General features: G+C 41.3%; 1 protein-coding gene across 4 annotated transcripts; it reads right to left on the bottom strand.

Moving 5' to 3' along the window:
- Positions 1 to 21,563: 21,563 nt before the first annotated feature.
- On the bottom strand, positions 21,564 to 38,438 carry Ppp1r17 (protein phosphatase 1, regulatory subunit 17). 4 transcript variants are annotated; one of them, XM_087656193.1, is made up of 5 exons: positions 38,350 to 38,438; positions 32,855 to 32,949; positions 29,201 to 29,353; positions 28,101 to 28,253; positions 21,564 to 22,778 (listed from the first exon to the last, which is right to left on the bottom strand). In XM_087656193.1, the coding sequence occupies exons 2-5, from the start codon at positions 32,946 to 32,948 to the stop codon at positions 22,699 to 22,701; spliced, it is 480 nt and encodes a 159-aa protein (XP_087512319.1). In that variant the 5' UTR covers position 32,949; positions 38,350 to 38,438; the 3' UTR covers positions 21,564 to 22,698.
- Between the last annotated feature and the right edge of the window lie 33,651 nt (positions 38,439 to 72,089).

Genomic DNA, 72,089 nt, shown 5'->3' with positions numbered 1-72,089 from the left:
GTCTTAGGAAGGCATGGAATAAGGTGTTCTAGCTTGTAGACTTCACAGTCATAGAGAATAATGTCCTTTTCTGTTAGGCAAGTTTCTGACTCACTGATTTTCAAAAAACTGAAAAATCAAATCCACAACCAGTTCTTTATCCATGTTGTCTGCCATCAAAATGACAAAGAAATACCAAAGACAAGTCTAGAAGCAGTTCAAGAGAATGGTAGAATCAAAATAGTTTGTACAACAGGGACAAAAGAGGGAGGAAGGTTTTTACTACCGTGGGTAAGAGGAACAGGGACAGAGAAGTCATCTCCAAAGCAGGAATGGGAACTCTACCCAGGTAGATACACATGTTCATATAAATTGCTTTAGGGTTCAGCGCTCTGAGCATGCTCAGTTAAGGGGTAGTGTTCTGAGCAAGGAGTAATAACAGATTCATTATGGGGCATGCTTAGCTCAAAATCATGGAGTGCATATTTCAAGTGGTTAAAATGATGGACATGGGCACATGTAGGCATGATGAACTTGTATCATAAATTTTCAGCCATAAATAAAGAAAAGACTACCTGGTGGATGCATTAAGAGAAGTGTTAATCCTGAAGGTAACCCCCTCCCCCCACCCCCCACCCCCCCACACAGAGGCTGATAAACACGACACTGTGTAAGACCTGGAAAAATGGAGTTTGCTTGGCTTTGTTGTCGCTGTTTGTCTTTGATGACTGTGTTTGCAGTGTCATTTCTCTGGCCACTGTGACCCATCAAAGATGCAGAATAAAGTAAGACAAATGACCTTCTCTGAAGCATGGATCCAAGAAAGAAGAGGACAATTGAACACCTATACTCGGAGGCAAGCCTTCTACTTTGTGAGCATAGCCTCTCTTCCCACTTAATGACACTCTGAGCATATGGCAACAGCCTAACAATTGTCCTTGGTAGGTAAAGGAAACTCGTTCAGAGTTCCCAATTATACTGAACATCCAGTTTGCAAGTGATAGGTGGACTCTGACTTCCCGGCTCTAGCATATACCCTGAGGCAAATAGAGGACTTGGGAGGCTTGCATGCATTGTCCTACATATCACAGTGAGGTGCTCTCCAGTGTTAGGTGTTGTACTGGCCAGTTCTATGTGATGTTGACCAAAGCTAGAGTCATTTGTAAGACCAGAACCCTGATTGAGAAAACGCCTCATAGATTGTGCTATAGAAAAGCCTGTACAGTTTCTTAATTAGTGATCTTAATTGGGATGGCCAAAGCCCACTGTGGGTGATGCCACCCCTGGGCTGGCAGTCCTGAGTTCTATAAGAAAGCAGGCTGGGTAAGTCAAGGGGAACAAACCAGTAAGCAGCACCCCTCTATGGCCTCTGAATCAGATTTTGCCTCCAGGTTCCTGCTCCTGTCCTGACTTCTTTCAATGATGGACTATGATGTGGAAGTGTAAGCTAGATAAAGCCTTTCCTCCCAAACTTGCTTTAGGTGGTCGTCATGGTTTGTCACAGCAATGGCGACTCTAACTGGGACAGGTGTGTAGGAACTGCAAGTCACTGCAGGGCTCTCGGGACAATGAAATGCTCACTTAGCTGAGGCAAAGGATTCTGCATTTCCAGTGAATCTTTGAGAGCAAAGGTACTGTTTCGAGGTCCTTCCTTTGAGGCATAAGGTTCCCTCCTTCAGAGGCCCTTAAATATTTTCCTTATCTCAGATGTCCAAGCCCAAAGCAACTCACATTCTGTTTTGAGAGTAGTTTGTTCTAAACAACCTAAGTTTTGTATGTCCTGACTTTAACACTTATCAACCATCTGAAAGAACTGTGTGTGTGAGATGAGTACGCACATGGAAAGAGCAAATAAGGTCTTGTTTTCTTCTTAGCTTCCTATAATTATTTTTTAATGAGATATATGGCCACAAGGCCCTACTCCTTAAGATTTGGGTCACTAGAAAAACTTCTATGCTTATTAAAAAAATGGGAAACTTCCAGAACAAGACATTCACATGGATTCTAATGCAGTATTTCCTTCTTTCAGAATTATAAAATATGTGTGCTTCCCCATGGCTCCTTGCTACTGAAGCAAGGTTGAAAGATCAATGGAGTGTGAAAGAGAAGAGGCCCTTTTGTCTACTAGGCTAAGTCTGTTGGTGAATCAGTACCTTTGACACAGCACACTAGACACCTCCCTAAATAAAGCCTGTACACAGAAATTATACTTTTTTCCTGGAAACACCACGGACAAGGCTATCATGACAGCCAGTGAATAACACTCTTGATAAAGGCATGTTTCTTAACCATTGTCTGACCTGCACAACAAAATCAATTTAATCTTCATATGTAAACCCGGGGTTTTGCCTTAGTCACACCTTTTCTGCCTACCAGTACCCACAAATCACCTTATTGTTTTATTTAAAGAGAAACCTGATTTCAACAACGAAATGTTTCTGCCTCACCCTTTGTTATAGATCATCTCCCTTAAATGAAGAAACTCCACAAGCCCACAATCATTGTCATAGCTGCTGCCCTGCTCTGGACTTGTGCTGTTTTATCACTGACGCTCAAGTCCATCTGTCCATTATCCTGGCCAGTAAATTCACTACCTTCGCTTCACTCTGACTGGTCCTGAGTCTCTGTTGTGACTGAGTAAAATTAGCCTCTGAGGCCCTGAAAGCATTCTCAAACTGTGTAAATTACACTGTGGAGCTGTGCTTTTGCTGCTGGTGGGTGACAGTGGTCAATTGGGGAACAGCCTCAACATCGTACTATGACTTATAGAAAGGACCACAATGGGGACAAGTGGAGAGTGCTTTGAGCAGGAGCCATGAGCCTCCCACTAAATTGCTGGTTTGACCTCATAAGGGTCCTGGAATCCTTTTGTACCCAAGAGGGATCTTCTTAAACTAACCTTCAAGATCATTTTGACATACTTTCTGAAAACTTGTCTTTGCTTTTTATGAGGGAAAGCTGTTAGAGGTAGGAGCTGGGTCTCATTTGAAGTCCCACCGTGAATTCCTCAATAGTCACACAGGGAAGAGCTGTAAGGCAAACGCCTCTGAAAGTAGCTGTGCACTAATTCCCAGTGGTGGAGTATTTCTATTGTTTCTATAATATAAAAAACATTCTTTTGCATTAAAGATGCATTTAAACAGCTAGGACTTGTATAGTTTGTTTTCTTTAAGGAAATGAGGGTTCTCAGTAGGCTACTACTATATTTCAGAAAGGTGGGACTATAAACGCTTAAGGATTCACAAGCAAAACCCTAGGTTGCGATTATAGAATAACTGCTTATTTTCTCAGCTAACGTGGGCAAGTTACTTTGGTACTTTGTGCCTCTGTCTTACATGTCTTAATAATGGTTGTTCTCTCTCAATAAAGAACATCAAAAGGACACTGAATGCGAACACGATCTTTGATTTCTCGTCATCACCTCCTTTCTAGGTTCTCACTGCTCTTTCCACATAGAATTGACTAACTGTACAATACGTTCTGTAAATCCCTAATCAATCAGTGGCTCTTTGCCCAAAGCCACTGCTTTGGTCATGGGGCTCAGATGTGATGCAGGTAATTGGAAAGGAGCCATTAGGCGAGAACAAGGAGACACTCAATCTCCATGCATTTGAGAGCTAACAAATTAGACATCATAAGTCAGTTTATCTCATAAATATGTATGTGTCCTTTGGGACAGAACCACTCACCCCAATCCAAGAACAAAAGAAAGTGGATAATGCTGGGATGCCTATTAGTTTTCTTATCTTAAGATAACCTTATGAACTAAGTTACCTTTACAAATGAAAAGTCTAAAGTCAGATTCCAAGATTTCCCCCCAAGACAATAGAGCACTTTAAACTCCATCCTATTGATGGATGGATCTTTTCTACATTCCTCTAACTCAGCAGCTATCTCTCACTGAGCTGAGGAGCCTCAGGGCTTTGTCAACCCCCCCCCCTTTTTTTCCTGAGGAAAGATCCAAGAACATCTGCCCGTGAATCCCCACGGGTTTTTTATTGATTTTAGCCATGTTAACTGTCAAACATGAAACAGAACAAACAGAAGTTGTGGGGATGAAAAACTCTTAAGTCTTGTCAATGTGTAGTTACTGTTCCCCAGGGAAACAGAACCATTAGTACACACACTCACACACACCCCAACATACAAGCACAGACAAGGCACAGGCAGAGAGAAGGGTTTATTTTTGTGCATTGTCCACTGACTGAAGAGCGACCAGTCTTATTCCTATCCACTGCCTTACTTGTGGTCTGGGAGATGAGTTTTAGCAGTGACTGTTTAGGGCTCGTGAAGAATAAACATTTGGTTAATTGTCCTTCATCTCTCCTGTCCTGTAGACCCAGGTCCTGAAGACTCCTGATGGTATTACTCTTATTTTCTTGATGTCCTCACCTGTCTCTGTCAGGCTTACACACAGCCTACCCACCTCACTTGCCTTGAGATTCTGAAACACAGATCACCTGGACTCATTACCTTTTCATAGTGCAGAAGGACTCATATTCATGGCCTGTCACATTTACTAAGTGTCCTCAGTTCACCCAACACAAAACCATTTTTATGGAGGAGGACACCTGAACAAAGAGAAATTTAATAATTTGCTACACAATGGGAAGAGTTAGTGATTTTTTTTCTTTTTTGCTTGTTTCATTATTTTTAATTATATGTCCCTGGGGGTTTTGTGCATTTGGTACAGTGGGTGTCTGCTTTCCTGGAGCTGGGGTTGCAGATGATTGTGGGCTGTTTAGTGTGGGTGCTGGATACTGAACCCTGGTCTCTTCAAGAGCAGCTAAAAAAGACCCTCAATTTTAGGGTGTAGGAGTTGTCTTAATAGTCTCACTATAAAATCCCAACATACAAGTCCTTTCCAGATACACATTTGTGTTCTCAAATTGCATTTTCATGTGTTTTTTTAATGACAATGAAAGTTTTGAATAGTTTGTATCTTTGAATGGGCTCAATCAGAATAAAACCTTCTCCTACGTAGCCTTGGATCTCAGATTAGGGGAGAAAGGTCTGCTATGACCCTTTATCACACGCACCTTTTGCAGACTGTGTTCTGTTTTCCTAAGTGCACTGGGTTTTCAGTGTCGAACTAGTCTCAGTCCCCTTTCCGGATGGAAATCTTTCAGGTTTCACTCTTTCCTTTTCTGTGCTCTTAGGGCAAGGCTAAGGGTGTTTCTGAGGAGATTGTTGATTTTAAAAATGCTAAAATGCAGTGTTTGGCATGGTAGAACCACAAAATACTGTTGTTTTTCTCTTCCTGGGTCATTATTAAGTGCCTACTCTATTCAGGCTTATGAAGATGGATTGGGAGTTATGTTTTTGTCAAATTTGGCTTTATTACCATGACGAAGTCTTTGATGAGGAACCAAGGAATCTATCCAGTCTGAACCATCCCCAAACCAGATTCTCACTTGTGGTTGTCTGGCAGTCATTTCCCTGGAGACCCCAAGGGAAAGGTTACCTTGATCCAATGGGATAAAGATCATGGCCTTACAGATAAGCTCTATCGCCTGTTTCAGGCCTCCTTAATGCTGCCATGTTGGAAGCTTGCCCATACATTTGCAGGTATTCTTTGTAGTAACCTAGCAAAGTTTATATTGACCATTTAATTTTTTTCTTTCTGAAAACTAAGCAAGACTCCAAAAACATCCTGATGCCAAAGGTTAAGTCTTAGCTTAACTTAACTGAAGTTATATCAATGTGGACTGACCAGGAATTACAAACTCTAGGTACAGCCTGGAAGGGTGTGTCACTCAAGGCTGCAGAGGCGTCCCTTATCCCCTTGCTTCTACCCAGCTGTCCTTCAGTCTGAAAGAACCATTTCTTCTCCCCATTCTCCATTCAGTTGAATTATTCAAGCCAAGCTCACTCCCCACTTCGATCGTGGAAACCTCCCTGCAAGCACTTAACTCCAATTTCTCTCCCAGGTTCCAGAACTGACATTTGTTTAGAGGCAGACTTGGTTTGTCATCAGTGTGTTCATGGTGGCCCCCTCCGAGATGAGCTCAGAGAAGGCTTGGGCTGAGTCTTATTTCACCTCTAAATGATCTGTAATTGAGGAATAATCCATAAATACCTAAGTGACAAAAGAATAAACACAAGTGAGTTCACATAATAAAGTCAGAATAGGGGCTGGAGAGATGGCTCAGGTGTTTAGAGCAATGACTGCTCTTCCAGAGGTCCAAGGTTCAATTCCCAGCAACCACATGGTGGTTCACAACCATCTGTAATGGGATCTTACACCCTCTTCTGGTGTGTCTGAAGACATCGATAGTGTACTCACATTAAATAAATAAATAAATATTAAAAACAAAAAAGGATGTCTGAATAAAGAACTGGTTGTTAGGACTACAAATGCCTATTTGTTATTCAAAATTATTTTTCAAACTTTATGGCTGTTCTTTGAGAATTGTTTGCAATAACTAAACTTCCAAAACAACAGTGGACAAACAGCTGTGTAGATGTGCACTGTCTTTCTATTGTGGGTGTGGTGGACCAGGAATAAGTTTCATTAGTCAATGTGTGGGGAAAGCAGGATAGCGACCTTCCCAGGCGATATTGGGTGATACTTTAGGTATTCTGGTTGTCTTCACTGACAGAAAATGCTTGCTCATTTTTCTTTCCAGAGAAGAGATAACAATTTTATGCTCCCCCTGGCCCACAGACTTTAGGATTACTACCTAAGCAACCTGTGAATCTAAAACTCTTAGAAATAGCTCTTAGAAACCCATGCCTAATATAGTGCCACATGTTTCCAGAGGAGCAGCATGGCTGAGGATTGCTCATGAACCTTACCACTGTGTGATGTGGCATCAGCAGAAATAAAAAATCAGTACAATATGGAAAGTATTATTTTTTTTTAATTGACTTGAGTATTTCTTATATACATTTCGAGTGTTATTCCCTTTCCCGGTTTCCTGGCAAACATCCCCCTCCCCCCTCCCCTTCCTTATGGGTGTTCCCCTCCCAACCCTCCCCCCATTGCCGCCCTCCCCCCATAGACTAGTTCACTGGGGGTTCAGTCTTAGCAGGACCCAGGGCTTCCCCTTCCACTGGTGCTCTTACTAGGATATTCATTGCTACCTATGGGGTCAGAGTCCAGGGTCAGTCCATGTATAGTCTTTAGGTAGTGGCTTAGTCCTTGGAAGCTCTGGTTGCTTGGCATTGTTGTACTTTTGGGGTCTCGAGCCCCTTGAAGCTCTTCCAGTTCTTTCTCTGATTCCTTCAATAGGGGACCTATTCTCAGTTCAGTGGTTTGCTGCTGGCATTCGCCTCTGTATTTGCTGTATTCTGGCTGTGTCTCTCAGGAGCGATCTACATCCGGCTCCTGTCGGTCTGCACTTCTTTGCTTCATCCATCTTGTCTAATTGGGTGGCTGTATATGTATGGGCCACATGTGGGGCAGGCTCTGAATGGGTGTTCCTTCAGTCTCTGTTTTAATCTTTGCCTCTCCCTTCCCTGCCAAGGGTATTCTTTTTCCTCATTTAAAGAAGGAGTGAAGCATTCACATTTTGATCATCCGTCTTGAGTTTCGTTTGTTCTAGGGATCTAGGGTAATTCAAGCATTTGGGCTAATACCCACTTATCAATGAGTGCATACCAAGTATGTCTTTCTGTGATTGGGTTAGCTCACTCAGGATGATATTTTCCAGTTCCAACCATTTGCCTACGAATTTCATAAACTCGTTGTTTTTGATAGCTGAGTAATATTCCATTGTGTAGATGTACCACATTTTCTGTATCCATTCCTCTGTTGAAGGGCATCTGGGTTCTTTCCATTTTCTGGCTATTATAAATAAGGCTGCGATGAACATAGTGGAGCACGTGTCTCTTTTATATGTTGAGGCATCTTTTGGGTATATGCCCAAGAGAGGTATAACTGGATCCTCAGGCAGTTCAATGTCCAATTTTCTGAGGAACCTCCAGACTGATTTCCAGAATGGTTTTACCAGTCTGCAATCCCACCAACAATGGAGGAGTGTTCCTCTTTCTCCACATCCTCGCCAGCATCTGCTGTCACCTGAGTTTTTGATCTTAGCCAATCGCACTGGTGTGAGGTGAAATCTCAGGGTTGTTTTGATTTGCATTTCCCTTATGACTAAAGATGATGAACATTTCTTTAGGTGTTTCTCAGCCATTCGGCATTCCTCAGCTGTGAATTCTTTGTTTAGCTCTGAACCCCATTTTTTAATAGGGTTATTTGTTTCCCTGCGGTCTAACTTCTTGAGTTCTTTGTATATTTTGGATATAAGGCCTCTATCTGTTGTAGGATTGGTAAAGATCTTTTCCCAATCTGTTGGTTGCCGTTTTGTCCTAACCATAGTGTCCTTTGCCTTACAGAAGCTTTGCAGTTTTATGAGATCCCATTTGTCGATTCTTGATCTTAGAGCATAAGCCATTGGTGTTTTGTTCAGGAAATTTTTTCCAGTGCCCATGTGTTCCAGATGCTTCCCTAGTTTTTCTTCTATTAGTTTGAGTGTGTCTGGTTTGATGTGGAGGTCCTTGATCCACTTGGACTTAAGCTTTGTACAGGGTGATAAGCATGGATCGATCTGCATTCTTCTACATGTTGACCTCCAGTTGAACCAGCACCATTTGCTGAAAATGCAATCTTTTTTCCATTGGATGGTTTTGGCTCCTTTGTCAAAAATCAAGTGACCATAGGTGTGTGGGTTCATTTCTGGGTCTTCAATTCTATTCCATTGGTCTATCTGTCTGTCTCTGTACCAATACCATGCAGTTTTTATCACTATTGCTCTGTAATACTGCTTGAGTTCAGGGATAGTGATTCCCCCTGAAGTCCTTTTATTGTTGAGGATAGCTTTAGCTATCCTGGGTTTTTTGTTATTCCAGATGAATTTGCAAATTGTTCTGTCTAACTCTTTGAAGAATTGGATTGGTATTTTGATGGGGATTGCATTGAATCTGTAGATTGCTTTTGGTAAAATGGACATTTTTACTATATTAATCCTGCCAATCCATGAGCATGGGAGATCTTTCCATCTTCTGAGGTCTTCTTCAATTTCTTTCCTCAGTGTCTTGAAGTTCTTATTGTACAGATCTTTTACTTGCTTGGTTAAAGTCACACCGAGGTACTTTATATTATTTGGGTCTATTATGAAGGGTGTCGTTTCCCTAATTTCTTTCTCGGCTTGTTTCTCTTTTGTATAGAGGAAGGCAACTGATTTATTTGAGTTAATTTTATACCCAGCCACTTTGCTGAAGTTGTTTATCAGCTTTAGTAGTTCTCTGGTGGAACTTTTGGGATCACTTAAATATACTATCATGTCATCTGCAAATAGTGATATTTTGACCTCTTCTTTTCCGATCTGTATCCCTTTGATCTCCTTTTGTTGTCTGATTGCTCTGGCTAGAACTTCAAGAACTATATTGAATAAGTAGGGAGAGAGTGGGCAGCCTTGTCTAGTCCCTGATTTTAGTGGGATTGCTTCAAGTTTCTCTCCATTTAGTTTAATGTTAGCAACTGGTTTGCTGTATATGGCTTTTACTATGTTTAGGTATGGGCCTTGAATTCCTATTCTTTCCAGGACTTTTATCATGAAGGGGTGTTGAATTTTGTCAAATGCTTTCTCAGCATCTAACGAAATGATCATGTGGTTCTGTTCTTTCAGTTTGTTTATATAATGGATCACGCTGATGGTTTTCTGTATATTAAACCATCCCTGCATGCCTGGGATGAAGCCTACTTGATCACGGTGGATGATTGTTTTGATGTGCTCTTGAATTCGGTTTGCCAGAATTTTATTGAGTATTTTTGCATCGATATTCATAAGGGAAATTGGTCTGAAGTTCTATTTCTTTGTTGTGTCTTTGTGTGGTTTAGGTATAAGAGTAATTGTGGCTTCGTAGAAGGAATTTGGTAGGGCTCCATCTGTTTCAATTTTGTGGAATAGTTTGGATAATATTGGTATGAGGTCTTCTATGAAGGTTTGATAGAATTCTGCACTAAACCCGTCTGGACCTGGGCTGTTTTTGGTTGGGAGACCTTTAATGACTGCTTCTATTTCCTTAGGAGTTATGGGGTTGTTTAACTGGTTTATCTGTTCCTGATTTAACTTCGATACCTGGTATCTGTCTAGGAAATTGTCCATTTCCTGAAGATTTTCAAATTTTGTTGAATATAGGTTTTTATAGTAAGATCTGATGATTTTTTGAATTTCCTCCGAATCTGTAGTTATGTCTCCCTTTTCATTTCTGATTTTGTTAGTTTGGACACACTCTCTGTGTCCTCTCATTAGTCTGGCTACGGGTTTATCTATCTTGTTGATTTTCTCAAAGAACCAACTTTTGGTTCTGTTGATTCTTTCTATGGTCCTTTTTGTTTCTACTTGATTGATTTCAGCTCTGAGTTTGATTATTTCCTGCCTTCTACTCCTCCTGGGTGTATTTGCTTCTTTTTGTTCTAGAGCTTTTAGGTGTGCTGTCAAGCTGCTGACATATGCTCTTTCCTGTTTCTTTCTGCAGGCACTCAGTGCTATGAGTTTTCCTCTTAGCACAGCTTTCATTGTGTCCCATAAGTTTGAGTATGTTGTATCTTCATTTTCATTAAATTCTAAAAAGTTTTTAATTTCTTTCTTTATTTCTTCCTTGACCAGGTTATCATTGAGTAGAGCATTGTTCAATTTCCACGTATATGTGGGCATTCTTCCCTTATTGTTATTGAAGACCAGTTTTAGGCCGTGGTGGTCCGATAGCACGCATGGGATTATTTCTATCTTTCTGTACCTGTTGAGGCCCGTTTTTTGACCAATTATATGGTCAATTTTGGAGAAAGTACCATGAGGAGCTGAGAAGAAGGTATATCCTTTTGCTTTAGGATAGAATGTTCTATAAATATCCATTAAGTCCATTTGGCTCATGACTTCTCTTAGTCTGTCGACATCACTGTTTAATTTCTGTTTCCATGAACTGTCCATTGATGAGAGTGGGGTGTTGAAATCTCCCACTATTATTGTGTGAGGTGCAATGTGTGTTTTGAGCTTTAGTAAGGTTTCTTTTACGTATGTAGGTGCCTTGTATTTGGGGCATAGATATTTAGGATTGAGAGTTCATCTTGGTTGATTTTTCCTTTGATGAATATGAAGTGTCCTTCCTTATCTTTTTTGATGACTTTTAATTGAAAATTGATTTTATTTGATATTAGAATGGCTACTCCTGCTTGCTTCTTCTGACCATTTGCTTGGAAAGTTGTTTTCCAGCCTTTCACTCTGTGGTAGTGTCTGTCTTTGTCTCTGAGGTGTGTTTCCTGTAGGCAGCAGAATGCAGGGTCTTCGTTGTGTATCCAGTTTGTTAATCTATGTCTTTTTATTGGGGAGTTGAGGCCATTGATGTTGATAGATATTAAGGAATAGTGATTATTGCTTCCCGTTATATTCATATTTGGATGTGAGGTTATGTTTGTGTGCTTTCATTCTCTTTGTTTTGTTGCCAAGACGATTAGTTTCTTGCTTCTTCTAGGGTATAGCTTGCCTCCTTATGTTGGGCTTTACCATTTATTATCCTTTGTAGTGCTGGATTTGTAGAAAGATATTGTGTAAATTTGGTTTTGTCATGGAATATCTTGGTTTCTCCATCTATGTTAATTGAGAGTTTTGCTGGATACAGTAACCTGGGCTGGCATTTGTGTTCTCTTAGGGTCTGTATAACATCAGTCCAGGATCTTCTGGCCTTCATAGTTTCTGGCGAGAAGTCTGGTGTGATTCTGATAGGTCTCCCTTTATATGTTACTTGACCTTTTTCCCTTACTGCTTTTAATATTCTTTCTTTATTTTGTGCGTTTGGTGTTTTGACAATTATGTGACGGGAGGTGTTTCTTTTCTGGTCCAATCTATTTGGAGTTCTGTAGGCTTCTTGTATGTCTATGGGTATCTCTTTTTTTAGGTTAGGGAAGTTTTCTTCTATGATTTTGTTGAAGATATTTACTGGTCCTTTGAGCTGGGAGTCTTCACTCTCTTCTATACCTATTATCCTTAGGTTTGATCTTCTCATTGAGTCCTGGATTTCCTGTATGTTTTGGACCAGTAGCTTTTTCCGCTTTACATTATCTTTGACAGTTGAGTCAATGCTTTCTATGGAATCTTCTGCTCCTGAGATTCTCTCTTCCATCTCTTGTATTCTGTTGGTGAAGCTTGTATCTACAGCTCCTTGTCTCTTCTTTTGGTTTTCTATATCCAGGGTTGTTTCCATGTGTTCTTTCTTGATTGCTTCTATTTCCATTTTTAATTCCTTCAACTGTTTGATTGTGTTTTCCTGGAATTCTTTCAGGGATTTTTGCGATTCCTCTCTGTAGGCTTCTACTTGTTTATTAATGTTTTCCTGTGTTTCCCTAAGTGTGTTCATGTCTTTCTTGAAGTCCTCCAGCATCATGATCAAATATGATTTTGAAACTAGATCTTGCTTTTCTGGTGTGTTTGGATATTCCATGTTTGTTTTGGTGGGAGAATTGGGCTCCGATGATGGCATGTAGTCTTGGTTTCTGTTGCTTGGGTTCCTGCGCTTGCCTCTCGCCATCAGATTATCTCTAGTGTTACTTTGTTCTGCTATTTCTGACAGTGGCTAGACTGTCCTATAAGCCTGTGTGTCAGGAGTGCTGTAGACCTGTTTTCCTCTCTTTCAGTCAGTTATGGAGACAGAGTGTTCTGCTTTCGGGCGTGTAGTTTTCCCTCTCTACAGGTCTTCAGCTGTTCCTGTGGGCCTGTGTCTTGAGTTCACCAGGCAGCTTTCTTGCAGCAGAAAAGTTGGTCTTACCTGTAGTCCCGAGGCTCAGGTTCGCTCGTGGGGTGCTGTCCAGGGGCTCTCTGCAGCGGCAGCAACCAGGAAGACCTGTGCCGCCCCTTCCGGGAGCTTCAGTGCACCAGGGTTCCAGATGGTCTTTGGCTTTTTCCTCTGGCATCCGAGATGTGTGTGCAGGGAGCAGTCTCTTCTGGTTTCCCAGGCTTGTCTGCCTCTCTGATGGTTTAGCTCCCCCTCCCACGGGATTTGGGTGCAGAGAACTGTTTATCCGGTCTGTTTCCCTCAGTGTCTGGTGGTGTCTCTGGCAGGGGTCCTGCCGCTCCTGGGCCCTCCCCCACGGGAGCCCAGAGGCCTTATACAGTTTCCTCTTGGGCCAGGGATGTGGGCAGGGGTGAGCAGTGTTGTTGGTCTCTTCCGCTCTGCAGCCTCAGGAGTGCCCACCTGACCAGGCGGTTGGGTCTCTCTCTCACCGGGTCTGGGAGCAGAGAGCTGCTGCGAGCCGGGATCCGAGGGTGTGGGACTTCCGGTAAACACAGAACGTGCCCGGTCCTAGAGAAATTCTGCTTCCGTGTGTCCCAAGCTCACCAGGCAGCTTTCTTTCAGCAGAAAATTTGGTCTTACCTGGGGTCCCGAGGCTCAGGTTCGCTCGTGGGGTGCTGCCCAGGGGCTCTCTGCAGCAGCAGCAACCAGGAAGACCTGTGCCGCCCCTTCCGGGAGCTTCAGTGCACCAGGGTTCCAGATGGTCTTTGGCTTTTTCCTCTGGCGTCCGAGATATGTGTGCAGGGAGCAGTCTCTTCTGGTTTCCCAGGCTTGTCTGCCTCTCTGAAGGTTTAGCTCTCCCTCCCACGGGATTTGGGTGCAGAGAACTGTTTATCCGGTCTGTTTCCTTCAGTGTCCGGCGGTGTCTCTGGCCGGAAAGTTTTATTTATTGCCATGTATGCCTGCATTTTTATATGTAGTCTCATAACCACAGAGCCGAGTGGCAACCAGAGTCAAGAGACTGGTGGTTTGAGTTTATTAATAGGTAGTTCTTAGTCTTAAAGATGCCATTGTCCACTTTTCTTTCTCACTTTCCTCTTCAGTAAAAAAAGAGAAAGACAAATATGCATTAGGGGTCTTGAAAGAATTACAGGGGGCTAGAGAGATGCTCAGCTGTTAGGAGTACTTGTTGCTCTTGCAGAACACTGGGATTCTATTCCCAGAACCTACATGATGGTTTCTGACCTCTATAACTCCAGTTCCAGAGGAACTGACACCATCTTCTGAATGATAAGGGCACTGTACACACATGTGGTGTACACACATACATGAAGGAACATTCCCCAGACTGCCTCAGTCCAATTGTTTTCTGTGCTTGGTCATACTGGTTCACTTTGGCCTTCTCCCTGAAGTCCCCTCTTTCACAGGGCTTCAATACTTGCTCTCTCCACTGCCTAGAACTACTCTTCCCTTGATTCACTACTCCTCCTTTACCTGGTACACTCTTGAGCTCTCCATTAGAATATTATTCCTTTGAGCAAGGTTTTCCTGATAATCCCTCTTCCCCAGATAGGTCAGATGCTTCTTTTATGAGCTCTCATAATCTTTATGCAGCCAGCACAATTGGGTTTTTAAACCATGAGTTTTTTTGGGGTGATATCTGTCCAGTAGGCAAACCCTGAGGTCAAGGTCCTTGTCTACCTGATCTGGCAGCTAACACTTTGTCCGGTATATATTCATTCTGGTGTTCAGGAAGTATTTATTAATTGGTTATGACTGGCAAGACTTACCAATAGAATCTAGACCTCTGAGTACAGGATCATCATCTGTGCAGTTAGATGAGACCATAGTTTCAGATGTGACCTTTTGAGCAGGAAGTGAGGAACTCACAGTAGCCAAGTAGGATGGGGGCACTGGTGTGTGGAGGAGTGCTGGGAAGAAACAGGATAGGAAGTGTTTTGGGGCTGAGACTAGAGTCTCAGGAAAAAAAAAAAGACTTGCCTTGATCATGGTGTCTGTTCACAGCAGTAATACCCTAACTAAGACATCATTCCAGAGAATTATAGTGATTACTATTGTTTCAAATATGTTTTTGCTACATTAAATATTCCCGTAATAGAAGTGATTTCACAGTAAATCATCTCTTGGAAAAACCCACAATCTCTCCACTGAAATGCTTTGTCTCCTGATCCCTTCCCATGTTCCTATATATCAGAGTTGAACTTAAGATGAAAAAGATCCAGAATATTCTCTTTTTTGAACCCCCGTGTGCTTTCCACTGAAGTTGAGGAGCACCTGGGTCGGATATTACTGCATCCACTGGTTTATGCATCTAGTCATGCTGCTTGAGGGCTTACTGAAAGGGCTTGTGTCCTAAAACCTCTTAGGCACATCAACCATACTCCCTTTCCTCTCAAATAATCTAGAGCTCATAGCAACTTCATTTTAGGATTTTGTGAAATCTGGTATTGGTTCTTTACAATTCCTGTCATTGAGGCAATTCGTTAAGGTAATAAAAGGTATAAATATTTTTACTATTGGTAAATGCATATTGTTTCTTCACCAAATACCTAAATGCAAAAAACCTAAAAGCACCCTCTGTTTCAGGTCGTTCAAGCAAAGCACTAGGAGGGGATTTATAGCTGCACAGTTACAAATTATGAATGTGCATGCATTCAAAAACTACACCCTGTTGATTTGCTAGTTAGTTTTTTTATTGCTGGCTTTTTGCGCGGCTCTACAGGAGACTGGCTGCAGATTTGGCTGCTACTCAGAGTGAGGAGTCACCAGGGATGTTGTTCCTATTCAGAAATGCACATGGTAGATCAAAGACAAAGATTGCAAACTTGTATATTAAAACCCATACATTACCCACACAATGAAAACCTGCATCCCACTCCACATGGGAGGCTTGGGGCTGAGTGTGAACCGAGGATGCTCAGGTTGGAGGCAGTGAAGGAAAGAACAGAGCTGCCTAATTACCCAATGTGGTGCTTTCTGGTCCCCTCCGAAGAGTGCTAAGGATTCCGTCAAAGGCCACCAAATGAAGTATGTATGGAGGGAATGGAATGGAGGGCAGGCTTGGGACTGTTCCCATTTCTCCAACTTGGTACCTCAGCTTTTGTATACTCCACATGTTACACTTCTAAATGTGATTTCTTTTGAACAAAAGAAGCCCCTAACACTTGACAATGTAACAAAAAGCTTCACTCTGGGGCAGAAATTACTGGTGTGGAATAGGTTTGGCTATGCTCTCATACTTGCTTGCTTTCTGAGTAGAATTTCAGAGCAATGCAACTGGGCAGAGTTGCATGACTTCCAGTTTAATTTTACGTAAGATTTATGTTTATTCAGGGTATTCATTACCGGCTAGTAGCTGCAGAGTGTAGCACACAGCACTGTTTCCTTCAGGTGCCTGTCTAGGTCTGTACCCTGGGTTCCCTCCCAGTATAGGCTGAAAGATGGTTGGAGAAAGGATTGCCATTTCTCCTCATTTTTTCACATGCCTCCTGCATCAAGTACATGTGGATGGTGCCCCCACCTGTATAGCCTCCTGCATGATACTAGTGCTTATAGCCCCAAGGACAGTCTACCAATAGCCTAGAACCTTCTTTCCCTTAAGCTGTGGCTGAACCACAAAATGAACATGCTGGGAGTTTTCCTAATGTTTCATCCCAAGAAGGCCAGAATTTTCTCTATACCTTGGCTTCTGTCCTTGTATCCCTGTGTGCAGCAAAGGAGAGCCCAATAACTCTGACCTTGTACACTGTGACCCTTAACCTCCCTGTTGATTTACTGGTGAACTTATTCTTCTCCCTCCATTGACTGAGTCTTCCTTCTAGTGTCCATCTTGTGCCATTCCTCCACACATTGCCAGAGTCTCTAGCCTATGTGGATGAGAAGCAGCTTGTGGATTAGCATTCTTAATGGAGCTCTGGGGTGGAGAAGTGCTCTGTCTGCCACATCACATCTACAACTGTGCAGTCAAGGTCTGTTTTGGGACCACTTGCCACCAGGTGAGCATGTTCAGAGTCTAGGGCTAGAACCACATGAGTCAAGTTCTAAAACCTAGGGGAGCTACCCAATTTTTTACTTGGAAGCAAAGCACATTGAACAAAGACACTTCCCTGCATGCACTTCCTGATGGGTCTGGTTGCTAATGCGGTAGTGTCATAAGCAGTACTCGTGTCTGACTTTAATTGAAAGTGCTATTACAACTTAAAAATAACATTTCTTCTATGACTCCATGTACTGACTGCTTGATCTCCAGGTGTGTGTACTATTTCAGAATGTTTAGAAACACTTAAGAGGTGAGGCTTAGTTGGATAAAGCACAACACTGGGTTAGGTATGAAACTGTATCCTTAAGGGTTAAACCACATCTGTCCCTTCCCAGTTGTCTGCTTCCTGTCTACCTTGAAGTAAAGAGTCTCCTTAAACATTCATTTCTGCTGCTTTGCTGCTCTGCCTAATAATATGGGGTCAAGTCCTCTGCCTTACTTTCTTTTGCCCCGTGTGTGTGTGTGTGTGTGTGTGTGTGTGTGTGTGTGTGTGTGTTATATAATACAATACATATATATTAATATATTAGCTTAAAACACCCAAGGGCTACATTCTTTGAAAAGTTGCTCATTTTCTCAAGTTGTGTTCTCAGGCATTTTGGTCATAGCCACCCAGAAGCAACTGAAACATAACATGGGTATCAGAAAGTGCGGTTGTTGCTGCGACAAACCTGACCATGTGGTTCACAGGAAGAAATGGAAGCTTAATTAGAAAAAAGCCAGAATACTGGAAAAAGCACCCTGATGGGAAACTTTTGGTAGAATCTCAGAAGAGTAGACTTGCAACTAGAAATACAAACAGAGAAGGCCAGGCTCATGAGGGTTCAGATAGAAATGAGAACTCTATTGGAAATTAAGCTAGAGACCACATTATTACAATATAGTTCAAAACTTGTTTATATTTTGTTTTTTTGCATAATATTCTTCATTATACTGAATTTAGATTTGATAGATTAGTTAATGTCATAAAGGAAATATCACAACAACCAGCATTCAGGCTGTAGCATGATTATTGTTGGTCATTTTGGCAATATTTTAAATGATACTTTGATTCAAAACAGCAGAGCAGATAAACTTGAGAAGGCTTGTAGTTTAATCAGAAAATCCTAAACATAGATGCAACGAAGAAGGGATGTTTCTGAAGATGTTAACACCATTAACGAGAAACCAATGCTTTGGATTATGACAATGGGAAGGATGGTTCCAAGGAATCTTATGAATTATAGCTTACAGAAAGACTGCTACAGCCTCAATTGTGCCCTGGACCCTTCATCAAAAACAACTCTCAGAATTCCACACAATATGAATAGCACTGAGCTAGTTCAGAGACCTGGACTCTTACCTGGGCTTCCTTGACTCTCAGTTCCCTGGGTCTTATTTGACATTTTACAAATTGCTTTTAAGGATTAAAGGAGGAGCATGGGTTAAAGAGCAGACAAAGATCAGAGAAGAGTTCTTTTTTACTGAGGGGCAGAACAGTGTGTGAAAGTCTATTGATAAGTATTGAGGAACATATTGTTTCTCTGCATCACTAATGTATAATCTAACATAATTATAGGTGTAGGAGAACCTATAGTTTAGATTAGTTCTGTGTTTTGTTTCATCTGTTTTCTCTCTCTCTCTCTCTCTCTCTCTCTCTCTCTCTCTCTCTCTCTCTCTCTCTCTCTCCTTTCCCAGCCAACAAATCTGTAGCATCAAAAGGAAGAGACACATTAGGATAAAAATTTTCCTTTTCATTTTTTGTTGTTCTCCTGTGAGTTCTTTATGAAATCTTACCTTGCTGAATGGACCTGCTACTTTAGGTTTCAAAAAGTGGAGACTGAGGAAATTGCTGAAATTAAAGGGGGGTGTCATTGTTGTTGTTTTGCTTGTTTGTTTGTTTTGTCCCCCTATGGATACTGGAGTAGAAGAGACCCAGGTTCTGGCCAGGCTCCTTTCTGCCACCCACTCCAGGGTGAAATGGTGTTTAGGAAGCTGTTTCCTGGGGCTCTAGCTGACAGTGTTTCTAAAGGGCTGATGAAATGGCTCAGTGGGTAAAGGTGCTTGCTGCTAAGCTTGATAACGTGAGCTTAATCCTAGGGACCCACATGGTGGAAGAAGAAAACAGACTCCTTCCTCCTCCAAGTCCTTTGACCTACACACACTCTCTCTCTCTCTCTCTCTCTCTCTCTCTCTCTCTCTCTCTCTCCACACATTCTCCTCCCACATCTAAATGTAATAAAAATAATTTTAAAAAGAATATTTCTGTATTGAAAATTTGCAGCTCAAAACAATGTGTTGTTTACATGGAACCTCTACTACACTAACTGTGTAGACAGACAGCAGTGCCCCTGGACATGGTGAAAGACTTATGGACAGAAGGACAATTCAGAAGGAGAATGGATCCTTTTCTGGATTGGCTGCAGTTCCCAGACATAGCAGTTACTGACATGCAGCCTGGGATTCAAAGTTGGGTTCCAGCATATATTCACGGATATGGGATAGTCTTTTGCTGTTTCTGCCTGGAACTGTTAGCTGATTGGCTCTTCTCTCTCCTCCTACACCTCCATTCACTTAGAATTAGATATAGGGTATCTGGATTTTTCTCATCTTAAGAAACACTTATTCTCTTCTTCTTGAGAAAAGTAAGCTGGTGTCTTGGATATTGAAGCGCAGAACTTGTTTACAACAGCACACAAGTTCTTGAAATGCTATTAAAGGCTGCCTAGATTTAAAGAAAGACCCTGGTCAGTGCTTTTACAAGAAAATTAACTCTTCTCTCAATGAACTTGGGTTCAATGAAGATACCTTTGGAAAGAAAGGGCACAGTCTTCTGGCTTGATTTTAGGGTTCACACTTGTGTTCAGAACATCAGCCAAGATGATAGATTGAAGGAGACCCCAGGTGTCTGGGAATGCAAGGACATTCCCAGCTGCCCACTGGCTGTGTCTCCCCTCATGGCTCTGATACTCCTGGGAATATCCTTTTCCCACTCGTGAATCACAGTAGCAAGGAAGCTTCCCTCAGATGACATGAAAGGTTTCTCAAACTCATCGTGTGACTAGACTCTTAGCTGGGGAAAATATTGCTTAGCAAACTCATTTTCACAACTGCATGCTAGCTCATTCTCCTCTTCTTTAACTAGGACAACTTGGATACCATAGTCTGGGAAAGAAAAACTCACCCAATAGTAATAACAAGAAAACCTTACTTTCTTTCTTCATGCTCCTGTCCCATCCTACAACACCTCTTGTGACTTTCCACATAATAATTAGACATTATAAGCTGGCTGTGTGAGCTTAGCCAATAACTATTAAAGGCTGTCTGGATGGGATGCTGCTTTTGAAAGAGAGTGACTTCTCATTCATGGAATCTCTTTATCTTAACAAGTTCAGGTTCAGTGAGGATGTTGCTGAAAGAATGCTTGGACAGCTGCTTCTTGAGCCTGCTTTCTGAATGGTGCTTGAAATACATTTGCTATCAGCACCATCATTTGATTGGAGGGAATTTGCACTATACAGAGAACTAGTCACAAGTCTATTCACTAATTTACTGCCCAGCAAAAACGCCACATGGGACAAAGGGCATGGAGGAGGTTTGGTTTCAACTCACATCTCTGCAGTGACATCCATGTTTGGGTGTACTTTATCTGGCTTTGCCCCTTTCCATAGAAGTTGAGTTCTGTCACAAGGTACAGCTTCCCAGGAATAGAAAGTAGACATTTGAATGAGGGCTGCACAGGGGGCAGACTCTCCGTACTTGAGATCCTCCCAATGCTCTGAACTAGTTCATTATAACTCCTCACAGCTCAACAGCAAGGCTACTGGGATTTATCCACAGAAAGACACTGTCCCTTCTCAAGTCCTCCCAGATCACAGTGGATAAACATTCTAGCTTACAAAACCCATGGTCTACATGCTGATTCCCAAACTACAGAGAAGGTTAAATAAGAACCATTATCCTTATATTCAAACTCAGCATTTTGGGGATTTGCTCAGTTTCATACAATTAGGACTTCGATCCAAGGCCTTCACTTTTAGAACAGTCAGTTTGTTTCCACCAGAAATGATGGGTGCTTTCCCAAGTTACTGAGAGTTATTAAGCACAACCTGTAGGTGAACCGTGTGTTTAAATACAAAAATCTAATAAGGCAAGAGTGCATCTGTATTTTCTTAGTGAGAAACCTGCAAAACATTCCACTGCTGGTGCGCTAATGCTGCTGTTCACATGCCTGAAATTGCTTTAGACAGCTTAAAGACTTTACTGCCGCCCTTTCATCATTTATGACTCAATTGGCAATCTGGTCACAGTCTTATGATCCTTTTCCTAAACTTGGATTGCCTGGAGCAAGAAGAGAAGAAAGTGTTGAGGACAGGTTCCATGTCTTTACTACCAGGGTACTGAACTCCCAGAAAATGTTGGAGCATGAAGTCAATGGGTCAGTAGCTAGGGTGGGCCAGATCTCCAAATGTAGAGTGTGCATGCCTTCTAGAACTGTGTATATAACTCAGTAGTGGTCATAGGATTAGTTAGGATGTTTTGGTAAAGCCTAGCATGCCTAGACCTTTTTCCCAAGACAGTATAAAATCTAGAATTTCTTACAAATTTTCTTGATTTGATCCTTACATATTAACAGGTAATTCAAGGACTTAAAAATAATCTTTACAGACCAAACAAAAATATGAGCAAATCAAACCGAACTGTGCAAGGTTTGTAGCTTCTTCTTTGCAAAACCTTTTGGTTTTCTTGTTTTGTTTTGTTTTTATAATTCTAAGTAAACATTAGGAGAAATTTCCAGGACACAGAGATGTATGCTGAAGTGTCTTTATTTCTGAAATGTACTGCATCTTCCACATCTTTGTAAGGGAAACAGAAAGACAGAAAGGCTAACAAACAGCTGGACTGCAAGTATGTATAGAACTGCCCCATGCTCCCCACCTTGGTCTGAGCACTAGATCCTCTGCTTTTCTCCCTTTCAGTCCTCACCTTCTCCCTGTCTGCTGTCTGGTGGATGAAGTGCAGATGCAACGTTCCCACGGGCACTCAGAGATTGCCAGCTGCACAGGAGTCACATGCACATCTGTGTTCACTAGACAGCACCACCTCTTATACAAGAAAATGTGTCAGAGCCTGAGTAAGTGAAATGGTAGAACTATCAGAAGAACCTTCGACAGGACTTAGAGTTAAAAAAATAAATTCCTTACGATTGGTATTTATTCATCTCCCATTAGGGATGGCTTGCTTATGACATAATTCACAAATGTCAAGACAACCAATATAGTTAAGAACTCTCATTTTTAACAATTAAATTAATTATAAGACACCCCCCCACACACACATAGATCAGCATCCTCTGCCTCTTATGTCTTTTGTTATTGCATGGTGGGCCGGCTTCCTCTTCTTAAACTCTTGTGACATCTGTAATGAGGGTCTTTAGAGTGTGGCCAGAACTGGACTCTCAAGGTAGAAAGGAAAATAGGAATAACCATTTTGTCAGAGCGTTCTGTGAATTAGAGTCCACATGTTCACCCAGTCTAACTGGTAGCTGTGGCCCTACTGAACTCCTGAGTGCTTGATGTTGAATCAGATTGCCTGACCATAAGCTAGGAAGAAAGGACCACCTCCTCCCAACCCCATCTTTCATCCATGTTTTTTGCTTGTAGATATGAAGCACCGAGGTCTCATCTCTCTTACTTTGGAAAAAAATCACTTTCCTTTGCAGTGTATAGAGAAATGAAAGTTTGGAAGGTGGGGCTACAAAGCAACTAAAGAGGAAAGACAAAGAGGTGACCAGCAATCTGAGTAGTAGGTCTCCTGGGGAGGAGGTGTCTAGATCTGAGAGTCGACTAGGACAAAATGAGAGCAGAGACAAATCTATTTTTTCCTCTAGATCACCATAGGGAACCAATGTAATCTATTTACACGCAGTCTCAGGGGAGATGTCTTTAAATAGCTAGCTTGTCACCATCCATTTCTTCATCCTCCATAATCACTCCGGTGCCCTCATCCTCGAGGAGAGTCAAACCTGCAAAAACAAAATGTAGACTTGCAATTACAAATATCCAATTGAAAAATCAGGCAGCCCCTGGAGCCCCAAGACTGCTCTCAAAGGCATGGTGACCCAGAAATACTTCCATGACTAGGAAGAACCAAGTGACCTTATTAGATCTTTGCTGAGGTATTCAAGATGACTTCATTTGGGAGACAGAGGCCTGAGCCATAGGCTACCTTCACCCTTGTGCAGTATGGTAGGAATAAAGGCTCAGGGATTTAGGAGCTCAATCGTTGTGCATTCCAGTTTAGCCAGTCTTTTAATGTAAATGGGACAAGGTAATATTTCATCTAAATGTTCTCTCATATAAAATGAAGACACTAATATTTTTACAAAGAGGCATTGCATCAATTCAATAAGATGTTTGTAACATGTGCAGCAAAACTCCAATGACATGGCTCAGGAGCAAATGTACATGTCAGTAACCTGACAGCCTGAGTTTGATCTCCAGGACCTCTATGGTGAAAGGAAAGAAGTAATCCCTACAGGTTGTCCCCTGACCTCCACAAGCCCATTGTAGCCCTTGTACTGCTTGCCCCTGCCCCACACCATTCCTAAATAATACTATAAAAATGTTTACAGTCATACCTATGATCAACTAGATGATATGTTTTTATTTTCACTTTATTTTTTCTATAATTTCTTAGATTGTTTCTCCTTTGAATGGGACAGTAAGTCTAACAAAGTCAAATCTAAAAGCACCAGAGAAATTACTGAACTCTGAGTGTCTGCTCCCGATGCCAGCCCTTGGATGGCAGAGCCCCCACATGTCAGAGCAAAGGGAAGGAACTAGAGAGCAGTGCATTTTCACACACAGTATGGCTACACTCTAGATCAATTCTTCATTTGAAGATAGAATTAAAATATCCCCATTTTTAAAAAATGTAGCAATATTAGGTGAATCCTTACTTAGGCAAAATATGAAGTTATTCTTTGCTGGCCTGTAAAATTCAGAAGATTTAATTTCTTCCTTCCTTCCTTCCTTCCTTCCTTCCTTCCTTCCTTCCTTCCTCCCTCCTTTCTTTCTTTTCTTCTTCATTCTTTCTCTTTAATTTTTCCCTCCTTCCCTCCTTCCTCTCTTCCTTCCTTCCTCCCTCTCTCCCTCCCTTCCTTCCTTCCTTCCTTCCTCCTTCCCTCTCTTCTTTCTTCCTTCCTTTCTTTCTTTCTTTCTTTCTTTCTTTCTTTCTTTCTTTTCTTCTTTCCTTCTTTCTCTTTCATTTTTCCCTCCCTCCCTCCTTCCTCTCTTCCTTCCTCCCTCTCTCCCTCCCTCTCTCCCTCCCTCTCTCCCTCCCTTCCTTCCTTCCTTCTTCCCTCCTTTCTTTCTTTCTTTCTTTTCTTCTTTCCTTCTTTCTTTTTCATTTTTCCCTCCCTCCCTCCTTCCTCTCTTCCTTCCTCCCTCTCTCCCTCCCTCTCTCCCTCCCTCTCTCCCTCCCTCTCTCCCTCCCTTCCTTCCTTCTTCCCTCCTTTCTTTTTTTCTTTCTTTCTTTCTTTTCTTCTTTCCTTCTTTCTTTTTCATTTTTCCCTCCCTTCCTCCTTTCCTCTCTTCCTTCCTCCCTCCCTTCTTCCCTCCCTCCCTCCCTCCCTCCCTTCCTTCCTTCCTTTCTTCCTTCCTTCTTTCCATTGTATCATTTTTCACAGCTGATCAGTTCAGAAAAGGCCAGCAAAGGAGACTTCATTGATGCTGCCCATTTGTGAAAATAGGACCACTTTAATAAATGACAAATGAGTCTGGGTAATTTCTGTCTTTTCCCTCTGGTCCCTAGCCATGCTTCCCACCACAGCCTTGCACTAACTGCCTCTACTCCTCTCATTAGAGATTTTCCAGTCCATGCAACACTTCCTAAAGATCTCAGCTTGGGGATTGGAAGCCGTGCTCCACACGGGGCCTTTCTACAGCGTTGGCCTCCACTCAACAGCAACAAATTAATGAAAACTGTGTGTGGATCTTAATGACTGTTCATTTGATTTAATTCCTAGTTTGTTTATATTTTTAACCAATTAGTATTTATTGGAGGAGAAAAACAATTTCAAGTCTGGCTGAAGCTAAGGCTTTTGCATAAATCACTCATAAAACACTGTTGGAGATATTTCCTCTAATGACAGCTGCATAGAGCTTCATTTTTATTTAGAATTAAAACTAGTGTGCCAGGAGCGTGTAGAATTAGCTATGTTGATGGGTCAAACTTTTCAACCTGCCTTTTTTGATATCTCTTTACATTAAGTTGAATTTCAGGTAATTAAAAATAGACAAAAATCTTTGAATTTCTATGATCAGCAACTTTCTAGTTACTCTGGGTGCCCTTGAAACAGAGTCCTTAAAAATCTGGGCCAGAAGGTGGGAGGAGGCCCTGGGATAGCAAGAATAGCAGGGACATATTAAATGGTAAAGGCCTGCCCTTCCTGAAGTGGAACGATCTGCCCACAGGGGCACAGAACATAATTTAATGTGCAAAATGAGCTCAAATTTTATATCAACACAGGCAAACATTGGTTGTAATAGTTTATAAGGGAACAATATGGGATATAGTATGGGATATATTGTGTTTGGACTTTTAATGGGACTCCCAGTTGGTGCTGATGTCTGGAGATGTGGAAGTGTTAGGATATAGGGCCCATCAGCAGGAAGTGAGATCATTGATCACTGGGGGAATGCTCCTGAGGGACTTTCCCATCTCATTCCCATTCTGTTTTCTTTCCAAGCCACTAAAGGCAAAGTGCCCTGCTCTACCATGCACCTTATATTGCCATGTTCTATCCTGACACTGGATCACAGGAAACAAAGCCAAGTAACTATGAACAACAGCTCTGAAAATCTAAGGCAAACAAAACTTTCCTCTCTTTAAATTGATTTTCTTCAGTGTTTTGTCATAGCATTGGAAGAATGCCCACTACAGAGCTCAGCACAGTGCTGATTTTCTGGTTACCCTGTTCAGAGAACCCACATAGGGATGGGCACATGCTTCTACTGCCTCTCCTGTCCTTGTCATTTTAAGCATTTGAGGACAGTTTGAGCAACACTGACTTGGTCTGTCTTCCTCCTGGTCTCTGTTCTCCTGAGGAGTCAGAACTGTGTTTCTGAAGGGTGACATTAAAACCAGAGCTCTTCCCTTGGTTATTCGTCCTTACTGAGGAGCTCACTCAACCCACCCAAGTCTCATCTTACCTAATCGGGAAAATAACTTGCATTTCCTCAAGGGCTTGATGCTGCAAGAAAGACTTGGGCTTTCAATCTCTTTATCCTTTTAATTCTTCATGTGTGTGTATACGTGCATGTGAGTCTACACGTTTGCAGGTACATGTGTACATGTGTACAGGCAAGAGATAAAGTATCTTCCATAATCACTCTCCACTTCACATACTGAGGCAAGGTCTCCTAATCTGAAGATCATCAATTCAGCCAGGCTAGCTAGCCAGCCTGCTTTTGACATCTCTTGCCTTTTCTTCATGAGCCCTGGGCCTACGTCTATACCCAGAGTAAAAAGCTGGGTCTGGAGATCTAAACTGGAGCCCTATACTTTATCCACTAAGCCATCTCCTAAGACCATACCCTCATTCTGCAGTTGCCAATAATATCCTATAGACCCTCTGCTAAAATCATAGTTTGCATGCTAGGAATCCTTGAGCAGCAGTCATGTTCCTGGCGTTCCCACACATCCAGCATCTAGAACAAGTCTCAGACATAGTAAAGATCTAGTAAATGTCAATTCCTTTCTTTCTGTATAGAGCAGAATTTAGAGTTTAGGAAACTTGGCTGCTTGGAAGATGTTAGCATATTGGGCCAAGAAATACCTTGGTGGTAGGCCAAGATTTCTAGTCCTGGATCTTTGTGCTGATTCTAAGCAAGATCTCATCTAGGCACCATCCAAACCACTGCTATCTGCTTTAGGTAGATGTTCCTCAAACCTTGAGGAGCCTTGACAAAGGTGTCACCTGTCCTCATAAACCAAATTAAGGGGTTTCTCCTAAGTGAACAGATGTGTCATTTACAAAGGTGGCACTCTCTTTCTTCTGTATAAATGCACTGCTTTGAATTCTGACTCCCAACTATCCTGTTGGTGGTCACTATTACATGCTGTATTATCCTTATTTACTTTGGGTCTTTTTGCCCCCAAGATAGACTGAGTACTGCTTTTCTCTTAAACAGTTCTTGATACCTGTTTCTGACCAATCACACCCAACATTCCCTGTCGTGCAGTTTTCAACCATGACCAAATTTGAACCAAGCCTGGGCATGACAGAGAAGGAAGTCTTAGAGGACTCCCCACAGAGGCTTCACTCAGGCAGTTGGACTTGTCAAATAAGCTCATTAACCTAAGGGAGTGAGATGGTTAGCCTGAGGTTTAGAAAGGATAGTGAATCCTTGTCCGGTTTCCACTTGCCAAGGGTTAATGAGATATGTCTCTGTGGTGTCTTTGCCTGTGAGTTCCTCTCAACAACCTGATTAGAACCAGCATGAGTCTTTCTGAATAGGCGCCAAAAGGCTTCATCCTTCTCAGCTTAACTAGCATTGTGGTTACTGCCAATTCTTTACATACTGAAAGATTCCAGAAATAAAGCACCTCAGCTAACCCAGTAAGAGAAGCTGGGGCCATGCAGGGATGTCTGCCCCTGAAAGTTTTTGGAGTAGAGCTTCCCTGACTCAAGGATCTTCTGTAAGTCTGCAGGGTCTGACTGTGATTCTCCTTGTTTCTTTTCCCATTCATTCCTCAACTTGTGTATGAACTTCCCAGGGACAAGGACAATACCTCATTACGTGTGTGTGTGTGTGTGTGTGTGTGTGTGTGTGTGTAAGAGAGAGAGAAAGAGAGAGAGAAAGAGAGAGAGAAAGAGAGAGAGATCTGACATGTATTAAGATACCTATTAATAATTGTGCATCCTTTCTATCTTCCTACATCTGTCTCGTGTCTTGAAAATTAGTCCATACCATTTGGGAAATTATTCATGAGTTCTAGCATGCATAATCCACATAAGATAGGGAAGCAGGAATTTCACCTCTTCTCAAGATCCCACTGACATTTGCTTCACTGGCTGAGTGACTTTGACTATGTCTGCTGAATCAGGAGTAATTTCTCAGCCTCCACCTCCTCTACATCAGCCCCTGGGGAACTACCAATGAAGAAAAACCCAGAAGGCAGCAAGAAGTGTGCTCTTCCCCTGGGCAAGTGAGTGTGACACAGCTTGCTAGGCCAGGACACAGGGCACGCCCCTCGCATCGCCAGATGGTTAGACGCCAACCTGTTCCCCCTCCTGTGAGTGTTCTAGACCAGCTGTTTTGTTTGTTTGCTTTGCTTTTACCTGCAACAAAGGGAGGCACATGGAAGGCAGGTGTGTCTTTTCTCCTTGGCCTTTTCTGTTCCACATCAGTGTTATGAAGAGCTGGACCTGTTTTGCCCTTTGGAATTCTCTCTTGAACGTCATATCTTTTAATTAAGTGTTCTGAAATCACACCTGCGTGGTTAGAGGAGCAGAAAGAAGAACGGGGTCAAGTAGTGAAGTTTCCAGATCCTAATCCTGAAGTGTTATGCATAGGTACATTGTGGGCTGGTACATGGAGAAGGCAAACAATGAGGCTTTTAAACTTGCTTTAAAAAATAAGAAAAAAAAAGATTTCCTATAAATAAGTGAGAATAGTTTTTTATTATTAGGTGTTTTTAATGCCCAGTTTCATTTTGCCTGAATTGCCATCACTGTTAACTATCTCAGGAAAGAAAGAGAAATGCCTCTGATATTTTCAGAGCTGAAGCAGTGAGGAGGGTGTCATATGTCTGTCCTACAGGCTGTGAGTTACACTCCTTCATCCTGATCTGTTAGTCATTTCTCCACGGTCACTGTCACTTCACCTTCACCTTCTATGTAGAAGGAGAGGGACTGGGTGTCGGTGACTCTCCACCATTTCATCCTTTTCTAATGGCCCCCTTTACAAGCGTTTCCACAGTCACTCATCAGACTCATAACCCATGATCTTGATCTAAGAACGTCCATGACAATGCTGCTTCTTGTTGCAAATTCCACCTAGGTGTGCACTGAAAACACGTTTAGTGTCCCTCAAAACATGTTATGAGTAGAAAGGATACGGAGTAAATGGTCAGAAGTAAAGGAGATGGGGGAGAAGAAGCCTATCACAAGACATACTTGAAAGTGCAATAGAGATGTTAGCCTGGGCTCCATTGCTGTTCCAGCTTCTTCCATGGTCAGGGGACAAGGGACTGAGGAAAGCCCATGTCATGTGAGTGCCCCCATTAATCCTCCATCTTGATGCCACCCCAGGTTTGCTCGATGTAGATGCTTACAGTAACTTCGGAAGCTTGTGGGGACTTATTCCCCATGTGTTGATGATGTCCGGTCATATGAGACTGCCATTGCAGCCACGGAGAGCACCGTGTCTCACCCCGTACCTGGTATGAAAGGTGGGATGTGCAATGCTGGCGTATCTTTCCTTCTGGGTTTCTTTTGATCGGACTCAACGTTCAGAGTGGCCTGTACATTCTTCCCCTTTCTTGGCTTCTTTTTCAGGTCACAGTCCTTAATGAACTGGTCTGAAAGGTCATCTGGTTTCAAAGAGGAAATGGGTTCAAAGAGGAAAAGGAGTAACAGCTCTCGAGTCACAACTGGTTGGTCTTTTAACCACATTTGACGTTAGGGACAGAGGTCATTTGGCCAGAAAAGTACTTATTTTTATCACATCAACGAAAGACTCAAGTACACTTGCATGTTTGTATATGAAATAGAAAATTGGAACTCAGTGAAATTTAAAAAGTGTTTAACATCTATATTTGTTTTACGTGTTTTGTTTGCCCGTGTGCCTCTACATGCAGTTCCTGGAGCGGTCAGAAGAGGGCACTGGTTCCCATCCCTCCATCCGACCCAGACTCTCCAGAGTCTACAGATGGTCTCCAACTCTTATCTGTGGCCAACCAGTGAACTTAACCACTGAGCCACCTCTCCAGCCCTCTGGTAAAAGTTTAAATTTGGAGAAATCAGAGTTATCAAGGCAGAGAGAAGCAGAAAAATGTGACCAGACTTAAGCTGAATTTCTGCAGGAACAGTAGCATCACTGCTCACCATTCAGCTTCTTTTGCTCAAGAATCATTTTCCTTAAATGGCCACAAGCCCACCGTAACTCACGCTCCTAGAACCTCGTTTGTTTCACTAGGATATAGGTCGAATCTCTTACTTGCCTTACTTCTCTGGGCTGCCGAGTCCTCTTGAAAAGCCCCACTCAGACTTCAGTATCTACCTTCCTCTGTGCCCCGTGCTTTTGCAAGTCTCCTCTTTATAAAGTTATAAAATTATAATGTTGCTTTCTCTATGATCTCTTTACTTTTCATGACCACATTTACTAGATCCTGAGCAGCCCAGATTCTACATTACATCATCAGAGGTTCTCCCCGGCAATGACTCCAGACCAATCACTTGGCTCCTGAAAGCCTTGTCTAGCATCTAGCCTGCATCTTAAATCCAGGTATCTTGTCTGCTCTGCTCTGCTCTGCTCTGCTTTGCTTGCATTTCTCTGCCATTGCTCGAGCTCTGATCCATTGTTCTGAAGTGATTAATCCCTGTAGTTTTAAGCTCTGGTCGGAGTCTTCAAGGAGACAAAGATCACACGCTTTGGAGGATTTTGTTCTTAATTGCATCTCTCTCCAACAAATGTGCTCTAAATGCAAGTTGAACGAACTCGCATTCGAGTTCACATCCATAGTCTCTCATTTGCTGATTCTGAAAACTCGGGACCTAATTTCTAGATGCATTGATTTTGTCTCCATTGTTTAAGTGGAGGTGACATCTAATCAGTGTATGTGCTTTGGGTATCACCTGCGCAGTATCCCACCCACCATGCCATCAGTCAGCCTGAGCTGCCAGCAGATCTGCAGGGAGCCCCAGCATTCTCAGTCTTTGTTAACCCCAGCCCTGACCATTCTTTCTAATTTCCTGAATATTAACAGCAGTTTTGCTTCGATAATATTTTAAATGATGATGTCGGTATTATTCTGGCATTACTTTGCTTTTTAAAATCATTTTAGCAGCCACAAGTACATGCTTGTTCAATACGTCCTTGAATGAATGGACTCAGATAGATTTAGTGTAAAGAGCTATTCGATTATGAATCACAAAGAAACCGCATGTTTTCTCTAAAAGCTCATAACTGTGACCTGGATACAGTCTGGGTATTTCTAGAAATATGAAAAGGAATATGAGGACTTCAGAGGTTGATTTGATTTAACATTTCAGTATTTCCTGCCCCTCCCCCTCTCTTGTTTTTTCCCTTTTTTGCCCTCTTTTCTGCTCCCTTCCCATCCCAGGAACTGTCTGTGTAGCCCAGGCTGGCCTTGTACTTGTGATATTTTCGCCTCTCCTAAGTACTGGGATTATAGGTGTATATGGCTATACTTGGCTCCCACTTTTTCTCTATACATTTCTTTGGGAAATGTTCAGATAAATTACTTTAAAATATTGAAAACTGAATATGTAAACCTTTGTGGGTTCAGACATACCCAACGTCATTCATGATTCTACCAAGACATTTTTTAACTACCTACCATCTGTCAAATCATTTATTAGATCCTAAAAATAAAATGATAAGAAATTATTTTTGCCTCCAAGTTGCTTGCAGTCTATTAGAGATCTTCATAGTCCTTCACAGTCCACATATTTTGAAAAGTTACACTGGAAACATTTAGTAACCACACACAATATGCACATATCACCAGCCATCCTCATAGAAAAACATAAGGAAAAAACTCACATGTCTTTGGTGACACTGAAAAGTCAGCTTTTCCTTTAAGTGGATCGATAATAGACATTGATAATATTAACACCAGCCTCAATCTAATCAATACTTACTGAGTTTGAACTCTCTAGGGCCCTGGGCTGTGTGAAGTTCACCTATATATGAAAAGAAGGTGTGGGGAGACTGTCCTGATTTCACTGCACATGTGGGCTCTTCCAACTTCTCAGTGCCTATACCTTGCCAGTTGTTCAGTATTCACCCCCCTCCTGGACAAATTATCTCATGTAATCCCCACACTAAGCCTGCAGTTGTTCTACTTTCGTCTTCTATTTACAGATGTGACCAGGTTATTGATAAGGATCAAGCAAGTATTGGAGCTACTCAGCTCCATTGTCAGCCTCGCCTACACTGTAATGCCTCAAAGTTGTTACCACATAGTGGCTTATTCCCCTTCCCCATGTCAGATGCACTATAGGTATTGATTGATGGTGCTTAGGATGGGTGCTGCCCAGCTGTGGGGTCCCTGAAGGCATAGCTTGCACATGAATCTGTTAAGGGTGGGCTACCATCCAAACCCAAGGTGCTACTCCGCACCTAGTGCAGAGAGCCAGACATTTGTTTCAATTTTGACTTTCATTTCAATTGTAATTTTCCCTATTTTTTGGAGGAACCCTGAACATAAAATATCTTGAAGGCAATCGAGGAGAGGGGAGATGAGAGGAGTCATAGCCAGATGAGGCATTAACAAAGACTATGAATATGCAAGAGGCACATCCATCAAAAGTCTGAGTGTCTCATTTTTAGAAATGGGGAGAGGCAGAAATGTTTTTGGTGTTTTCATTACAAAGGTTATGCAAAAAGTCAGTTCTGGAAAGGAAACAGATTGACAATAAAGCAGAAAGGGGCTATTTAAAATTCTGTCTTGATAGGCAAAGAGAGATATTTGAAATATTTTATTGGCGCTGCACATGGGGTTTAAGTGTGCTGGAAAATACTGGAAACAAGCTATATTGCCACATTCCATTTATTGCCTCAAAAATGCTCTGTCTGGGACTCTGTCAGATCCAAAACACAGGACAATGCTTCTCTGCCTCTCTCTGTCTCTCTAATTCCAATGAACTTCTCACCAGTACTTCAGCTAATATTTACACGGCAGACCCCACAGACCCATGGCTATTTGCCTGTCCATCTGGTGTAGACTGTCACCAGAAGGCAGCAGCTATCGAATTTCAGGGGCCCTTCTCTCAGACTTGCCTGAAAGCAGTATGGCAGAGAACCCTCCTGTGGCTTACAGGACAGACACTCCCGATGGAGTATTTACCTGAGTGGCTGCCATGAGGATCGAGCTTGTCTAGTATGTCTTCTGAAAGCTCCAGAGACTGCACTGGCTCAGTGGTCATCATCTCAGTGGACATCCTCAGAGAGAGAGAGAGAGAGAGAGAGAGAGAGAGAGAGAGAGAGAGAGAGAGAGAGAGTCTTTTCTAGCACTGGAGAAGTTAAAAACAATATCTAAGTATGTCAGTATACTTTCTGTTTATTCATTCTCTTATTTAATAAATACATTAAATACCAAGTGATTATTTTTACAGATCCATCTCAATACTATTTTTCATGTATTCTTCTTATAGTTAATTGTTAAATTGATGTAAGACAAAATGAAGCAACACACACACACACACACACACACACACACACACAGTCATCTCTCTACCTATTAGAAAGTGCTGTATGTCAAAGGTTTATTATGTGCCTATTTAAGGGTTCATGAAGCTAGTCAAATTTGAATTAGAAATGAGTTGGCTACGACTTAAAGGAAACATCAGGCATCCATCATGTGCATTGTCTGTTTTGAGTTCTATAGAGTATGATTATATCTACATAACAAATGAGGAACAGGAGCACACAAGTTTACTTAATTTATTTCGTTGTCACATGTCTTCTTAGGTAAGTTTAGATTAAAACCTAGTCCTAGTGAATTCTTCGCACTCTAGTCTCTTAAAAATAAAGAAAATCCTCTGAACCCAGAGTTAAATAAGGCTCTTGGGTCCTTGTAACTGGAACTTATAAAGTAACCCAGCTGTCTCCTCATGAACACATGAGGACAGCAAGTAACTAGAGAGGAAAAGCTTGGTCTTTGTGAATATTTCTATTCCCTTCTTAGACATAAAAGCAAATCCTTTCCTGTCCCTGGATACCTCTTTCCTGGAATACAGACACATGATCTTTTCTAGTGATTAGTTATAGTCTTGTCCAGGAGAGGTGAAATTCTTCATGAATGTCAAGTCTAGATGAGAAATGCATTAGCTGAGGCTCTGAGAAAACCTTCATTAGAGACTGTTTCTTGGGTTCCCTTCTGTTGATTTACTGCTAGTGTTTGTAACAGCAAGGGTAAGGGAAGAAATGAACAAGGTTAAAATGACCAAGCTGATCCTCTATTCATGAGAGTCTTGTTCTTGCAACAGGCAGAGGAACCCACAGACCATCCACAGAGAAAGTCCGGGAGCGCTGACTGAGCTAGCTCATTCACTTTGAAGACTAAGTTGGTATTCCCTGGGAAGACTGAGAGATTCTCCCCCACAAGCTGAGGTCATTGCAGAGCAGATGGGCCATTAGTGGATCACTTGAGCCTGGCTTTTAGTGTCACTCTTAGCAAACTGATTGTGTGAGTGACTTCAGCAGACATTAATGTAGACCATTGTTCCTTGTGACTGGGTACAGTCTGCCAGCTCCCTGGAACCATAAGGAAGTGTGTTGTAATCATCCAGAGGCTATCACTTTGTGCCAGTAGTTTTGAAAAGGGGAATGTCCCCCAGGAAGAATGAGCTCTATGCTAACAGCTGCAGGAAATGTGATAGACGCAACATGGCCCTATTTGATGAAACTTCCTCCTGTCTGCAACGTGACAGGTGTGTTGAAAACCACCCACAGTGATCTGCTATAAGCATCCATCCTCAAAGCAAACTGAAGTTTAGGGAGTTCAAACTGGCCTACCAGTAGTCATGCATTCACAACTAGAATCATTGCACAGATCTGGTCCCTTTAGTGTACACTTGACAGATTGCTCTGTGGTGCTACCCTTCTCCCCTGCAACCTAAAGCAAATTACTCTTTGGACTGGAGTGACATCTCCTATGAGCCCAGTCATTGGTATTTTTTACTTCGAACCTATGCTTTTAAGCCAAGCAGACTTGAAGAAATGACAACTTCCCCATAGAGTTCCTGTGAAGATGAAGTTGGATCGCCTAATGTTTAATACATTGAAGGTGCTTTCTATTGGATAGCTATTATTCTATACCATTGCGTATGACAGCTGAGGAGGAGCGGCTGCATAACTGAAGAACCCCAAGAAGCAGTAGAGACTTCTCTTCCATGTAGATGTTGAACTGTGGAGAACTTGCCCTCATCTGAGATAAGCAGTTTCATCAGCCATGGACCACAACAGGAAGGACCTGCTGGTGAAGCATCAGCTGGATCCTGTCAGGATTCCCTGGACAGGTTGGGGCAGCCACTGCTTCAGCACGAATCTGATGAGGGCTCCTCTCAAAGATAACTCATATAGTTTTTGTCATAGAGGAAGCAATTCTATTTTAAGTCAGTATGGCTAAAATCCAGCTGTGGTGGAGCAGAATACTGTCTGTAGGAGGGGTTGGGAGACTGTTTTCCGATCTGGGATTTTATGTTACGACAATATCAAAGATGTTTGACAGACAGAGGCATGTTTTGGCCAGGGGACTACAAGATACTTTAATCCTGAGTGATATCTTTGTGACTGTCTTGTCATTAAATCTTCAAAGAAAACAACAAAAAGTAACGATAATGGGAGTGTCTGGATTCAGAGTTGTCTTGTCGATGGAGGTCAGTTATCACTAAGACCACATAGTCCTGCCCAGCTCTCCACTGCCATCCTCAGAGGAAAGGAAGCTCGCTACAACGGTAAGAGGGTCTGTCTCATTTCTGCTCCCCACTCTACCCATGCATCACCCCTTTAACTCTGTGTCCCAGTTTTAGACTCTGCACTTGTCATGGTGGCCAGAGAAGGTTTACAGAGATGGCTCCATTGACTGCTCTCTGTAATTGGGGGATGGGAAACAAGATTTTTTCTAAACTAAATAATTGGTTCCCCTGGGTCTTCAGATTCCAACCCCAATGTTAAAGTTTTCAGAGGAACAACCATAAAGAAGGGGACGGGGAGGGGTTAGGGGGGTGTTGGCCCAGAAACTGGGAAAGGGAATAACACTCGAAATGTAAATAAGAAATACTTAAGTTAATAAAAAAAGTAATAAAAAATAAATAAACCTCAAAAAATATATAAAAAAAAAGCCTTCAGAAATGCTTGTTCGAGGAGACATTACAATAGGAAAGTTTAACCTTTAGTTAAAGCGTTTGTGACTTTGTCATTTTCTTGCTTCTTCCTGCCTTGACAGGGTCTCTGGATTTTACTTTGACCCACTGATGAGTATCAGCATTGGTCCACCCACCCTCACCTGAGGACAAATGTGCTGTGGAAACCAGGACATTTTCATTATATAAGACACCTAGAAGGGCCCCAGGGAGCCCGGGCCATTTCATGCATTATTTCTACAACCAAATTCAAGCATTCACCATGAAGGCTGCAAGAGCAGACGCCAAGAAGATTCATATCCTCTCAGGTCGGGTTCTGCTATTAAATGAGTTTATGGTGAACCATATAACAGCCTTATCATCCTTCGTCCTTTCTGCCTTTCAGATGTCTCAGAGAATAAAGACTGAATAGCTTTTCTTGGAAGTTACTTGAGAGAATGTGGGTGACCCAAGGGATGTGTGGAATAGACCAACAGCCTTAGCTTTAGGGTCTTGGGGAAATTTCCAAGACTCCACGTGTTACAGTCTTGGAACTTCCTTAGTAACTCTTTTCATAAGGGACCCAGCCTTTCTCTCCCCTGGAATTCATACTACTGCAAATGCCACTGGGAGTGGAGAGCCATGAATTATTATCCTACTGTGAAGCCAGTGCTCGTGATATCTGTCACCTAGTCATTTGAGAGTAGAAACAGAGAACCAAGGAGCTGGCACCCGGGAAGGTATCTCTTTAAGTTGAAAAAGAGCCAGAGGGCCATTGAGTGCCAGCACAGCTATGAAAACCTGAATGCACATTTTGCTGAGGCCACAGTCTCCACTCACCCAGGCTAGGGGACAGCTGTGCTGTTTCTGCAGCTCAGTTTGAGGTTACAAGCTGGCCCAGGCTCTGTGTTCTCTTAAGAGGGTAAGGCTAAACATTTTTTTTTTTGAGTTTTTAAAATTTTTTTCATTTCTTTGATCATTTTATTTCCCCTTTTTTATTGGATATTTTATGTATTTAAATTTCAAGTGTTTTCTGCTTTCCCGGTTGCCCCCTCTGCCATCCCCCTCCCCCTGCTTCTATGAGGATGCTCCCCCTCCCACCCACTCCCACCTCAACACTGTGGCATTCTCCTACACTGGGGAAATGAGCTTTCACAGGATCAAGGGCTTCTCCTCCTATTAATGCCAGACAATGCTATCCTCTACGACATTCGGCTGGAGCCATGGGTCCCTCCATGTGTACTCTTTGGTTGGTGGTTTAATCCCTGGGAGCTCTGGGGGTTCTGGTCGATTGATATTGTTGTTCTTCCTATGGGGTTGCAAATCCCTTCAACTCCTTCAGTCCTTTCTCTAACTCCTCCACTGGGGTCCCCGTGCTCAGTCTGATAAGGACACTGTCAAAAGGATATACATTTTAATACATGGGCAGGAAATTGCCCCAAAGCTGACATACTGTGAGGTGGCACTAGGCAGAAGCTGTCTCAGTTATTTTTCTCACTCTTGCTGGGTTATCTTGTGTTATCTTGCAAAGTTAGTTTTCATGTCTGCACACTTGATCCTAGCCAAAAGGCCAAGAATGCAAGATCTTTCATGTCTGTAGCAGGATGTACCAGGGGCTCTTCCCTAGGGTTGGTAACATGGCTAGCACTCAGCCAGAAGCCAGGCACACACTGACCCTTCCGTGGGTGGATGGTCTTTGCCCACTTAGTCGCTGTAATTAGGATACTTATTTTTAATTTAATCTAAATTGTCATACCAATCCCATCCTAGTGCCAGCCATTTCCAAAGCTGCGAATGAAATTAGCACAGCCACAGGCACAAACCTAAGGGGGAGAACACCTATTTCCAGGCCTCAGGGTCAAGAGAAGCTCTCTCAGGAGCTGCCAGACACTCTGCTAACCATATAACATTCTATGGGACATCCCCACACAGCCAGGTCTAGCTTTACTTGATGCAATACAAGTTTGGGAAGACCAATATCCACAGCATGGTGTAGACTTGGTTAGCCCTCCCTCTGGCTTTACACACTTCGCAACTTCTTTTGAACTGAGGATTGAACTCAAGCCCCAGAGCACCTCATGAGCAGATAGAATTCTTTCATGTGGAGACCTAACCCTGCACACAGTCCTCTTCATGGGCTGACTGTGGTGCGAAGGAAGATGTGAGGATATCCTGAGACAAGCGCACTTTGCCCAGACCCCCAGGGCCTCAAGTGAGTATGAGGACCCGCCACATTCAGCTCCAAGCTTCAGTTTTGTTTGGAAGGACACAGACTATCACAGAGCTCAGGACCCCCACACCCCTAGCAAATTGATGTGACAATTGTGACTTTGTCCATCCCAGAGAGCCCCAGGTTAGCCTTGCTCCATAAAGCACTCAATGTCACCAACATGCTTTGCTTTGTCCCACCAAACAGAAGAAAGCAGTAAGTTACTGGAAGCTGGCTTTGTTTTCTTTAACTCATCAAAGTTCCTGGATAAAAATCCAAAGCACTTACCAGTCAATGCAGGTGCTGAGCAGAGGAGAAGAAGGCTAGAAGCAGTTCTTCTGACCGTGCTGGGGCTCTACTCCTCGGCTGCACTGGCTGCCGCTGCCCTACTCCAGCTCCTCTTATCTAGGGACCAGCTGCTGTGGTTGCCATGGGGATGCTCTGTTTCTCAGGCACCAGGGCAAGGGGGATGGAGAGAGAACAATAACTAACTTGGTCATCCCTGCTCTCTGCAGCAATAATTGTATATTACAAACAACAGCGGCACGTGGAGTTTTATGTTGAGTTCTTAGTGTGTCAGGGAAATCAACACGTAACTACTCCACTTTGGAATCCTACTGAAAATTCAGAGGCAGGGTTTAAAAACTGTTTTTCAGGGGTAGAGTTGCCTGGAATTACAAATATGGAAACTGAGGCACAAAGGTTCGCAGCTTCTCATTGAGGGACAGCAAATTGCAATACTTAAGTTGGTGTCAGTTGAGTCCAGAGCTTGATGTCAGGATGAGGAAAGGGATAATGATGGCATCCCTTACCAACTTGTGTAGATTGTGCCAGGCATTCTTCCAATCCCATTAGCTTTCATAACCTTACAGGGAACAGCTTTGGCAATCTCCATCTGACCAGGAGAGTGAAACTGAGAGATCAGATCATCACCACAATTCTCTCTCTCTCTCTTTTTTTTTTTTTTGGTTCTTTTTTTCGGAGCTGGGGACCGAACCCAGGGCCTTGCGCCTCCTAGGTAAGCGCTCTACCACTGAGCTAAATCCCCAGCCCCATCACCACAATTCTCTTAAAGGTTCATACATTTTTTCATGAAGACATGAAGTCTCGTGGAACTCAAGACCCCATATAACTTGCAAGACTGACAAGAACATGGTCTTACCATTAGCAAACATTAGCAAAAGGACAGTTCAAATCCAGCAACGAATACTGATTCCCTGTTGCTGGCCCCTCTGTCCTACTACTTATCAAAGAACATTTCTAACAGCATAATGCTACACTGTCTGGAGGCCAAGAAAACTATATTCTTTCAAAGAAACCAAACAAGATGTTCCAATGACAAAAATCATATGCATATCTCCAAAGGCTTGGGCTCAAGTAAGCAGGTAAGACACACTGGCCTGCTTGGAGGAAAGCCGTATGTTCTAGGACAGTGGGTGCCCTTTGACAGTATTAAACAAACAAAAGAGCAAACAAACAAACAAAAACTCCCAAAGACTTCCTGTAAAAAGATAGAGGCCTTTAATCCCAGCACTTGGGAGGCAGAGGCACGTGGATCTCTGTGAGTTTGAGGCCAGCTTGATCTACAGAGTGAGCTCCAGAACAGCTAGGGCTACGCAGAGAAACCTTATTCCCCAAACCCAAACAATAACAACAACATCAACAATGGCAAAGGTGACAACAACAAACCCCCAAAACAATGAAAAACAAGCCAAAACTGAACCCAAAACATCCAATCAACCAGCCAAACAGAGGGTGAAGACTGCCAAAAGGTCCTTGGGAAGGAAAGTCCTCATGTTGAGGAACAGTGACAGGAAGAAGTTCCCTGCTTCCAGCTGTCTGTCACCTAACCAACAGCCTTGCTGGACACTCTATGAGCAGTGTCTTCATTTAAATATGAGTGGAAAGGATACATTTTCTCCCAAAATGCATAAGCTTTTGTTTCAAATGTTGTCTTTGGGGTAGCCATCAATCATCATATTGTTTTTTTAGTTTACATAGTTCAATAAATCTTATTAACACTGAACATTTTTGCTCCCTTTTTACATATGTGAGAGTGTAATTTGTTGTACTGTTTAGAAAATCACTTCACATAAAAACAACTCATAGCACAGAAGTATAAAGGAATAATTCAGAAGGAATCCCTATAGCCACTAGGCAGCCCCAACCCCCACTCCCCCGCAAATGCAAACATCTTGATAAACTACAACAGTGTCAGAGCATCCACATGGCATTGATGTCATAATATTCAGACCATTTCTGTCATCACATGACTCCTTCAGCAAGCATATGTATAGGTAGACTTACCTCTCACTAACCTGTTCCCTTACTACCAGTTTGTTCTATATTTCTGGGATTTTGTTATCTCAACAATTTGATGAGCATGGAGTCCTGCAGGAGAAGGCTTTGGGCTGGCATTTCTCCTGCAGCATGTTCTCTCCAGATTCATCACTGCCTGTATCAGCAATGCCTTCCTTTTTAATATTGAGTAATATTGCATGGTTCCAGGGTGCTTAACTGTTCATCTACTGAAGAACACCTGGGTTGTCCCCAATGTTTGGCTTTTGTAAATAAAGCTGCTCTGAACATTTGTGTAGGGGCTCTTTGTGTGAACAAAATCTCTTGTTTCTCTTGGATAAGTGCCCAGAAGTACAATTTCTGGCAATCAAATGTTTAATGTTATGATACCATACAGCAGCTGTACGGTTTGCCATCCACACTAGCAGAGTAGAACACTCTTGTCTCTTATCTTCAAGAGCCTTTCTTTCTTATTGCCACAATTTTCCTGAACACTCTTCTCATTATGTAGTGATAGCTCATTATAGTTTTGATTTACATCACCTAAAGGGCTGGGATATTAAACATTTTTCATGTGCTTATTAGTCCTGTATATCTTTTCCTTGTGTAGAGTCTCTCTGCGTCTTCACTCATTTTTCAATTGGACTTTTTTATTGTTGAGTTTTCAAAATTCTTTACATATTCTAGATACTAGTCCTTAATTAAAATTTTACTTTGCAAGTATTTACTCACAATTTGTGCTTATCTTTTTAATATTTTTTAAGGATTTATTTATTATATATAAGTACAATGTAGCTGTCATCTTCAGACACACCAGAAGAGGGCATCAGATCTCATTACAGATGGTTGTGAGGCACCATGTGTTTGCTGGGATTTGAACTCAGGACCTCTGGAAGAGCAGTCAGTACTCTTAACCGCTGAGCCATCTCTCCAGCCCTCTTTTTAATATCCTAATAGAGCCCTTTACACACACACACACACACACACACACACACACACACACACACACACACATGCACACAGATTCTTAAATTTTTACAGAGTCAAATTTATCACTAAATTAAAAGCATAGGTAATTGAAATATTTCTGAGACGTCTCAGAACTGAACTGTTTCATTGTAAGGCATTCTAGCCTGTGGAATTTTATAAACTTCTTCGGTGTTTAATTTACCACAGTTCAAATGGATTATCTACAAAGCATGTGGATTTCTCCATCTCTTTGCATAGGCACATGTATTCCCAAGTTCAGGTTGGGGCTACTATGGACTCCCCATCCCCCCACGCACATTCGATACAACCTCCAATTGATCATGTCCCTCCCCTACTCTCAAGATAGATGAAAACTGCAACTGAAATGACAGATGGTAATGCAGATGTATGCCTTAGAGAGCTTTAAATAACAACTACAAGCAGGCACTGGTGAAGTCAGCGACCCGTGGCCTGAACACTCCAGTGTAAGTACAAGAGGCTACTGTGTCTGCAAACTGTTCTGTAGTATGCAGATCCCTCTGATGGACACTTGAAGCTTCTGCTATATTTAGATGAGTGTATTTTCATAAATATTGAACCTTTATGAATGAGACCGATCTCAGAAACACACAATTCTAAACAACTTATTTCAGTCAATAACCCATGAAATGGACTCTCTTAAAACATTTGTTGTTCAAAATCAATCTTCAAAAGTTTCTATGTATATGGGTGGTGTGTGTGTGTGTGTGTGTGTGTGAGAGAGAGAGAGAGAGAGAGAGAGAGAGAGAGAGAGAGGAGAGAGAGAGAGGAAGAGGAGAGAGAGAGATGAGAGAGAGATGAGAGAGAAAGAGGAGAGAGAGAGAGAAAGAGGAGAGAGAGAGAGAGAGAGAGAGAGAGAGAGAGAGAGAGAGAGAGAGAGAGAGAGAGAGAGTTGTGAGAGATCTTGTAGACGTCTTGGCGATATCTTTGTTTGTCTGTGTCATCCTCCAAGGGAGGGAATTATCTACCTCAGATCAGTATTTTCAGGTAAACAGCTGCCTATGCCTTTGCTTTGGGCACAGCTTTGAACACATTTTGGCTCCTGACAATGGGGAGCATTTGAATTAAGAACAAGAAATTCTGTTACCTAACAAATTGCTTGCAGTAAAAACATGTAACATACTTAATCTTTAAATGTCTTTCACTTCAGTTGGGGCTGCTGTGAAGAATTGGTGGAGACTGAGCCTTTTTGTGTGGCACTAAGTTCTCCTTGCTGGTGACATTTTGTAGAAGATCCTAGCTTCTGAATGAAGACATTGATGTTCGTCCATCCACCTTCTCATCTCGATTTTCTTGTATGTCTTTTGCATGCTTGTGTGTCATACTTTTACCAGCCAGGTAGCTTTATGTATGCGTCTGCACAGTGTGGACACTGATAACCCCCACAGTGCCAGGGTCTCTCTTGATGGGCTTTTGGGGGTGCAGCTCCTCCATCTTTCTCCACCCCCCATGGCAGTCTGTGCAGTCACTAATATGTCCTCTGTGATTCTGTCAGTTTACCAAGTGTGCTTTGACCTGTCTACATTTTACAACCTTCTCCCTCCATCCCAGGTGTGTGTTCTCACATCATGTTGCAAGGTAAAACCTGATTTTCTGAAACATAGGTCCTGGCCAAGACACATGGCTACTAAGAACAAAGGAGTGACTGGGAACCAGGTACCTCTTCTCCAGAGTCCATGCTGCCTTTTGTCTCTCTGTGATGAGGGTGACACTTCCTGAATGTCACACATTACCTGCTTTGGCTCTTCCACTCCCATGTGTTGTTGAAATGTATCTGACCTGTCAGTGTCTCAGTCACAAGGACCATTTTCTCAGAGCTGCACACCTGGCTTCTGTATGAAAGTGATCACTGCTCAGGCGAAGAGCGGTTTTCCCTCAGTCACTACTCAAAAGGTTTGCATGAGTATCAATTCTGTCAGCTTCCCAGGTGTGCTATCTATCTATCTATCTATCTATCTATCTATCTATCTATCTATCTATCTATGTGTATATATACATATATTTAATACTAAATATAAATGTACATATGTGCAGCTCATGTGTTTTGGTCTAGAGGGTTTGGGAAAGGTGTCCAAGTTTTATTAGAAAGGAAGCACATGCCTTCTCATTCAACTGTGTGTTTTTTTGGGGTTTGGGTTAATGGTATAGAGAAAATCAAACATACCTTATACTAAATATATGTACACCACACACACACACACACACACACACACACACACACACACACACACGCACATTAAAGATAAGGATGCTAAGAATGCACTGATTGATCCAGCAGCAAGCTATGAGGGAACTAATCTAGTCAACAACACTGCTGACCTCTACAACACCCAAGAAGGACTAAGTCTTCAGAGAATGAAATTTCTGCTCACTTCTTTCTCAACGAGCTAAGAAACTCCCCAAATGTAAGTTGTCCAAGTTTTGAGAAAGCTTTACTACAGAGAGGAGGCAGTAGAGGAAACAAGCCCAATCCCCACTGTGTTGCCAAAGCCCATGAAATGTTCTGCAAGCGTTCTTATAAGCCCGCCTTGTTGGAGGAAGCCAGAGAGGGGATTGATGTCAGCGAGCAGATGGTGAGGAGAGTGGCAAACCCAACACATGGCTTCTGTAGGCTTCTGAATGGAGAGGAAGTGAACAGTACATTCTCCCAGAGGGCACATAGAATTTTAAGATATGTAACAATGTATTTGAAAGCATTTTTTGCACACAGAACAGTATTTAGAAATGCAGGGTTATTGTTCTTGAATTATGCTACAAAATATTAGTAATTAAGTTCATTAACTCTCCACGAACATAAGGAAAAGTGTTTAGTAAGATCTTTACAATGTGGAAAAGATCTTTTTTAAGTTTTAAGATTTTTTTTTTACCTCTTTGGTTTCAACTGTATAAAAATGACACCCAATTTGGGGATGTGTGAAAGCAAATTTTAGGCCCAGCGTGTGTTTGCAATAGCGGCTATAATTTCTGCACTTGGTTTTAAGGAACGTGTGTGCTACATGGCAGCCCATTCATAAAGCCCAGGGAAGCTCTCTTACATTTGCTGGTGAGAAGGTCAGCACCCCAGGTGTTGGCAAAGGTGTGTATGCAGAGCTTTGATCTGCTCGCCAGCCAGGCAGTGACAGCTTAGGAGAGCCACATATGTGCAGTCCATGTGCTTTAGACTAGAGGGGTTGGGAAAGGTGTCCAAGATTTATTAGAAAGAAAGCACATGCCTTCTCATTCAATTGTGTGGTTTTGGGGGGGTTGGGTTAATGGTATAGAGAAAATTAAACATTTCCATTCCTGCTTTCAGGCAGACTGATTCCTACAGTCATATAGGAAACTACAATGATACTCATTGCCTACAAGGTCAGCTTTGAGCATTTACATCAATATCAAGGTTTACCTGGGCTGGTCCCGTCTCATTTACCTGGTAGGCCACTGCTTCCTGAACAGTTTCCTCGCCTGCCTTCTTACACATTTCTATTTCGTACATATGATACACCTGGAGAGACATCAGAAGTCCTGAGATCACGGAACATTGTGCTTAAATCCCATCTCCTCAATTTACACAGTGTTGACCATACATAATTTAATATCTGAAATTTCATTTTTCCAGCTAGAAAAGGAGTATAGTCTTCCTTGTTTACAGAGGTGTGATGAGTATTATGTGAGATGATACTACCAAAGTGTCAGATACAACGACTGATCAATCGTAGGCACCTAAAAATACTCTTTTCTTTAACCTACTCATTTTTCCTACTTGTCCCATTAATAATAAAAATCTAAAAATCAAGTTTAATTCTGTTCTAATGAGAATATCCTAGATCAGCTTAGACAACTCTATACTTAGATACTCATTACAACTTCGAAAACTATTTATAAGACCTACTGGTATGAGATTTATGAAGATTAGATCAAATGAAAGGTGAAAAGAGACTTCTACTATTGTTGAGATTGTAGAAAATTGCAAGATTTCAGAAATTAGAGTTTTGAATCTACTATAGAGATAACGATGCAAAGAAGTCTAGAGATCTAAATTTAATAAATGTATCATACTTCTGTTGGGAGAGAAGGTACTTGTGGCTGCTTTCATCAGTAGCAGAGGGAGAGAAGGAGATATCCATTGTAAGTAGAAATAAAGAGACTCCTCAAGGGTTGGGTAAGAGCTGGAGGGACAGGTGAGAACTCTGAGGATTCATGGACAGAAAACATCCTAGCTCTTCCCCAGACATCTTCACTGAGGGCAACAAGTACTACACACAAGGCAAACACACTGGGACTTACCGCACCTTCTATTAGTAAGGATAGTGACCCGCTGAAGGCTGCCTTAAGGGCAGGATAGCCAAGGAAGGCCCAGAGGAATCAGAAAACTACCTTAGCTTTAACCAGTGTAAATTCCATATAGACTCTAATAATAAAAGCAAGAAATAAAATTGCCCATGAGAAGGACTAGAAGGAAATACAAGTAAAATGCAAGAATATAAATTTCATATTTTTGAATATGAAAAACATTGAAGTAGAGGTCCTGAAAACTGAATAATTATAGAAAATTCACAATCTAAGTACATTAAACAAATTCAGATCGTTTGCAATATATATGACAAACAATGGATGTCTTTAATCTAGAAAGAGAAAGAGAAGTAATTTCCCTCATAAACCCTGAATGTCCAAATGACAAGATAAAGTTGGGAAATGGACACCTAAAGATTAGATCTGCTACAAAACAACAGAAGTCAGGACCTGGCAATTGACAGCTTCCTTGTTGCCAACCCCCCATGCCCTACACATACACTTTTAACTCAACTCAACCAGAAAAAAAGTCAAATAGCTGTATAAACTGATAGAATAGGATACCCACCTTATTAGCCTGCTTCTATCCTTCCAACACCAATTTCAAATCAGGGCAACCAATAGTCTTCCTTTCCCTTTTCCTTTTATTATAAAATTTTGCAACCAATGACCTACCTGCCTTTGAGTCTGACAAATACATGTGATAACAGTTGATTCGCTTATTATGGTCAGCTCTGAATGGCCGTCTCTGCTTCTTCTCATGTGAATGAATCTTATTTACTCCATCTACATGAGGATAAGCAGAGACTATCCTGACAGCCTGGGCATGGCGTGGGAGTAAGCCAGGTATTTCACTGTGCCAGTTTGTGAGGTGGCACAGGTGCACAATGTACAGCAGGTAGCTGACCCAGTGGGCATGTGCCACAATTGTGCCAGCACATGGTTTCTAGGTGCAATGGGACTCTGTGACAAAGGTGGTAAAGTTGCCTGTGGATCATTTAAAGGCATACTTAGCTGTTTTAAAATCCAAACCACACTGAGAGAAGAGTTGCCTGTTAGTGGGATTAAGGAACTAACAGAGTTTGCAAAGTGGTCTGCAGGAACATGAAGGAGAGACTATGGGAGAAAACCACAGTGGGCAGGAACAGTTGAGGATCTGTGAACAGTGCGTAGGCCTGGCTAAGCATTATAGGAAATTGGGCATGCCATCTATGAATGGTTAAGCCTGGCTGGAAGGCAAGGTGCAAAGTCACTCACACTCTCAAGGTTGTTTGTCTTCTAACATAGGTATATCTGTGACATCTGAAGAGATGCCCAGGCACCTGTCACAGGTGGGAGGGGTGGTTGAAGGAGGCCTAGACATAGTGGGGCATGTCAAGGTTGCACATAGTTGTGTGCTTGCTTTACAAACCTTCTACAAAAGGACAGGAGATGAACTGAAGACTAGGGGTCAAGGAAAATAAGGAAAACTTTTTCTCTTTTATTTTTAAATTATATCTGATAATAAAAATGGCTGTGGGAAGCAATTCAGTCTTGGGAAAAGTGCCTATTGGAAATAATGCTGAATAGCAGCCCTTAAATCCCATTATGTGAGTAAGAGTCTAATAAAGCTTGCCTGTTTTTTGCCACCCACATCAGTCTGCACAAAGGAAATGGCCTCTCGGGCAAAATGAGGCGTCTGATGAAAATTGTGTTTTCTTACAGATAGATGCCCTATTGTTTTCTCTGAGTACAACTCTGATGATGGCAGATCACGATGTGAGAAAGTCATTCTTTGCTGTCGGTTAGGGACTGAATGGAGGGTGTTGCCATAGTCACTCCTAGGGGCCTGTATTTTACTCTGCCTGTGGGTTTTTTGAAATAAAATGTGGGTCCAAATCCTAGGTGGACAACACAACCTGAATACATCCTGATTACATAAGAGAAATTTCAAGTTTTTCTTACCGATAAACTAGTCTTTTTGTGGCCAGTGAAGGTTGACAGATACTTTGGACAGACAATTTTTCTGGGAAAACTTGTGAGCTGTTCTGCTCAACCCACTGCAACCTGATCCTTTAATTATGAATAAAACATGAATGGGAAACAAAGGGTGAAAGAAGAGTAAGGGAAAAGGAAGGAAAAGGAAGAAAGGAAGGAAGGGAAACCAAAAAGTGACCAAAAGTTGGGTGTTGTGCCAACTATTACAGAAGCTCCTGTCTGATTGCTCTTTGTTTCCTGTCCTATGCTTGGAGTCAGATACCCACAAGGGAGCCATGCATCACGCCATGTCACCACCCTGCTGCTTCCAGTGGCTTCTTTTTGGCATTCAAAACAAAATCCAAACTTCATTGGATTTAATAGATGAGTATAGTTTTGGGTGTCCCTAAAAGGTATGTGGTAAAGGCTTGGACATTAGCCTGTGGTAGTAAAACCTTTAAAGGAGAAGTGCAAACTGGAAGGAAATTTGGCCATTTTGAAGCTTGTCCTTTCTTAAAGGGCCTCTTAAGATTGTGGACCCCAGACCAATGGAGGTTTATGTTGTTTCTGACTATCATGAGCATGATATCTTGAACTTGTGTGTATAAACCTACATGCAGTCATGGATTTTTGTGGGTAGACAGAAGTAGAATAGCTAAGTCAGACGGTGATTCTGAGTTCACCATATTGAAAAGCTAACATATTGGTTTTAAACTGGCTGTGTCCATTTTTCTATTGTCATAAAAATGTAAAGAGTTATAATTTCTCTGCATCCTCAACACTTGTTGATTTGTGGTTCACTTACTTTCATTATTTTGGTCTCTATGTCACTGATGGAGCTGCCAATGACTGATGACACAGTGCATCGACTACCACACCTAATCTGTTGATTATATTATACAACTGCACTTACTATTACTTAAAATTTTATTGCTTTTACATACTTATATTTTACCTATTCATGTCTTGAATACCTAACAGAATGTAAACTGTGAAAGCAAGACCTTGTCTATCTGGTTTTGTGCGTTTGAGACACTATGATATTGACTAGCATAAAGTATGCACTCAGTAGCCATTTGTTGAAGAAATCAGCCACCCTACTGAGTGATTCAATGTGCAATTATCTAAGGTGAGCTCCTTGAAATACAGTCGGAGCATTACAGATAAGAGACTCTGACTTTGAGGCAAAGTTTAGAACAGAGGCAGAAGGAACACCCACCCATTCAGAGCCTGCCCCACATGTGGCCCATACATATACAGCCACCCAATTAGACAAGATGGATGAAGCAAAGAAGTGCAGGCCGACAGGTGCAGGATGTAGATCTCTCCTGAGAGACCCAGCCAGAATACAGCAAACACAGAGGCGAATGCCAGCAGCAAACCACTGAACTGAGAATAGGACCCCCGTTGAAGGAATCAGAGAAAGAACTGGAAGAGCTTGAAGGGACTCGAGACCCCATAGGAACAACAATACTAACCAACCAGAGCTTCCAGGGACTAAGCCACTACCCAAAGACTATACATGGACTGACCCTGGACTCTGACCTCATAGGTAGCAATGAATATCCTAGTAAGAGCACCAGTGGAAGGGGAAGCCCTGGGTCCTGCCAAGACTGAACCCCCAGTGAATGTGATTGTTGAGGGGAGGGCGGTAATGGGGGGAGGATGGGGAGGGGAACACCCATATAGAAGGGGGGGAGGGGTTAGGGGGATGTTGGCCCGGAAACCGGGAAGGGGAAAACAATTGAAATGTAAATAAGAAATACTCAAGTTAATAAAAATTAAAAAATTAAAAAAAAAGAGACTCTGCCTTTGATATACTCTTGGAACTGAATTTTTTAAAATTGTAAACTAATATGAATGATTCTTTCCCACCTTCTGCTGCAGAGTCTAGTCTTATGATTGCAAGAGGGAGGACTCTGAGAGCCATATGTTAACTAGGCTCCAATCACTATCAGTGTCCAGTCTGACCACGTGCTTTGGCACCAGAGCTTATTCCTGTAACAGCTTCCGCATTGCACTCCTGTTCCTCAAAGCCCTGTTTCTGGTGCATGGAATCAGCAGCTGCCTTTGCCGTCTTCTTTTCATTAGTCCTTACTAGAGCAGCGCTCTTCCCTTTCTTCCTTTCTTTCTTTCTTTCTTTCTTTCTTTCTTTCTTTCTTTCTTTCCTTCCTTCCTTCCTTCCTTCCTTCCTTCCTTCCTTCCTCCTTTCTTTCTTTCTTTCTTTCTTTCTTTCTTTCTTTCTTTCTTTCTTTCTTTCTTTCTTTCTTTCTTTCTTTTTTCAAAGAGCATAGTCTTACTCCAACTCCAGCACTCAAACCCAGAGTCTTATAGCCTAGCGCTTGATTTTTGCAGTATCAGTCCCTGCCTCTGTGTACTTTCTCTTTCTATCATTCCTGAACTCTGTGGTGCAAGAATGACTGGATTCCATTTCAAACTAATCTGCCCTCTCCTGATCCAAGCCGTAACTCTGGATACTTAGTAATACATCTTTTTGCTAATGGACAGACAAGGATTCTGAGGAACAGGACCCAGCAAAATTGAATTTCAAATATAGAATCTATGAATGATAAAATTGACTGAATGCCGGAGTCATTTCTTCAAATCCTTCCTATCTCAATACACTACCTGTTCACATTTCTTTACTACTGCTGTAGTTTCTTAATTTTACCTTATTATAAGCTTTGAATTAAGACTGAGTAGAGTGACCCCTGCTATAGGCTTCAGGTGCTCTCTGATGCTTTGGAGGGTGGATTTTTGTTTATTAATTTTATCATCGCACTGTTTCATACATATGAAGAATATGTTCTTATTACTCTCTCCCCTCACTCTTTCTTACCTCTCTCATAACCATAGAGATATCTGTCTTCAACTTTATCCTTCTTTCTCTCACTTTTCTTGGTTATTCTAGCTCTTTTATTTTACCACCTAAACTTTAGACTATGATGATCAATTTTGTTAAATATTCTGCCGAGAGATTTAATTTAGTTGCATCCCTTGGTCATGCTGGCAATTTACCAATATTTGTGAACTGTTCCAATTCATAAACTTATTATCTGTCTATCTACTTCAGTTTTATGGTCTAATTCATCAATATTTTGTAGTTTTTCTTCAATGGATAGCTAAAATCCAGTGCTGAAATTAGATAACCCCAGTTAAATGAAATGAATAACAATACAGACCAAGAGTCATGAATCTGGGTCAGAATATATAGCAATGAGGATAGGAATCCCTATGGTTGGGAGGAAAATAAGAAGGAATGAGGCAGAGAGTAATAAGAATATATTATTTTGTGTATGAAACAGTGAAAAACAAAATTAATAAACAAAAATCCACCCTCCAAAGCATTGGAGAGCACCTGAATGAAATCTATGGTAGCGATTTCTCTACATTACTGTAATCCAATTACCTGATGCCCCTAAATACATTGGCTAAATGCATTGACTTAAGACTTTATTTTGCTCTGAGTCTGTATAAGAAATCATATATATATAAAATCATATCCATCCAGGGCAACCTGAATCCCGGTTCTTGACCAAAGTTACCCTCATTTCACTCAGAACATATCTTATTCCCTTTAAAAAACTGCATTTTATACCTCTTAGTAAGACAACATTTATATATTTTCTAAAATTTAGACATTTCATTTACTTTTTGTAATTTACTTAGGACTTTGTTTTTTCTAATTATTCATTACAACATACAAGCCTGAAAGTTTTGTGCACTGAGCTAGTGTTATATAGTCTTGGTAAACTCACTGTATCATAGCTCTTTTGGAGAGCCTTTGGAGTTTTCTACTTAGACAATAGTTTCATTTATGATTACATTTTAACTTTTTAAGACATGCTTTCATTCACCTTTCTTGCATCTTTGTTCTATTTAAGTCAGCCAGTAAATTTCTCTGAGGAATGGCGAGAGTGCACCTCCATATTTCTCCCCTGATCTTAGCAAGCACTAGGAATTGTTTTACCATTGCTGATGATAACTGTTGAGCTTTATTGATATCCTTCACCATTTTTGTGAACTTTCCTCTAATTTCTATTTCAGTGGGGCTTTTTATTATAAAACTGTAAATTCTATCAAATGCTTTTTTTCCTCAATATGCAAAGATAACTAGAAGTATAAGCTTGTAAGCTGTCAATATATGTCCCACTGTATTATGATTTGCTATTCATTTCTATGAAAATATAAATCAATTGACCAGTCATTGAAGACACTTAAGCAGATCAATGTACTTGACTTATGGTTTTAAAAGGCCATTACTGGCTATTGAGACGCCAGTAGATAAATGAAGGAATAAATTAAATATTCTATGATAGCCCATTATGAACGTGACTGTCTAGACAGGTGAAGTAGATTGAGTGTTTCAAGATACAGAATACCAAATGTCCCTTTTACCCTATCTCGGGTAAAAAGGATCTAAAAAGACTCAATTAATCTCTTTGAAAGGAAATGTTCCTGTGAGAGGCAGTTCCTGTTGGATGAGGTCCCACATTGTTGGCAAGAGTTTAGAAAACACCTTTCCTTCTAGTCAGCTCAGACATGGTAATCCAGGAGGAGTCAGGCACGGCATCTTAATTGATGTCATGATAAACAGTTGCATCTGCTTTCTGGGAGAGCCAGGCACAAGACTCCATGTTCCATACCTATGGCAACTGGAACATCATTTTCTATTATGTTCTATTTAGTTCTGACAGACAAATGATTAATTAGCGCAATCAGCATCTCTCCTTGAAAACGGCCATGGATCAGTGTGTCTCCCTTCCTGGTATAATTGAATCAAGGCTAGCACACCTGTTTCCACTTCCTTTAAACAAACACCTGCCCACTAACCAACACAAAGCAATATTAAATCTCAACAAGCCTTATGCATAAGTACATTGTTCAACCTGACCTAATCAATGCTGAAAGGTAGGAAGCATGGGGTTCAAAGAAGATCATCGACTAAGCCTCACCTACACTGTCTGCAGCTTTGACCCAGTTCAGGCTGCGTAACAGAACAGGCCATGATTAGCTGTGTTCTAGACTGATTCAGAGTTTGTCTGGTTTTCTATTTGCGTGACATTATCAATTCCCCTAATACCTATAAACCTCTGTTTCTCTTCATTATAATGGTGCAAGGATAGTTACTTCAAGTGCTTATTAATATACAGGAATCATACCCAAAGAGAGGTTAATACAGCATTTACTCCAGTGGTTCTCAAGATATGGGTCATGATCCCTTTGGGAACCCTCTGTCTCCTAAAATATTCATATTGTCACTTATAACAGTAGCACAATTACAGTTGTGAAGTAGCAATGAAAATAATTTTATGGTCGGGGAGGTCACCACAGCATGGGGAAATGTATGAAAGAGTGTTAGAAATGTTGCAGTTCTACAAGGAAAGTTGAAAGAAATTGATCTATGAATACAAAAATAAGTAATAGCTTATTATTTTCCAAGTCTGGGATAGTTTGCATAATTATAAAAATAGGAAGCTGAGTAAACCTTAGACAGTAGAAAGTTAAAAGAAACAAGCTATCATTCATTTTAATCAAGAAACAGGCAAATGTTATGATGATTCTAGGTAGAAGAATCTCTTTCAGATTTAAGAGCCAAATCTGCCAAATTTTTGCTGCAGCTCAAGGATTTTTGTACTTGGGACTAACACCGTCCCTTGGGATGGCCTAAATTAATGCATGATTTCTTAAGGAAGCTTTAGCAGCTCTTGGGCTTTTCTGCCCTTTTCCCAAAGTCATTATCAGCGAGGCCATATTCCCCTACAGAGTGAAGAGGACTATCAAAGTGGAGTGGTATTGAACAGCACCAAGTCTATTCAGATCACGAATCCTCTTCAATAACACCAAACTCAGGCAGGGATGGTCCATATAAATCCAAGTGCCTAGTGGTATCATTATTGAATTTCCAATTTACTCACAAACCTGCCTCATTTTCTCTTCCACACCCACCACCGTTCCTGTTATTAGCACAGACCCTCTAGAGCTGTTGTGTGTCCAAATGTTGGATACAATGTAGAACAGAGGTCTGAGTTAAAGATGTGAATATACATGATCTATTTTATTGGTACAACTAAAAATTAAAATGATTGCTGAGAAAAAAGAGAGAGACAGTGTTGGGAGAAGATAAGGAACTTGTCTTAGGTACTGTCGTTTTGACTTCAGACTCCATTTTACCTAAGCTGACCAACTTCCTCTCTAAGCAATAATAGTTTCCCAAAATATACCTGCTACCAACTCCCTCTTTAAGCAACAATAATTACCCACAACATAATGCTTGATCCTAAGAACAGAAAGAATGCATGAATTTTATTGGTTGGGTAAATGCACTTATATTCAATGTCAGTTTAAAATGATAGAGCACTTGGGAAAGTCCCTAATTACGGGGTTCTGATTGGTCAAAATTATAACTGTATAAGAACATTGTGCTAACAGATTGCACCAGGAGTGGGAGGTGTATGGGAGAGCACCCTCACAGAAGCATGGGAAGGGAGGCTGGGAGAGGGGGTTTCTGGAGGGAAAACTGGGAAAGGGGATAACACTTGAAATGTAAATAAATAAAATATCCAATAAAAATTATAACTGAACCTAGTCCAAGTGCTTGTGGGTTTTATGCTTATAAACCCTGCTTCAGCCCCTACTCAGGGCTCTGAGAAGAAACAAGTCTCCCTAGTCCTTGTCTGGTGGCTCTGATCTATCAGCAACTCTGCTTATGTGGTGGTATAATAAAAGATTTTGTTGTTTCATGTCCACTGCTGTGTTCTCTTCCTTTCCTTGTGGTGCACAATGGCCATGGTGTAACGATTGAAGCAGAATGTCTTCAGGAACATGTGTGTATAGGAAGCAGGCAACTGGAACAGAGTTTATGACCTACACGGAATGAAGGCAACTGAAATGGAGGGAAAATGCAAGAGTGAAGTGACTTGGAAAATGGGTACTCTTTCTACAAAAAGCCTGGGCCACAGTTTCAAATTCTGCAAATAGATTCAATATTAGCTACAAATACCCAACAATACCTTTCACTGTTTAACATTATACTCTTTTTAGACACTGCCACATAATCCAAAATAACCTATTATTTTATCCCAAACCACTGGAATCATCTTATGAGGTCATTGCTAGCATAGCCAACTTTTTGTTTATTTTGGGTGTTTATTCTCTTTTTGTTACATAAACACAGAACCATAGGTTGGGTAGTTGACCCATTAATGCAATGCGTGGGAGATACACTGTGCTGCAAAGCCTAATGTAAATCAAAGACAAATAACTTGATTATATTCTGTTATCAGTTACCAATTTCCCAGAACCAGTTTAGTGGAATTGTAGAGTGGAATAAGATGAAGCCAGATTTATGACTAAATTGGAAATGATGAGTACTCATATACTTCTATTTATCTTAGGCAGTCTCATGTTGCCTAGGCTGGCCTCCAGCTCTCTGTAAAAAACCAAAGGTGACCTTTAACTTCAACTCCCAAATGCTGGGATTCTAGACATGTGTCACCATGCCAGGGATTATACCAGGACTTTGTGTATGCTAGGCAGGCAGTCTCTGAGTTGAACTAAATCCTAGTTCAGTATACACACTCTCATTTCAGAATTTCCTTTGCATAGACAGAAAGATGGACAACTGAAGGCAAAATTCAATATCATTAAGAATCATTTTTGGGTCTGGAGAAATGGCTGTCCTTAAGAATGATTACTGCTATTGTGGAATACCTAGGTTCAGCTCCTGTTACTCACATAGTGGCTCACTACTGCCTGCTCCCTGCGTGTCCATGGAACCCAATGCATTCCTCTGACCTTTGAGGGATTGTGTATTAAAACCTTCTTAGTTATTATCTGATGATACAAGAACATGACTTTCATCTCAAGAAGAATAAGGGATAGTTCATTATGGAGTCAAATATGAATGATCAAGGTCTGGAGACACAGATAAAGGTTACTACATATGCCACATTCAAGTGCGGTTCATCAGATGTTCTCATAGTAGCAAAACCAAGAGACACGTGCATCAAGACATTTCAAATATGTCAAGGGAAAGACCAGGTAGGTAGCGCATACAGCAAAGCTAGTCACTGCTTCAGACTCAGATGCTGTCTGATGATGTGGTAAAAGGTAGTGGTTTGCTAAGAATCCATTTATAGTGTTTTATATAGTCACAAAGATGTTAGGACAGACAGAGGTATGGACAATGGGTGGTTTTGGCTATACAAAAATTAGCCCAGTATAATTTGTTCTGAAATATTTTAACTCTCTACAATCAAGAAGTTCTCTCATTTGACCCAAAGGAAACTTTTCCTGCCCCCTGATCTCTGTCTCTGTCTCTTCCTCTCCCTCTCCCTCTCCTTCTCCCTCTCTTTCTCTCTCTCTGTTCGTGTGTGTGTGTGTGTGTGTGTGTGTGTGTGTGCGTGCGCGCGTGCGTGTATTGTGACATAATTTCACTAGCTTGACCTGACCTGGAACTCTCTATGTAGACTTAAACTCAGAGAGATCTGCTTGCCTCTGCCTCTCACATACCAGAATTAAAGGTGAATGCCACTACACCATGTTCTACTGGCTATTGTAATATAAAGTATCCTGAGCAGAAACACAAACACACCTTGTAATAGTGAAGGTTCACTAGAGAAATAGAATGAAGGTACATTATAAAGTGAATTTACTAGATTGGCTTACATGATACAAGCCAACTTACCTACCTGTATACTGGAGAGACTGAAAACTGCTCAGTCTTTAGTGTTGTACACCTCAGTAGTACCACTCTGGTGACATAGAAGGCCTGCAAGATTCCTAGAGACAGGCAATTAGGCTTTGACATCAGTGAAGTTTGGCAGCAACAGGGTAGGAACACTCATTGGCAGGAGTGACACTGGCATGCAGATGCAGGTTTTCTCTCCCTGACACCTCATTATACCTGAGTAGCAGCTAGTAGGTACTGCCTACTCTAGGAGTGGGTCTCTCCTCCTTCAGTGAATTCTAGCAAATGTCCTCCCAGGCCCGCCCAAGAGGTTCAACATTCAGTTGACGCCAATTTCAACAAAGTTGCGAATTATAGTTAGCCATCATTGATTGATGCAGATTACTTGACAATCACACCACCCTCTTGTAATACTGAACTATTAATTGTGACTTTTATTGGCATATCTTTTTTGAGCATAATTTGCATTTGTCAGCAAAACTGAGTACCATGCCACCAGGAATTTACTTATACACCTTTATAGGCAACATAATTTCTTTGTATTTCTTTTGTGATTTGAACACAATCTTCTAATTTTTAGTTGATGTTTTAATTGCTATTTCTATTGGTTACTTCCTCATAGACAGTATTTTCATACTGTAAGACACGCACATGTATTGACTGACTTCTGTAATTCAGTGCCCAAGAGATGCAAAATAATTCAGTGAAACCAAGATGAAAGACCATTGTATAAAAAGACTGAGGGATTAAAATAGAGCTAGGAAGAGGATAGGGTCAGAGATAATAAATGTTCAAAGAACTTGGTTTGCTTTTATGACTTATAACTATACACTGATTTCAAAATAGTTTAGGCTTTCCTACACCAAGTTAAACCAAGCCTAACAATAGGGGAAGAAGACACTCAGAGTCGAAGCTGCTATTCAGATCTCATTCTTATTACATTTTTATTGATTTACGGTATATGTATGTGCATGTTTATGGGCACATAACTCGGTACATTTAAGTGAAAACCAGAGGAAAACTTGCAACTTCTACCCAGTGGGTCCTAGGGATTGAATTCAGGTCACCAGGCTCAGCAGCAAACTTCTTTACCAGCTGAGCCATCTCACTGTCCCAAAGGTCCCATTCTTTTAACCATAATTCATGTAATAGGGTCGATTAAAGAAAAGTTTCATAAAATAGCCAAATTATCAGAATCAAATGGCTTTTATCTGTCCTGAACACAGCCACTTACTTCCACTTTCCTCCTTCTCATGTGATCTAAATTCTAAGGAGGAGAAATTGCAGTGCTGGCCTTTCTTAAAATTTGTGTGTTACCAGGGAAACAGGAGGCAGGGTTCACGGCTAATTATGAGACGGAACTTCCCTCAGTGATCTCCAATGATATGAATCCCTGTCCAGCTACTTAACAATTATACACAGTGCTATGTTAAGGACAGGAGAGTGGCATCAAGATTAGCATATGAAAGAAGACAGTTGGTGTAAAAGAAAAACCCCAACAAAGAGTTACAAAGGAAACATAACATGTATGGGGACAGCAAAAAAAAAATATTGCTCTCTAAATGACCCATAAAATGTCATGACTCATGTGACACAAGACTGTTGAGCTTCTAAAATTGCTTTCAGGCCCACTACCACCCTCAGAAATTCTGTCTTCATTAATTGTATTTATTTATTGTATCTACCTTTGTCCATGTATCCTTAGTTCAAGTCCTTATTCCAGGACACAGGAAAAGAGAAATCTTAGTGAGTATCCTCTATCTGGTCCACCCAACAGTTGGTGAGTCATTAGTTAGGAAGATTTGTCTTTGATCTCTTCAAAAGTGTAACTCAAGGGAGCCCAGAATGCTTTCCCCTTTGCCTTTCTTTTCTTAGCTTCCCTCTTCTCTTACTCCCTTCTTTCTATCTGTGCCATTTCCTCCCTGACTTCCTTCCTGCTTCTTTCCTTGCGTCCATTTTTATTCCCCCTTCTAAGCATCGCCACAGAGATGGTCCCAGATTCTGGGACAAGGGTGTTTGGGTACAGGTGGCCTAATCAACTCTCTAAAGGCAGTCTAAAGTAGCAGATCCTTCACATCCATGTTACCTTCTTTCCTCTCTGGGGTTCATATTACCCTTTATCTGGAAAGCAAGAGTGTGTCTACATTCTCACTTTTTCTCTCTGTGTTGACCACAGAGCTTATGCAAGGCAGTCCTGCTGGTGCACCAGTAGCTGCCAAGAAAGATTTGCACTTAGGTGTGGAGGTGACTACAGAGCAGGGCTCACATTTAGAGATGAAGGCTGTGTGGATACTGGCCAAACACCAGGCCCATCCTTAGAGGCATTTGGATCGTCTACCTTGCATGTGTTGCAGTAATTGAGTTTACATATAAATATATTGACCTTCTACCCCAAAACATGCCATGAAGGTAGGAGCCCTACTGAGAGACAGTACAGTATCTGTCCTTGGACTACAAGCCAAACAAATGGTAACAATTTGCCAAAGATGAGAGCAGCTCTTCCATGAAGGATACCAACTAAAGATGGCTATAGCTACAAAGGCAACAAAGTCATAATGCCCTATGGGTGAGTCATGAGAGTGCTGACACATAGTGACACCCAGCTACCAGCTGCCAGCTCCTGTCCACAGTTACTGACTGAGTACCTCAGCCATCTCTCCTTCTCTCTCCAGATTTTCCTGGACTGATGGATTTTGCTTTATTCATATTCTTCCTTCCTTCCTTTCTTTGTCCTTTAGGATAACCTTCATTTACTCTTCAGGATGGCATATTTGAGAACAGAGGGTTTGGGTGTAAAGACTATGTTAGTAACCATGGCAACTCTCACACCTGTCATCTGTGCACCCCAGGTGATCCCTTGTGTTAGGATCCAGACTGAGTCTTTTTTTTTTAAACTTGAGTATTTCTTATATGCATTTCGAATGTTATTCCCTTTCCCTGTTTCCCGGCAAACATACCCCTAATCCCTCCCCCTCCCTTTCTTTATGGGTGTTCCCCTTTACATCCTCCCCCCATTGCCGCCCTCCCCCCAACAATCTAGTTCACTGGGAGTTCAGTCTTAGCAGGACCCAGGACTTCCCCTTCCACTGGTGCTCTTACTAGTATAGTCATTGCTACCTATGAGGTCAGAGTCCAGGGTCAGTCCATGTATAGTCTTTAGGTAGTGGCTTAGTCCCTGGAAGCTCTGGTTGCTTGGCATTGTTGTTCATAAGGGGTCTCAAGCCTTCAAGCTCTTCCATTTCTTTTTCTGATTCCTTCAACGGGGGTCCTAATCTCAGTTCAGTGGTTTGCTGCTGGCATTCGCCTCTGTATTTGCTGTATTCTGGCTGTGTCTCTCAGGAGAGATCTACATCCGGCTCCTGTCGGCCTGACTTCTTTGCTTCATCCATCTTGTCTAATTGGATGGCTGTATATGTATGGGCCACATGTGGGGCAGGCTCTGAATGGGTGTTCCTTCTGTGTCTGTTTTAATCTTTGCCTCTCTATTCCCTGCCAAGGGTATTCTAGTTTCCCTTTTAAAGAAGGAGTGAAGCATTCACATTTTGATCATCCGTCTTGAGTTTCATTTTTTCTAGGCATCGAGGGTAATTCAAGCATTTGGGCTAATAGCCACTTATCAATGAGTGCATACCATGTGTGTTTTTCTGTGTTTGGGTTACCTCACTCAGGATGATATTTTCCAGTTCCAACCATTTGCCTACGAATTTCATAAAGTCATTGTTTTTGATAGCTGAGTAATATTCCATTGTGTAGATGTACCACATTTTCTGTATCCATTCCTCTGTTGAAGGGTATCTGGATTCTTTCCAGCTTCTGGCTATTATAAATAAGGCTGCAATGAACATAGTGGAGCATGTGTCTTTTTTATATGTTGGGGCATCTTTTGGGTATATACCCAAGGGAGGTATAGCTGGATCCTCAGGCAGTTCAATGTCCAATTTTCTGAGGAACCTCCAGACTGATTTCCAGAATGGTTTTACCAGTCTGCAATCCCACCAACAATGGAGGAGTGTTCCTCTTTCTCCACATCCTCACCAGCATCTGCTGTCACCTGAGTTTTTGATCTTAGCCATTCTCACTGGTGTGAGGTGAAATCTCAGGGTTGTTTTGATTTGCATTTCCCTGATGACTAAAGATGTTGAACATTTCTTTAGGTGTTTCTCAGCCATTCGGCATTCCTCAGCTGTGAATTGTTTGTTTAGGTCTGAACCCCATTTTTTAATAGGGTTATTTGTCTCCCTGTGGTCTAACTTCTTAGTTCTTTGTATATTTTGGATATAAGGCCTATATCTGTTGTAGGATTGGTAAAGATCTTTTCCCAATCTGTTGGTTGCCGTTTTGTCCTAACCACAGTGTCCTTTGCCTTACAGAAGCTTTGCAGTTTTATGAGATCCCATTTGTCGATTCTTGATCTTAGAGCATAAGCCATTGGTGTTTTGTTCAGGAAATTTTTTCCAGTGCCCATGTGTTCCAGATGCTTCCCTAGTTTTTCTTCTATTAGTTTGAGTGTATCTGGTTTGATGTGGAGGTCCTTGATCCACTTGGACTTAAGCTTTGTACAGGGTGATAAGCATGGATCGATCTGCATTTTTCTACATGTTTACCTCCAGTTGAACCAGCACCATTTGCTGAAAATGCTATCTTTTTTCCATTGGATGGTTTTGGCTCCTTTGTCAAAAATCAAGTGACCATAGGTGTGTGGGTTCATTTCTGGGTCTTCAATTCTGTTCCATTGGTCTATCTGTCTGTCTCTGTACCAATACCATGCAGTTTTTATCACTATTGCTCTGTAATATTGCTTGAGTTCAGGGATAGTGATTCCCCCTGAAGTCCTTTTATTGTTGAGGATAGTTTTAGCTATCCTGGGTTTTTTGTTATTCCAGATGAATTTGCAAATTGTTCTGTCTAACTCTTTGAAGAATTGGATTGGTATTTTGATGGGGATTGCATTGAATCTGTAGATCGCTTTTGGTAAAATGGCCATTTTTACTATATTATTCCTGCCAATCCATGAGCATGGGAGATCTTTCCATCTTCTGAGGTCTTCTTCAATTTCTTTCTTCAGAGACTTGAAGTTCTTATTGTACAGATCTTTTACTTGCTTAGTTAAAGTCACACCGAGGTACTTTATATTATTTGGGTCTAATATGAAGGGTGTCGTTTCCCTAATTTCTTTCTCGGCTTGTTTCTCTTTTGTGTAGAGGAAGGCTACTGATTTATTTGAGTTAATTTTATACCCAGCCACTTTGCTGAAGTTGTTTATCAGCTTTAGTAGTTCTCTGGTGGAACTTTTGGGATCACTTAAATATACTATCATATCACCTGCAAATAGTGATATTTTGACTTCTTCTTTTCCGATCTATATCCTCTTGACCTCCTTTTGTTGTCTGATTGCTCTGGCTAGAACTTCAAGAACTATATTGCATAAGTAGGGAGAGAGTGGGCAGCCTTGTCTAGTCCCTAATTTTAGTGGGATTGCTTCAAGTTTCTCTCCATTTAGTTTAATGTTAGCAACTGGTTTGCTGTATATGGCTTTTACTATGTTTAGGTATGGGCGTTGAATTCCTATTCTTTCCAGGACTTTTATCATGAAGGGGTGTTGAATTTTGTCAAATGCTTTCTCAGCATCTAATGAAATTATCATGTGGTTTTCTTCTTTCAGTTTGTTTATATAATGGATCACGTTGATGGTTTTCCATGTATTAAACCATCCCTGCATGCCTGGGATGAAGCCTACTTGATCATAATGGATGATTGTTTTGATGTGCTCTTAGATTCGGTTTGCCAGAATTTTATTGAGTATTTTTGCGTCGATATTCATAAGGGAAATTGGTCTGAAGTTCTCTTTCTTTGTTGAGTCTTTGTGTGGTTTAGGTATAAGAGTAATTGTGGCTTCATAGAAGGAATTCGGTAGTGCTCCATCTGTTTCAATTTTGTGGAATAGTTTGGATAATATTGGTATGAGGTCTTCTATGAAGGTCTGATAGAATTCTGCACTAAACCCGTCTGGACCTGGGCTCTTTTTGGTTGGGAGAACTTTAATGACTGCTTCTATTTCCTTAGGAGTTATGGGGTTGTTTAACTGGTTTATCTGTTCCTGATTTAACTTCGGTACCTGGTATCTGTCTAGGAAATTGTCCATTTCCTGCAGATTTTCAAGTTTTGTTGAATATAGGCTTTTATAGTAAGATCTGATGATTTTTTGAATTTCCTCTGAATCTGTAGTTATGTCTCCCTTTTCATTTCTGAGTTTGTTAATTTGGATACACTTTGTGTCCTCTCGGTAGTCTGGCTAAGGGTTTATCTATCTTGTTGATTTTCTCAAAGAACCAACTTTTGGTTCTGTTGATTCTTTCTATGGTCCTTTTTGTTTCTACTTGCTTGATTTCAGCTCTGAGTTTGATTATTTCCTGCCTTCTACTCCTCCTGGGTGCATTTGCTTCTTTTTGTTCTAGAGTTTTTGGTGTGCTGTCAAGCTGCTGACATATGCTCTTTCCTGTTTCTTTCTGCAGGCACTCAGCACTATGAGTTTTCCTCTTAGCACAGCTTTCATTGTGTTCCATAAGTTTGGGTATGTTGTACCTTCATTTTCATTAAATTCTAAAAAGTCTTTAATTTTTTTCTTTATCTCTTCCTTGACCAGGTTGTCATTGAGTAGAGCATTGTTCAATTTCCATATGTATATGGGCATTCTTCCCTTATTGTTATTGAAGACCAGTTTTAGGCCGTGGTGGTCCGATAGCACGCATGGGATTATTTCTATCTTTCTGTACCTGTTGAGGCCCGTTTTTTGACCAATTATATGGTCAATTTTGGAGAAAGTACCATGAGGAGCTGAGAAGAAGGTATATCCTTTTGCTTTAGGATAGAATGTTCTATAAATATCTGTTAAGTCCATTTGGCTCATGACTTCTCTTAGTCTGTCTACATCTCTGTTTAATTTCTGTTTCCATGATCTGTCCATTGATGAGAGTGGGGTGTTGAGATCTCCTACTATTATTGTGTGAGTTGTAATGTGTGTTTTGAGCTTTAGTAAGGTTTCTTTTACGTATGTAGGTGCCCTTGTATTTGGGGCATAGATATTTAGGATTGAGAGTTCATCTTGGTGGATTCTTCCTTTGATGAATATGAAGAGTCCTTCCTTATCTTTTTTGATGAATTTTAGTTGAAAATTTATTTTATTTGATATTAGAATGGCTACTCCTGCTTGCTTCTTCTGACCATTTGCTTGGAAAGTTGTTTTCCAGCCTTTCACTCTGTGGTAGTGTCTGTCTTTGTCTCTGAGGTGTGTTTCCTGTAGGCAGCAGAATGCAGGGTCTTCGTTGTGTATCCAGTTTGTTAATCTATGTCTTTTTATTGGGGAGTTGAGGCCATTGATGTTGATAGATTTTAAGGAATAGTGATTATTGCTTCCTGTTATATTCATATTTGGATATGAGGTTATGTTTGTGTGCTTTTCTTCTCTTTGTTTTGTTGCCAAGACGATGAGTTTCTTGCTTCTTCTAGGGTATAGCTTGCCTCCTTATGTTGGGCTTTACCATTTATTATCCTTTGTAGTGCTGGATTTGTAGAAAGATATTGTGTAAATTTGGTTTTGTCATGGAATATCTTGGTTTCTCCATCTATGTTAATTGAGAGTTTTGCAGGATACAGTAACCTGGGCTGACATTTGTGTTCTCTTAGGGTCTGTATGACATCTGTCCAGGATCTTCTGGCTTTCATAGTTTCTGGCGAAAAGTCTGGTGTGATTCTGATAGGTCTGCCTTTATATGTAACTTAACCTTTTTCCCTTACTGCTTTTAATATTCTTTATTTTGTGTGTTTGGTGTTTTCACTATTATGTGACGGGAGGTGTTTCTTTTCTGGTCCAATCTATTTGGAGTTCTGTAGGCTTCTTGTATGCCTATGGGTATCTCTTTTTTTAGGTTAGGGAAGTTTTCTTCTATGATTTTGTTGAAGATATTTACTGGTCCTTTGACCTGGGAGTCTTCACTCTCTTCTATACCTATTATCCTTAGGTTTGATCTTCTCATTGAGTCCTGGATTTCCTGTATGTTTTGGACCAGTAGTTTTTCCGCTTTACATTATCTTTGACAGTTGAGTCAATGATTTCTATGGAATCTTCTGCTCCTGAGATTCTCTCTTCCATCTCTTGTATTCTGTTGGTGAAGCTCGTATCTACAGCTCCTTGTCTCTTCTTTTGGTTTTCTATATCCAGGGTTGTTTCCATGTGTTCTTTCTTGATTGCTTCTATTTCCATTTTTAATTCCTTCAACTGTTTGATTGTGTTTTCTTGGAATTCTTTCAGGGATTTTTGTGACTCCTCTCTATGGGCTTCTACTTGTTTATGTTTTCCTGGAATTCTTTCAGGGATTTTTGCGATTCCTCTCTGTAGGCTTCTACTTGTTTATTAATGTTTTCCTGTGTTTCTCTAAGGGAGTTCTTCACGTCTTTCTTGAAGTCCTCCAGCATCATGATCAAATATGATTTTAAATCTAGTTCTTGCTTTTCTGGTGTGTTTGGATATTCAGTGTTTGGTTTGGTGGGAGAATTGGGCTCCGATGATGCCATGTAGTCTTGGTTTCTGTTGCTTGGGTTCCTGCGCTTGCCTCTTGCCATCACATTATCTCTAGTGTTACTTTGTTCTGCTATTTCTGACAGTGGCTAAACTGTCCTATAAGCCTGTGTGTCAGGAGTGCTGTAGATCTCTTTTCCTGTTTTCTTTCAGCCAGTTATGGGAACAGAGTGTTCTGCTTTTGGGCGTGTAGCTTTTCCTCTCTACAGGTCTTCAGCTGTTCCTGTGGGCCTGTGTCTGGAGTTCACCAGGCAGGTCACTTGCAGCAGAAAAGTTGGTCTTACCTGTGGTCCCGAGGCTCAAGTTTGCTCGTGGGGTGTTGCTTAAGAGGTCTCCACGGCGGCATCAACCAGGAAGATCTGCGCCGCCCTTTCAGGGAGCTTCCGTGCACCAGGGTTCCAGATGGAGTTTGGTGTTTTCCTCTGGTGTCAGAGATGTGTGCAGAGTGCAGTCTCTTCTGGTTTCCCAGGCGTGTCTGCCTCTCTGAAGGTTTAGCTCTCCCTCCCATGGGATTTGGGTGCAGAGAACTGTTTATCTGGTAAATCCCTTCAGGTTCTGGTGGTGTCTCAGACGCAGCGGTCCTGCTGCTCTTGGGCCCTCCTCTATGGGAACCCAGAGGCCGTATACAGTTTCCTCTTGGGCCAGGGATGTGGCAGGGGTGGGCAGTGTTGGTGGTCTCTTCCGCTCTGCAACCTCAGGAGTCCCCACCTGACCAGGCGGTGAGGTTTCTCTCCCACGGGGTTTGGGAGCAGAGAGCTGCTGCGGGCCGGGATCCGCGGGTTTGGGACTCCAGACTGAGTCTTAATGACAGTCACAAGAAGTGCTATAGGACATCCTGGATCTGTGCCTTCAGGGTCTAGATACCTATTGGTTTCATTTATTAATTCCACCAGGGTACCTGAGGGTCACATACCTTAGGGCCAACACCTGGTGAAAATGTAGATATTTTCTTGGGTCCTATCTCTTGATAAGTCTAGAGGCCAAAGAACTAAACAGAGTTTTACATAACCTAGAAGGGCTGGAGTGCATACCTAATGTTGTTCAGGAGCTGAGAGGTTCAAGTCTGATGCTGGGGAGCCCAATGAAGCTTAAGTCCAGTCCAGTCCAGAATGAGTTTTGAGTCTTCTCATCACTTCTAGTTAACTTTGTTCTACTTTCTGACACGGATGGTGGGACTGTTGCTGTGACAAATCCTACTGTGCAGGGGAGTTGTTATTGTTTGTTTCTTTGTTTTTATTCTAATTTGTAGAAAGAATGTGGAAGATTCTGGAGCCTTAGGTTAGAAATATGAGGAGCATAATAGCTATTCTAGTGAGAACTTGGGAAACAGTAATGCTAAAAGAAATGCAGACACCAGAGGCCCAGCTCAAGAGATGTTAGGAGTTTGTCCAGAATTGGACCAAGGACTATTCATATGTTGTTTTGGTAAAGAATCTGGCTATAATATTCCTTTATCTACAGAATTAATACCAAAATAAATTTTAAAATAATATGACTAATTTCTTTGTCAGAAGAAATTTCAAGGCAATGAAACTTGAGGTCTGTGGTTTAGTTACTACTGATTACTTTTATGCAGGCCTACGATGAAAGAGATCCAGAATGATGCGTCAAGTATTCTGGGCTTATTCTCTTTCCAGGTGGAGGTAGGGTCGCGTGCTCTCATTGTTCCTCTCTGCTCTACCAACTTAACGCTGACTTGAGTCATCTCATAGAAGACCCTCAATTGGTGACTGTCCAGATCAGATTGGTGTATGGGAATATCTGTGGGAGATTGTCTTGATTAAAAATTGATAGAGGGGGACCCAATCCACCAAGCATGGCAGCATTCCTAAATAAGTCATCCTGGTTGAAGTTAGTTAAGCATGAGCCTGTGAGGAAACCAGCAATCAGGGTTCTTCCCTGTTTATGCTTCAATTTTGTGTTTTGGGGTCTGTTCTTACTTTCTCAATGACAGACTGAGACCTGGAGCCAAAATACCCTTTTCTTCTGTAAATTGGGATTAAAGTGTTTAATCCCAGCAAAAGAAAAGAACTTGAATGCTCCCATTGTCTTTTCCAAGAGTATTTTGTCAAAGAAACACAAAGGGAATTAGGACAGAATTAGTACCAGACAAGTGGGGTGGTGTTGTGATGGATCTGAGTATAATTTTTTGGGAAGAATGGTGGAAAATCTTGGAACTGTTTTTGCTATGCGCATTTCTGGGATTATTTTTTTAATTCAGTGGTGTAAGTTCACCCTGAATAAGAAGGACAAGGTGGTATGGAGAGATTCTCAGTGGCTACTATTCCAGAAGACCTATGTTTGATTTCCAGCATCATTTTGGAAACAGTGATACAACAGCAACAAAGTATACAATCATCTGTAACTCCAGTGTCTGAATATCTGACACCTTCTGCTCTATACGGACACCACACTCACACATGTGGTTCAGTCCTACATTCAGGCAAAACATCCACGCAGATAAAATAAAATAAAATTAAATGAAAGAAGAATAAAGAAAGCCTGGGCAATTAGGTTGCTAGATTTAGAGAAGAGATTTACCTTAATGAATGAGTTGGGCTTTTTTACTGATTGACATTCAGGTTAAAAATACAAATAAGGTAAGTTTTCCTTTTTTCTCTTTGAACCTAATGCCCAAGGTTCTTATGACCTGGGAGACTATACCTTCATGTATGAAACCACCTACAGTAAATGAGCAGAAATGATTTGAAAGTAGTTAGATTGTGGCAAAGTAGAAATAGAGTGTAGTTCATGAAAGCTCAAAGCAAAGTTATATAGAAGGATGGCAAAAATGCACTGCCCCAGGCTGAGTTGTATCTTTGTTTCCTAGCAGTGGGTTCAGGTATTCAGCTCTTAAATAATATTTGGTTTGGCTTCCTGTCCTTCCAGGTACGTCATTGCTGTGTTTCTTTCATTGATCTCTGGGAACACAAAGATAGGGCTCCATGTGTTAAAATCAATCCCTATCAGAGTTGGACTTTGTAGAATAGAGAGTATCACAGTATAAAATCAGTCAGCCTTGGGACCTGTTGGGGTAAAGAATAAGCACTCATCTAGCATCCATCATCACCCAGTGTCAGGACCTGGTACATAACTAATGAATTCCCTTGCTTGGGAGGAGGTGTCAGGAAAAAGCTGACATCATTATCACAGCAGCCCCTTAATGCAAGCCTATTGGATCTGAGTTTTCTACTCCCTTCTTAGTGGTAGACACCTAGAAAAGTTAATGGAAAGGAAGAAGAAATGATGAAAGAAAGAGTAGAAATTGATGAGCACATGCTAGAAAGGTGGGTAAATTTTGTGATTCAGGGATTTACAGGAGACTGAATATCTTAAAAAACCTTGAAGAGCCAAGGGGTCATTGTCTTTATTAATACCACTATTAACACTACCTTGGATTCTTATAAAAATTCTGTCTCTGTGTCCGTACTCACCTCCCACTTGCCGGGTAATTGGTGAAGAAGTATCAGACTTAGATTTAAGAGTCCACTTGACACAGCCTAGAGTTATCTGAGAAATAAACCCTCTTTGAAAATTTTCCTAAATCAGATGGACTTGTGGACATGTCGTGGAGGAATTGACTTAATTAATTGATGAAGGAAGAGTTGTTGAGGGAGACATGAGAGCTCGCCCAATCCTATTTGCTCAGGCTTATACAAGTATAAAGGAGTCAATACTAATTAAATTAAACTCCTTATATCTATCATGTCGCTATCTCTATCTTTATCTTTATCTCTATCCCTATCTCTATATCATGTATTTATATCTCTATCTAATCTATCTCTATTTATCTAAGTCTATCTCTATCTATATAATGGTCATGAGTTTGAGCAAAGTTTGTTGGAAGAGACATGAGAAAAATCATATAAAGAAAGGGAAATGGTAAACATGATATACAGTGTAGTTGTAAAATTCTCAAAAATTAAAATTTAAGAATAGTGGGAGGTATTTATATTATTATATCTTATTGATGTTGAAGAAATCATTGAGTGACTTAGATAAATGAATGGCACATGTTTTATTTATCCATTTTCTTTGAAGTAGTATTGGATTTTCCCCCAGATTTTGATTTTTTTCTTACCCTTTTTGTAAGAGATAATTTCAATACTAATTTTAATAGGAAATTTTACATATGCCATTTGAAGATTACAGTTCACCAGCCAAAGAAGTCAGATCAGAGATTTGAGGCAGAAATTGAAGCAGAAGCTATGGAGGGGTTGCATTTTACTGACTTGGATATCCTGCTTTCTTATACAACTAATAGGACCCACTCACATTAAACATTAATAAAGAAAATGTCCCACAGGGTTGCCTACAGGCAAGGCGATGGAGGTATTTTTTTTCAAATAAGGCTCCCTATTCCTAGTTATCAGTTTGTGTCAACTTAATAAAAAACAACTGGGACATATGACAACCAGAATCTGAAATCTTTTTTTTGGGGGGGAGGAGAATTATAAAACTTTAATTTTGTGAGTTGGTAGCATTCTGATAGTTCAATATTTTTAATTTTACAAATCCATGTTTATTAACTTTCAAAGTTTAAACAGTATCACAAAATCTATTGAAACTAAATTATTCTGACTTGTAAGAGCTTTAGGGTAGCTGTAATTTGTTTTCTCCTTCTACATAAGTGACAAAGACAAAAGAAAGAACAAATAAAAAGAATTGATTGCCACAACGATCCCTTCTAATAATCTCCAAATGATCTCAAACTCAGGCTGATCATTATCTTCAGCCAACACACCATTGGCTGAGATTTTCACATGCAAGTCTAGTGGTGTTTAGTTCAGGCTGATCTAATTAAAGGGACATCCATCATATTAATGGTTGAGAAATCACCTATGTTCTCCCCTCAAAAAATGTCTTGCTTTTTTTCTTCTCGGAATCTGAATCTTAAACCATATATAATATGGGAAGACATGGAGGTTTGCCTGTAAGACAGGAAACTGGGAATATGACAAGGGTAAGACAGGTAGCCAGACTAGCCAGTATTGGTGAGCTCTGGGTTCATCAAGAGACCCTCATCTCAATAAATACAGTAAAGCAATGGAGAAAGACACCCTATGTCAACATTGACCATCCCCCCCACACACACACACAGGTAAGGTAGAGGCATTTTTAAGCATGTTGGAAGTCCAAAGTGACACAAATATTTAGAAAGGATATGTCAGTAGAATTTATGTGATTAAGCTTACTATAAAGGTTATTAAGGATTTTCCTAAAGCAAGATATTGATAGTTATTAGTCATTCTGCTATACAAGAAAGAGGTACTCTTACCTAATACAAATTAACTTTTGCACTTGACCATTGGAATTCTCAATAAAAGATTTAAAATGCAGACTGGAATCTCTTATTCTCTGCACCTTGACCAGTTTTGAGTCTCTGTGTTAATAAGACTTACTGCAGAGAACAGCTTCATTGATGATGGTTGAGAGACATACTAGTTTATGGATTTAATGATAAGTCATTAGGAGTTGGCCTAATGCTAAGTGATTTAGCAGAATAATAGTACTAGGTTTTTCTCAAGGGCCTATGATAGGGCTAGTTACAGATTGTTGAAGTGGAAACTTAAGGGTTCTTTGGAAAGTCAGTTGGATGGTGTTTTGCTGTGGTAAACACATGGAGTAGTCAGCTTTTTTTTTTGACCGTGTTACAAGGTAGCTCCACTCAAACACTCTCCTGTTGCTGTTTTTTTCTATCTTTCTGTCTGTCATCTCTATCTCTCTGTCTGTCATCTCTCTCTCTCTCTCTCTCTCTCCCTCTCTCTGTGTGTGTGTGTGTGTGTGTTTGTGTGTGTGTGTGTATATCTTCTCTAATTGTAATTTTCCATATGAACCTCGTTCAAAAGTTTTTTTTTTTTCGGTTAAGTTTCATTACTCTATTTCCTCCTTTATTCTGTCCTCCCATTCCCCAACCCATTTACCGTTTCCTATCCCACAATTTCCGTTTGCCCCCTCACACAGCTATATACTATTTCCACTTTATTATTGGTATAATTTCTTGGGCAACCAGATTGCTATCCAGAAAGTGCTTACCAGAACTTGTATTCTTAAGCATACATCCCACTCTTTCTTCTATAGGTCTCAGAGTTTCATGTCTAACACTGAGATCCTTTTTATTAATTCTCCACATACTTTTTTCTTCTAGAATTTATTTTTTTTGTTCACCTTACATTCCAATCAAAGCCCCTTCCTCTTTCCCTCCCAGTCCCACCATTACAAATCCCTCTTCCCATTATCCCTCCCCTTGAGTCCCATCAGGGTTAAGCACATCCACTCCTTCTGAGTCCCAACAAGGTAGTCCAGGTAAAGGGTGGGGGATCCAAGAGAAGGTATCAGAGTCAGATACAGCCCCACCCTGTCGCGCCCACCTCGTCCAGTAAGGATCCTTGTCAACAGCCTTTATTGCAGGACACCTTCATTGCTGATACGGGGCACCCAAGCAGCAAGAGCACTCGCCTTATATAGACAGCAGGCTGAGGCTATGCTAATTGTCCTTCAGGGATTGGCAGAGCATGAATCAACTCATTAGCATGGTACTGCTCCCTCATTAGCATATTACCGGTCAACTGATGCCAGGTGCAAAGCCTGCCCATGCGCAGTACCGTTGTTTACCACAGGAGGGTGCCCTACACCACCCCCTGCTCCAATTGCTAAGGACCCCATATAAAAACCAAGCTACTCATCTGCTACAAATGTGTTAGGGGGCGTAAGTCCAACTCCTGTATGCTCTTTGGTTGATGGTTCATTGTCTATAAACCCCCATGATCCCAGGTTAGTTGATTCTATAGGTCTTCTTGTAGAGTCCTTAATTTCTAGCTCACTCAATTCTATCCCCTGCTCTTCCACAAGATTCCCCAAGCTCCTCCTGATTTGTTGTTGTTGTTGTTGGTGGTGGTGGTGGTGATGATGGTGGTCTCTGCATCTGTTTCCATCTGCTGATGGATGAAGCCTCTCAGAGGACAGTTATGCTAGGCTCCAGTTTGCAAGCATGCAAGAATATCATTAATTGTGTCGGAAGTTGGCTCTCTTACATGGGATGGGTCTCAAATTGGGCTATTCTCTCAGTCTCTGCTCAATCCTTCCCTTTGTGTATCTTATAGGAAGGACAAATTTTGGGTTGAGGGTTTTGTGGATGGGTTGATATCCTTCTCCTCTACTGGAAGTCCTGCCTGGCAACAGGAAGTGGCTACTTCAGTCTCTATATTTCTCACTGGTAAGAATCTT

This window comes from Rattus norvegicus, chromosome 4 (assembly GCF_021556685.1).
Source record: "Rattus norvegicus strain SHRSP/BbbUtx chromosome 4, alternate assembly SHRSP_T2T, whole genome shotgun sequence".
Taxonomy (NCBI): Eukaryota; Metazoa; Chordata; class Mammalia; order Rodentia; family Muridae; genus Rattus; species Rattus norvegicus.
The sequence above is the reverse complement of the archived record's forward strand: the minus strand, read 5'-3'. Positions and strand labels throughout refer to the sequence as shown.

Coding starts and splice junctions, on each gene's coding strand:
- Ppp1r17 (XM_087656193.1), bottom strand. CDS start 32,948: ATGTCCACTGAGATGATGACCACTGAGCCAGTGCAGTCTCTGGAGCTT. Junction 29,354..32,854: donor TCCTCATGGCAGCCACTCAG/GTAAATACTCCA, acceptor CTTTGAAACCAG/ATGACCTTTCAGACCAGTTC. Junction 22,779..28,100: donor TGTGCCTCCCTTTGTTGCAG/GTAAAAGCAAAG, acceptor TTGTTTTTGCAG/GTTTGACTCTCCTCGAGGAT.